We start from the raw sequence: 71,815 nt of genomic DNA, 5'->3' as shown, positions 1-71,815 counted from the left end.
CGCTTTAACAAGGGCAATACATATCATTAAACGTGTAAATGTCGGCGCTGAATTACCCCACATAACAGGATAGCACACATGAAAACATAAATGGAAAATGCATAACATAATTGTAAAGGCATAACATAATTGTAAAGGTTAACATACAATTATGCTGTAAATTCAGAGATGCGCATATAATGTACTGTAACTCTTAAGTGCATCAAAATCTTAATGTTGGACTACTGTGTGTATAATAAAGTTCTTTTTTTGCATAGTCTCACTGCATGAAGTATACCACAAGGAAATTAATATGACGATAGCTCTAATATATACTGAGGTACACAATTATCAAATTAAATTCACAAATTACATAGTAAACAGTCAAATTAATAATCACAAATTGAAACAACATACCTTAAACAGAGTTGTGAGGCAAGATTAGTACACAGACATCACAAGGCCTACTCTCTCATTCCTGCATTGAAAGATGCACGTGAAAATGAGGCGCTAACTTTAGCATGGTTAAAAGAACCACTTTCAAGGAAAATAAGCTAATCACACTTATACACATTATGACATAATGCTGAAGATTACAGTTAACGTTTCTCCTTTAGCCATAAAAAAATATCAAATTAAACTCAATTGTCTAAATCGACCAGCTACATACTTCCCCCTTAACTTCACAAAACTTGAGCTTACACTTTTGTCAGTTGAATAAGGGAGCAAGTAAGGCAATTAATTTGTCACTGACAACACCATTCTGTCATACAACATACATGTTACCCGACACTCACGGAAAAAAGAACAAAAGAAAGATGATCAGGCTCTCAGATATTCTTTTGCTAAAGAGGTGCCTTATACACCACTCAATATGACTTAAATTACTCTTTTCTTTTTGTTGCCCTACATTCTTATAACTAGGCCCATATAACTTAAAACCACTTAAAATAAAAGGGACTTAGAAACATCTTTGACTGTGTTGTGAGTTGTTCTCTGAGTCATATTCTGAATCAGTCTGTTCACAGGTCTAACTAACCTACCAACCCGTGTTCGTACCTGGGTCACCATTTCAGACACATTAGGGGGTGCGCTGGAAATGGACAAGGTGCTGGTGGATCTCAACTGCTCTTTAGCACCGGGCATTACATCAACTGTACGTACTCGGTCTTGAGAGTTGGTTGGTTTTGATGGGATGACTCGAGAGTCAAGTTGAGGGCAATTAATTTCAGACCCTGGGTCAGAATCGTCTGATTTAGGCTATCCAGGATCCATTACACTCTCCTGTCCTCCTGCATCTAATCGCCATTCCACCGAATTATCTGTGTTAGGCAAGGAAGCCCACTCAGCAGTACGCTCTGTTTCAGGAAGGTCGCTCCCCAGTGCAGAATTCTTCACCTTTCAAAGTTTCACCTGACTGCTCCTGGCTGGTTAGTGAGTCATCGTGGAAAGACTCATCTTCATTTTCTCCTTCCTAAAGAGGCAGAAAGTTGGCTTACAACATAAGGTTATGGTGTACTACCTTCTCTTGACCCATACTGATATTCTTAACACGGTAAGTGTGGCATCTGGGGTCTTTAGAAACCACCACATAGGGCACTGATTCCCACTTATCAGCCAGTTTTCTCCTTTCTCTTTCACCCTTGTTGGCTAACAGTACTCCTTCCTCAATGTCACATCCATTTACTCGCCTATTGTAGAATTCAGTCTGTCGTTGCTGACTCGCACTAGCATTAGCCTGAGCAAGGTTAAGAGCCTCCTTGAGATCATCTCTCATTTTTGCAACATAGCTGCCATAGTCTGTGATGTCGTCATCTCTTCCAACACTATGGAACATAACATCTATTGGCAGACGAGGGATCCTTCCATACATCAGATAGAATGGTGCGTAACCTGTTGATTCAAGAGCGGTGCAGTTATAGGTGAACGTCAACGTTTTTAACATCTGAGGCCACTTTTGCTTAACTCTTGGGGGTAAGGCTCGTATCATACTGCCTAGTATACGATTAAACCGCTCAGTGTGACCATTCCCCATAGGATGATAGCATGGTTAAAAGAACCACTTTCAAGGAAAATAAGCTAATCACACTGATACACATTATGACATAAACTCTTAACAGTGTTTTAACATCATAATCATAGTGATTACATTACAAAAAAAACAGTAAATGCAAGACAAATATGAAAGAGAAAAACTACCTCTGCTTCCCAGTCCGCATACACCATGCGTCTGAGCGCGAACACTTAAGGAAGAAGCGATATATTTCCCTTTGGTGTCCCACTAATTAAGGCCCCACATACAATTGATAGGAACTCCCGATTGGAACCATTGAAAACAAGTTTTGCTGAAGTTAACAGTTTATACAGTATTTCTCCTTAGCCATAAAAAAATATCAAATTAAACTCAGTTGTCTAAATCGACCGGCTACATACTCCCCTCTTAACTTCACAAAACTTGAGCTTACACTTTTGTCAGTTGAATAAGGGAGCAAGTAAGGCAATTAATTTGTCACTGACAACACCATTCTGTCATACAACATACATGTTACCCGACACTCACAGAAAAAAGAACAAAAGAAAGATGATCAGGCTCTCAGATATTATTTTGCTAAAGAGGTGCCTTATACACCACTCAATATGACTTAAATTACTCTTTTCTTTTTGTTGCCCTACATTCTTATAACTAGGCCCATATAACTTAAAACCACTTAAAATAAAAGGGACTTAGAAACATCTTTGACTGTGTTGTGAGTTGTTCTCTGAGTCATATTCTGAATCAGTCTGTTCACAGGTCTAACTAACCTACCAACCCGTGTTCATACCTGGGTCACCATTTCAGACACATTAGGGGGTGCGCTGGAAATGGACAAGGTGCTGGTGGATCTCAACTGCTCTTTAGCACCGGGCATTACATCAACTGTACGTACTCGGTCTTAAGAGTTGGTTGGTTTTGATGGGATGACTCGAGAGTCGAACTGAGGGCAATTAATTTCAGACCCTGGGTCAGAATCGTCTGATTTAGGCTATCCAGGATCCATTACACTCTCCTGTCCTCCTGCATCTAATCGCCATTCCACCGAATTATCTGTGTTAGGCAAGGAAGCCCACTCAGCAGTACGCTCTGTTTTAGGAAGGTCGCTCCTCAGTGCAGAATTCTGTGTCAAAGTTTTACCTGACTGCTCCTGGCTGGTTAGTGAGTCATCGTGGAAAGACTCATCTTCATTTTCTCCTTCCTAAAGAGGCAGAAAGTTGGCTTACAACATAAGGTTACGGTGTACTACCTTCTCTTGACCCATACTGATATTCTTAACACGGTAAGTGTGGCATCTGGGGTCTTTAGAAACCACCACATAGGGCACTGATTCCCACTTATCAGCCAGTTTTCTCCTTTCTCTTTCACGCTTGTTGGCTAACAGTACTCTGTCTCCTTCCTCAATGTCGCATCCATTTACTCTCATATTGTAGAATTCAGTCTGTCGTTGCTGACTTGCACTAGCATTAGCCTGAGCAAGGTTAAGAGCCTCCTTGAGATCATCTCTCATTTTTGCAACGTAGCTGCCATAGTCTGTGATGTCGTCATCTCTTCCAGCACTATGGAACATAACATCTATTGGCAGACGAGGGATCCTTCCATACATCAGATAGAATGGTGCGTAACCTGTTGATTCAAGAGCGGTGCAGTTATAGGTGAACGTCAACGTTTTTAACATCTGAGGCCACTTTTGCTTAACTCTTGGGGGTAAGGCTCGTATCATACTGCCTAGTGTGCGATTAAACCGCTCAGTGTGACCATTCCCCATAGGATGATAGCACGGTTAAAAGAACCACTTTCAAGGAAAATAAGCTAATCACACTGATACACATTATGACATAAACTCTTAACAGTGTTTTAACATCATAATCATAGTGATTACATTACAAAAAAAACAGTAAATGCAAGACAAATATGAAAGAGAAAAACTACCTCTGCTTCCCAGTCCGCATACACCATGCGTCTGAGCGCGAACACTTAAAGAAGAAGCGATATATTTCCCTTTGGTGTCCCACTAATTAAGGCCCCACATACAATTGATAGGAACTCCCGATTGGAACCATTGAAAATAGAACATTGAAAACAAGTTTTGCTGAAGTTAACAGTTTATACAACATTTCTCCTTAGCCATAAAAAAATATCAAATTAAACTCAATTGTCTAAATCGACCGGCTAGTATGCTAGCTGGAGCCGTTTATACCGTTGGGGGATACGGTGAATAAGCTAAAGTCCCAAAAAGTCGCCGTGTTCCTTTAATGAATAATCAAGGCAGTCTTTAATTGGCTGTTACAAAAGCAGTATAATTGGCCATTGAATTAATTGTGTTTACTAAGTTAAGCATCATTATTACTACTGCTCATAATTTAAATTGGGTTAGCGATTTGAATGCCTAACCCTGATCATTTCAATTTGTTGATTATACAGAGATAAATAATATGGTTGTGAATGAAATTCTACAGCTTTTTGAGACAAGGTGTGCCGTGACGCAATGACGTGATTTTTTTGTATGATGGACGATAAAAATGAGCTAAAAAAATCCCACAGATTTGCATATCTAAGAGCAGAATGTCATGAAACCAGCTACCTAGCAACTACATAACAACACCCTGACAACCACCCAGAACGGCCTAGCAACCACTTAGCAACCAGCTACCCACAACAACAGCATTGCGATAGTGACTTTTGCACAGGCAAGCAACAGAAAATAGATCTTAAACTAAAGTACAAAGTCGAGCACAAGCAATTAGACTACACTGATAAACTGCTCGATATTTTTTGAGTGTGTGAGTCAGTTGTGGCTAGTATTCACATTTTAATTATCAAGGGATGTTTGACACGGTGAATCATCATTAGCCTGTGTGAACACTCACAGTCAGAGGCTTTCACTGAGGTAAACGGCACAATTAGCAGTACGGGGAACAGAGGAAAACTCAATTTGACATCCATCTGTCTTGATCCATCTCTTTTGATCATGCGAAATGCTGAACTAGAGACTTTAACATTCAATTACGTTCATCAGGTTAATCCTGAGTAAAGAGTCAATGTTCTAATCATGAATTAGCAAACTCTGGTGAAAACAGCTGGCTCCAGGTGACGGCAGGGCTTTTCCCCCCGAACAAGATTTTAACTACATAGGCCTAGCTATAGATTAATTCACTTGTTTATTTAATGCCATATCAGCATTTTAACACCATTATCAGCCATTTCAACTCAGAGTAGCAGGAATTAAAATAATCATAATAACAATAAAACTAAAATAAACAAAGAAAACAATAAAACTAAAATAAATAAAGAAAAGAAAGAAAAAGAAGAAAAATAAAGGAAATCATGCATAATAATTTAACAACCTTTCTTGCAACAATAGAAAAAAATATCTTATATATAATTGTAATTATATAAGCTCTTTCAATTTTATACTAGATAAAATCCAATTTTATCACAATAAATATTTTTAAAATATCCATGTTACTTTGACAGCAGTTGAAGTGGGAAAAGTAGCCACTCCCCTGTGTCATCTAGTATCAGCAAAAAATATGAATTAAATATTATTATTTTTGTAGTGAATACAGTTAAAGAATACAAAATGTATGCATAAGTTTTGTTGTATTATTGGCTGTTGTCCCAGTTCGAAGGCTCCTCCAAATGCAGGATTTTTTTTAGATACATTTTTTTTTTTTTTTGAGTGTCAAATTACACTTTTAAACTTTTTTGAAAAGACTGTTTGAAAAAACTGTATAAAACTCACATTGTTACTTTCCTGCTTCAATTTGCATCTTGAATTAACTCCTGCAACACACTGTAAAAACGAACTTTTTGGTATAGTAATATATATTAAATTAACCATCATAATTTTTACTTTATAAAATTAAAATTCAATGAGAACTAGAATTTTCTAAGTAAAATTTTAAATATCTACACATTTAATTAATGTAATAAATTAACTGGTTGCAAAGAGTAAATCTTATTATATATTTGCTTGTAATATTTAAACATTTTATAGTCACTTCACATAAACATAGTAATTTTAAGTAAATTTTTATCGAAAAGTATAGCGCGTTTGAATCCGCACATGCCTGTTTGGACAAGACAGTCTAACTGCCACTTTGGGTCAGATGGATTGGTGAGCTGCTGCGTGGCTGCTTTTTGTCGTGTTTGAGGTAAGTGTGTCTTTCTGTTTTACATTTAATAAAACATGGGTCTTTGTGGATTTTGATTGATTCTTGTTTACTTGACTCAATAAACATTAATGCTCATTTTATAACATGACCACCTCATATTAGTGTAACGTTAACGCGTCTGGGTTATCCATAGTAGGCCTACATTAGCTGCTAACGTTATAACCCTTACATTTCACTTCCTACATTAGTTAACGTATATTTAATCGGAAAAGTTTTCAATAGTTTTATAGATTCACAAAGCACTGTTTTTCGTGTAAACATTTCAAACTGATTGGATTGTTACTTCTAGTAACGTTAGCTTGCTAACATTAGGCCTTAAAATTAACGTTAACCGCTTTCCTGCTGAATTTTATTACTAAATATTGCCCAGGAAGGTCTACACATAAAGCTAAAAAATTTCAATCGCACTAAATCGTGCATAAATGAGGTCTCAAAATAAGCAGGGCTGCGTTTCTAAAAGCATTGTGCGATAAGTTGATCGTAGAGATCATTGGTGGCAATCATGGGTCAATTTAGAGAATAGGATCTGTTGGATTTACAACGTGTAAATTCATCCATCTCCCAAAATACGTGAAAGTAAGAGGCCGGTGAAATGGGAGAAAAAAAAAAAGAGTAAACTTTATAGTTACCTACACAATGTGTGTGGTAACTATAACGTTACTTAGGTATATTTAAATGCCTGAAATGCTAATCGTACGCATCAAAGGGTTAACATACTAAAAAAGACCATATGGTTTCGATTATGTGTATGTGTTCATTCTGTTGTGATAATGAAGTCACTTTCTATTTTTGTTTCTCAAAATAATTATATATTTTTCTTCTTCTAAACTGTATGCAGGAGCAGTGACATCACTCAGCTGCAGTGACATCACTCAGCACATCATTAATACTGGTTGTCCATGGTGCTGAAGGAGAAGATCCAATCGATGTATCCATCCTTCTTAAAGGACAAGTTCGGTATTTTACACTTAAAACCCTGTTTTCAGATCGTTTCTGATGAAATAGAACGGTTAAGATTGAAATTTGGACACATGCTGCTGGCCCGAGAATTTTCGGTTTCTGTGGTAGCACCCCCCCACCTCCACAATGGCTGCATGGGTGCACTGGAACAATCCTTCCTAAAACGCATTAAACTTTAGTTTACAAAGACGTGAAACTCACCGAGTGGTCAAGGGGGGGGGGGGGGGGGGGGGGGGGGGGTTCACTGATATGCTCACACAAAAATCGCTGCAAAAGATGCTTTCCAACAGGTTTTATCATAATTTTTGTCCAACTCTATTGACTTGTATTGGATGTGCTGTGAGGTACGGTATTACTCCGCCGCCGGAAACGGAAATGGGGTTGTTTGTATTCTTTCTGTAGGAGTGTCTATTATTCAAGCTCTCAACGGAAGAATGTACGGGTGTGAGGCGTTTGGAAAAATAGGTCCACAGTTTTACAACGAATGGTAAAAAACCTGTTGGAAAGCATCTTTTGCAGCGATTTTTGTGCGAGCATATCAGTGAACACCCCTGACCACTCGGTGAGTTTCACGTCTAGCCTTTTAGGAAGGATTGTTCCAGTGCACCTATGCAGCCATTGTGGAGGTGGGGGAGTGCTACCACAGAAACTGAAAATTCTCGGGCCAGCAGCATGTGTCCAAATTTCAATCTTAACTATTCTATTTCATCAGAAACGATCTGAAAACAGGGCTTTAAGTGTAAAATACCGAACTTGTCCTTTAAGAAGGATGGATACATCGATTGGATCTTCTCCATCAGCACCATATTAATGATCCCGACTGTTGCGTCACAGTCGGTGTTCTGTGGAGATTCGCCTATTTTTCAGGGGTGTTTTTCAAAAACGAGATTTAAATAAGAAGGAGAAAACAATGGTGTTTGAGACTCACTGTATGTCATGTCCATGTACTGAACTCTTGTTATTTAACTATGCCAAGATAAATTCAATTTCAAATTCTAGGGCACCTTTAATAATATATTTAAATGTACATTTAGATATATAGTAAGTTCATGCACTGTGAACTAACATGAACAAACAATGAACAGATTCATTTTTAGTAACTTATATTAACAAAGATTAATGAATACTGTAACAGATGTATTGCTCATTGTTAATGTTAGTAATACATTAACTAATGTTATTACATGGCTTGGTTGAATTCCAATGTAGAATGCAGGATTCTAACCGTAGAGACGGAAAGGACTATTTTCTTTAGCGGAAGCAATACAATCGTTTTTAAATCAATAAACTCCTTTTTAAATCAATATTTTGCGTCAAATTATTGATTTATATGGTGGGTAGCCATGTAATAAGCGGGATAATATAGAGCGAGGCGGTTGTTATAGCGAATAACAACCCCTTCAGGCTGATTCAAGACTCCTCCGGGGTTGTATTAGCTATAACAACCGCCTCGCTCTACATTATCCCTTACTTAACTAATTAGTGTTACCATAAATGCTTTATAAACACGTATTCCTATACTGTAATTACTGTAAATAATAATTCAGGTAGTTATAAAGCATTTAGTAGTAGTCAGTTAACTATTTTTGATTATTATTATTATTATTATCCCATCATGTTATGGTTGTGCTCTTTTTTTTATAAAGTTTGATAATTTCATCTTGATAAACAAGAAATCAGTTTTTACACATTGCTGTGGATAGGCATCACCTTTTTGCAGAGTATCACGGGTAAGATTGTGTCTTGAGATATAAGAAAACCACAACACCCTTCAGTCTCACTATGATTGTACATTTTCGCTGCATCATGAAATAAATCAGGAATCTGTGTTTGAGTTAAATAAGTGTGAAAATACATGTATTAAGCATTTATAACATGTGAGTTAAAAATGTCTCACTATTTGGCAGGTAGTGTGTTAAAGTTGCCGTTTTTATTCATGCTGTTGTAACTGCTTATCAATAATTTATAAGGTATTTTTAAATGACTTATTAGTCATTAACAAACACCTTTATAAACCCTTTACAAAGGGAACCTTAATGTAAAGTGTTACCAAGAAATGTTTAGTTGTTTGGTGTGCTCCAGTATTTCCTTTTGAAACGTATGTTTCTCTTACTGATTATTTAAAACATACATTTTAGCAGTGTCACATGCTGCAATGACGACTGAATCACTCCTGTGAACTCTACATTTTCTTTAGAAACCTAATTCATTCCATGTTGGTGTAGGGTTCACTGTTTTTTTGTCAATCTAATCTTGTTTTTTGGTGATTTCTGAAGTACTGAACAGATTATGTGAAGAATGAATGTGCTCAATGACTGCTAAACCTGTGGGAATCAGATGTGCGGTTACATGCAGGCAAGACAAAGATCACGGGTGTACATTCCACGTTTCCCTATTAGTCATATATCAGTAATAAAACCAATAAATGGTGTCATGATATAATTTTTTTTCTAGCTTTAGCACTATATGCACAAGCAGATAGTGTCAAAACATTAAAAAGTCTCAAATTAACAGTTTCAGCAATTTTTCAATCATGTTACAGAGTGTGTGTAGGTTTGACTATAGGCTATACTTGTGAGGTCCAAAATGTCCTCATTAAAGAGTTAGTTCACCCAATAATGTAAATTCTTTCATCATTTACTCACCCTCATGTCGCTCCAAACCCATAAGACTTTAACTGATGTGTGAGTTGATGAAGTTTCTTTGTGAAGTTTCCTAAATTCAATCTGTTCATCACATAAAGGATTGTGTCACTTCAGAAAATGTTGGACTAAACCAATACATTTTTAAGAAAAAGTCTGAGATCAAACCCCTTCAATAAAACAATAAAACCCACTAATCTGGACAGAAGATTTCAGAGAAAGAGCATAAAAAGAGCATTGCCCAAACTTTTACAGCTAATTAAAAAAACATACAGTACCAGTAAAAAGTTTGGTCACACCTTCTCCTTTATTATTTTCAACATTTTACATTAATACTGAAGACATACAATCTATGAAAGAACACATATGGAATTATGTAGTGAACAAAAAAGTGTTAAACAACCCAGAATATGTTTTATATTTTAGACTGTCGGAAGTACATTCAGCTTTGATGACAGCTTGGCACACTCATTCTCCCAGTCTGCCTCATGAGGTAGTCACCTGGTTGAATGGTTTTCCAGCAATCTTGAAGGAGTTCCCAGAGGTGTTGGCTGCTTTTCCTTCACTCTTCGGTCCAACTCATCCCAAACCATCTCAACTGGATTTAGATCAGGTGATTGTGGAGGCCAGGACATCTGATGCAGCACTCCATCACTGTCCTTCTTGGACAAATTGCTCTCACATAACCTAGAGGTGTGTTTGGGATCATTGTCCTGTTGGAAAACTAATTATGGCCCCACTACTGTAAGTGCAAAGCAGATGGGATAGCATGTTGCTGCAAAATGCTGTAGTAGCCATGCTGGTTAAGTGTGGCCTAAATTTTGACTAAGTCACCATAGCCCCTTTCACACAGCGTGATGATCCCGGCAAATTGCCAGAACGCCTTCTGTGTGAACGCAAACGCGACCCGGGATTGATGCCGGCATCGATGCCAGGTTGGGGACCTAGTAACATTGCTGTGTTCAGTCCCACGCACGCACGCTGTGAGAACAAAAGCCGTAATAATGCCATGTCGTATAGTGATGACGCTGAAGCCGGGATCGTTCGCCAGCTGTGAAACGGTACATAATGCGCAAGTTTATGATTGAATCAGAGAAAAAAAATGCACAAGCATGGTTTTCGAGAGTGAGAAATCGCAGCTCATAAGCAAACTTAAGACGCTGCTGAGACATTACAAGTCACATCCATGTCACGTGTCTTTACGGGATTTTTACGGGTTGTGTGTGAACGTACTCTCTGATTCTGCAAAATCACTGGCAGTGTGGATGAACCAAAATTAAACGAACCCGGGTCAAATACCGGGTCACTTTATCCGTGCATTTTCCAGAATCTCTGTGTGAAAGGGGCTCAACAGTGTCACCAGAAAAGCCCCCCCACACCATCACACCTCCTCCTCCATGCTTCACATGGGAACCACACATTCAGGAACCTTCCGTTCACCCTCTACAACTAACAAAGACACAGTGTACTAAATTCCTTATTCATTTGGTATGGGAAGCCCTTTAAATGTGTGTTGCGCTGTTGCGCACGTACGGCGCGCTGACGTGCATTCCGCCCATAGACAGTATATAAACTGGACACAGCGACCCCATAGGTTTCAACGGAGAGAAGTTGAAGCACATTAGAAGCAGTCACTTCCTGATTGCCGAGCGTACTGCGCAGACTCAAACTGAGCTTGACGACGTGGATGTGACGTGAGCAGCCTGCCTGACAGTTGTAAGTTTTCTAGTAGCCGTGCCAAGCGAAATCGGAACCATTCCCTTCCGAATCTCGCAGAGACGGAGAGTGTGAGTAGGAGCTGTCCATGAGCTAGGAGCAACGTCATGACTCTCTATGGGCTTCTCCCTTTACTTTATCGGACTTTATGCCTCCACGTCCCCCCGATTGATTGCGAGCTTCTCTTCCTGTCTCTACGGTAATTTCCAGAGAGTCGCGTGGTTATGACGCAATCGTTAGCCTACTTTTACAAAAACTGCTTCTACGGGGCCATAACGTAAGATACAAGGTAATGGAGCCTTTTATACATTGTCGTGTTTCTTTAGAAATAAACAATGGACAAATGGAGTCTTTAAACGCCTCAGATGTAAAGTTATTCGCTGTCAAAGTGACGCGAAAATGAATGGGAGTCAATGGGATGCTAACAGCAGGTGAAGGCTTGTTAGCCAATGGCGGCTCCCGGGGGTACCTTCAAAATAATATGAAACCCTGACCGCCTGATTCCGCCAGAGCGGTTTCAGTTTTCTCTCAGTTTCGTTTCTGCCGCCATCTTCTACGTGTGGTAAATGTGCGTGCATGAATGTAAGTTCATTTATCCTTATATTTAGCTGTTATATCGTGATATATAAACACTTTCATGTCGCAGCTGTTTATCCGATTGTTGTTATTATGTTCATATCGTGATTAATGTGTTCGGAGGCGAGAGATGCCAGTGTAACCACGTGCATATGTTTAGCGCTATTTGCCGCGCTGTGGACAATATAAACATGTATAGATGATGTATACTGAGGTGAATCTTTATGTTTACTGTATTCATTTATATTCTTATATATTTATTTGTTTATTTCAGACTAAACCACATTCTACCACCTCAGTTATGGCTAATTGCTGTATAATACTGGACATGTATATTGACACATCTTGAAGAGATAAACAGTTAACAATCTTCTGTCTCCTGTCACACTTCTTGCCGGAGTTCCGTAGTGGACTAGCCTTCCACCTAACTTCACTAAATAGAGTCCTTTACACACAGCGTTTAGAAAATCTCAAATCTGGACTCATCAGACCAAGGGGCAGTTTTCCACTGATCTAATGTCCATTCCTTGTGTTTTTGGCCCAAGCAAGTCTCTTCTGCTTGTTATTCTTCAGAAGTAATGGTTTCTTTGCCGCAATTCGACCATGAAGGCCTGACTCATGCAGTCTCCTCTGAACAGTGGATGTTGAAATATATCTGCCGCTTGACCTCCGAGAAGCATTTATGTGGCGTTCATAATAGCGTTTGATGGGTTTGGCGACTGAACGTGGGGACACATTCAAAGTTCTTGAGATTTTTCGCATTGACTGACCTTCATTTCTTAAAGTAACGATGGACTTTCTTTTCTCTTTACTTAAGTGAGTGTTTCTTGCCATAATATGGATTTGTATAGTAGTTGTAGAAGAACTAATATGGTTTTCTTTGATCACTTTCTTAATGTAGACTTATAGCTATTTTCCCAGTTTGAATATCTGTTTTGTTTTTCATGCTACTGAAATAACCAATGTTAAGTCTTTTTTTTCCCCTAATCCATAAAAAGCATTAAACTGTAAGGACTGATTTTCCTGCTAAAACAAAACTCACCCTGCAATAAAGCCATAAAATGCACCCTGGACAGCAGATAGCAAAGACAGAGCACAGGACACTGCCCTGCGCAAACTTATCTCCTTGTCTCCTTGTTTGACTTCAACTCATCCCCCCTCTCCCTCCTCAAGTCACTGAAAGTTCACTAAGAATGTCTATATCACATATGGTGTATCTTGTGAATATATTGTTTTTCCTTTTCATGTTTGGTATCATTTCAAGTGTCTCAGTGTGATTGGTAAAATGGTCTTAATTTCATTGCAGTCATTGGTTTAATGAGAAAGATTGAGAACTTAGGAGAATCCTGTTCTCCTCTCTGGGTGATGTCTCTTAAAGCTATCTCCTGAAACCAGGTGCTACCCCCTGGGGGACATGGATTGACCCAAACAACTCTAAACAATATTTGTATAACCCTTTTGTTCTGGTCTGGGTATTTAAGGCTAGGTGTCAGAGCAGTCTTTGGGACCCTTTACCAGGATCATCCCCCATACAGTTCTGTTTCAGAGTTTTCCTGTTGGAAAGCACTGACACATCACTGTATGCCTCTGTCAGGAAAGCATTACTTACTTTTAGAGTCATCTTTGAGTAAATGATGTCATGTATTTTTCTGAATTGGCTTTTTTAATCATTTACTTGTGTAATTGGCATGATACATTTTTACCTGACAAATAAATGTTACATCTTGATTTATTCTTAAGTTTTCTGAAATCATTATTTTAGTAGATTATGAGGAGGCTGGCGCTACCGCAGCTCTGTGTCCAGGATAGGTCAAACTAAAGGCGCATATGAACGGAGCAGTAGGCACGTCATCTGAAGACCTTTTGATTTCTGTCTATCACTGACTTGGCAAGTTGTACGGAAATGGCTAAATAAACTACACTTTTTTGTATGAGTGAGCAGTAGGCAACCGACTTAAGAGGTATTAGCCAACCCTGCACCCTCTGACCAAGATCAGACTGGCGAGGCTGTGTCCGTGAAATCCACATAAACCCGGGGCGTGTGACTCTGTGACATCAGGTCCCTTAGTGAATTAATAATTGAAAGTATGGGATACTCAGAATAATCAAAGATCTAAATTAATTCATAATCAATATTTATGACTATTTTCTAATCAGAAACACGATCTAAATTTGATTATCATTTGAAATTGGAGTCAGATTAAGCATAGAGCTAAAGTTATATTGAAACTAAATTCCAATAAATTAAGTGAACTTCACTGGAGCGCTGAAAAGACATACAAAACTTACAAAACAAATTAATTAACAGAGCTTGTTTTGTCTGTCAGCAGAATATGATGTGCTTTTCCCCCACCAAAATAACTTTGTCGACTTAATAATTATCATTACAATTTCAAGAGCAATAATCAACCATAATGATTTTGTCAAAGCAGTGCTTTTACACTTCACAAACATATGGTTTTACTGACACCTGCAGTCTGTTGTAGCCTGTGTTATTGTAGTCTATGGTGTGTAGTTTTGAGGATAAGAGGTGAGGAGACTTGCATTCATCAGTGTCACACACACACTTAGGTTCATAAATCTAAATGCACTGAACCGTGTTTCTGTCTCCAGCCACCTGTGACTCTCTGTGGGAGAATGTGTGTATATTAGCTGTGGAAATTCCAACTGCAATACTGTCCAGTCTGTCTGACAATAATAACACCAAAGAAAGTGAATTCTTCTTTCTGTAACTTTATTACAATATTTTATATTCGTGACTGGGGCAGGTTGTCACAAATACTGTATATACTGTATATAAATAATGTATGTATGTATGTATATATATATATATATATATATATATATATATAGTATTTATTTGTTTTTTATCTTATAATGACAAAATGATAAAATAATTAGAGAAATGAATCATACAAATGTTTTTTTTTAAGTTATAAATAAAACAGTATATTTCACAAGAAATGTAATGTGTAATTCAATGTGCTACTTGCTGTTTCTTTGAAATTGTGAAATTTACTAACAAATTCTGAGTGAAAATTGTTTCCAAGTTTTTTTTATTTTTTTTATTTTTTATTTTTTCATTGTATACTGAGGTTTTTATAAGATAATGATTTCTACACTGGATTTTTTCACAACCCAAGCATTAAACTTCTTTTAAAACACAGCTGTCAACAAAAAGACAATAAAAACCATGACATATAACTGTATGTATTTTGCATGTATTTTACAAAACTGAACACAAGGCGGCAGCATTGTTTTATCTGCGTTTAGTGATGTAGAAACTCTGAACTGAAATTTCTCATACTGTAATGGTCTCAACAGATGGGTTGAAAAATGGGTCACAGTTCTGTTCTGAATCTTTAATTTTCCAATAAAGGTTTGAGAATTTACTGAAATACTGCCTACAGTATAATGTTGTGAGATTGCACTAAATCCAGAGGGTTGTTCCATAAAAGACGCTTAGAAAAGCGGGGATTAAACTCCAAAACCGGACTTGAATGAGCCTAACAAATAAGTTGGGGCTAAAGTGGTTCCATAAAAGGTAATTGAAGTTCACGCAATCTCACTAATTTGATCCAGGTTTATCAAGTCTAGATAATTGGGTGTGCACGCGTTTCTGAAGCAGCCCTAGAGGTCGATCGTGGATCAAATCGATCCACCATCAAACAGCGTATATTTTGTGCTGTTTTATGCGTTTGTGACATGTTTTTTTTTTTTCCCTCAGTGCAAAACTTACATTTTACAGTTATATTCTCCATCTGTAAATGTTAGAAAGTCATGCAAATGTATCCATTTTGCTGCTAATCTTCATATTGAACGAGCGCTGCTGCGCGCATGCGCGCCAAATAGGAGCGCAATAATTCTTACTAAAATATACTTTTTGCTTGGAAAATTAATATGCAATATTTTATAACACTAGAAATATCTTCTAATTATAATAATTTATCTTTAGGATGTTGGATAAGTTGCAGTGAACTTCTAGCGAACAGAAGTAGCCTACTTCAGTGAACAGAAGTAGCCTAATTCAGGGAAGATTTTTTTTAAGAAACTAAATATATAAAGATACAAAATATAGTTTTGGGTATAGGATCTATGCTACTTAATAAAGATGATGTATACTTATTTAGAATGCTGAGAATTACAGCTTTTAATGCAATAATTTTTTGGAGAAAGCAAGAATCCCCAGTTTTAAATGAGTGGTTAGATTTAGTTTCTAAAGTACATTATGGAGAGGATAACATGAAATTAAGAGCAAATGTATACATTTTGAAAAGATATGTGCAACTCTAAAATCAAAGAATATTCCATAAAATAAAGGAATATATATTAGCCTACATTAACTACATTTTTATATAACCCTCCCTCCCTTTTATTTCTAGGCTAGTTATTTGTTATTTTATTTATTTGCTTATTTAATATTGAATATTTGATATTCAAATAATATTACTTGAATAACTATTAGGAATTATGTGTCATTATAAGAGTTTGATATAAATATGTGAATGTTAAATTTTTATTAATATTTATTTATTGTTTTTTGTCTTTCCCCCCTTAAATCATATGTAAAAGTGTCTAACTATGTACTTTTTGGTTATTGTTCTAATCATGTGTGTTGGTGGGTATTATCACAAAAGAAAAAAAGTAGAAGGAAAAATAAGGAATATTTATTGGGGGAAAATATGATGTCTTTAAAGGAACTGTCAATTTGTATAATTGTGTTAAATGTGTTTGAATTGAAAGACATAATAAAGTACATTATATATATATATATATATATATATATATATATATATATATATATATATATATATATATATATATATATGCTAAAATATTTGTTATTTGGACATTAGATGTGCCTTATTTAGAATTTTAAACCTACAAGTGTATTTTTATGATAGCAATAACTGTAAAGGGACTATTGTAATGGGGTAAATCAAATGTAGGCTAATATACTGTCAATTACTAAGCTCAGATTCATCTTACCAGTTAAAATTCATACTGTGCTTTTGTAATTATTTATTTTTAATTTTGTGATTTTAACTTCTGCTTTACAAAGCTTTTTTTTTTTTAGATTGTGTTCTAATGTTCTTCTAATAATCATAAACATGTACTACAGCTGCCAAACAAAACCAGAGAGAAATGTATTTATAAATCTTTAAAACAATCTAATTAAATCTTGGGCACAAAACATTCAGCCAGTAAAAAAAGAAAACCTGTAGTATATATATTGTATTTAGGCCTATCTATCTATATCTATATCTATATATATATATATATACAGTATATATATATATATATATATATATATGTCTATATTGTCTAATTTATCATTGTAGCCTTATTTAAGTTGATTTTCTGTATACTGTGTATTTATTTTTGGACTAATAATGGTTAATAAAGTCCAATAATGGTGAGAGAGTGTCAGTGGTAATGTCGGTCAGTGTTAGAGGATCTGTGTAACAGCTGAGGCTTAGCCTGACAGTTAGCCTGCCCTGGACCAGGCTAGTTTCCCAGCATAAGTTGCCAGGGTAACTGAGTTTGAACTATTTTAAGTTTGCTTTATGAAACAGAAATCACCAACAATAAGTCTGACTAACCAAAATAAGCCTGGCTTGTATTCTAATCTTGTTTTATGGAACAACCCTCTGAAAATGTTCAAAACTGCATTGTTGGAAAATTCAAAAAGTCAAAGCGCCCTCTAGTGTCAAACTGAAAAACTGCACAAAATATCATCTCTAGCTACATTGACACTATTAGAAGAACCAAATTTAACGGTACATCTTTAAAATAAAGTTATATTTGTTAACAAGGTTAATAAATGCTGCAAAATGTAGTAATGTAACTAGTTTATATAAACTAATGCATTAACTAAAGTTAACAAATGAAACCTTATTTTAAAGTGTTAACTATTTTACTTTTTTTTTTTTTTAAGTATTACTGTCCCGTCTCAAATTTCTTAAAACAGCAATTTCCCATCATAAACCCACAGATGTCTTTTCTCAAAAAACTGCTCCAAACTTCTCGATCCAGCAACTGGACTAGTTCTAAGCTTTGGGTGTAACAGCTGTGGAACGTCATGAGCAGTAGTGTAAGGAACACACCAAGCCGACGGTCGGCCGTCGGGCAGTTTCCGTGCGTCGGCCGACTAAATCTTCTCATTGTGTTCCGCACCATCGGCTGAAATTGGTCCTCGCCGGCTTTGTAACGGCCGATTCGACATGTTGAATGTTACACGTCTTGCAGTCGGTGAAAGAGGGAACTCTGATAGGCTGTTCAGCTTAGTGAACGAGTCAGTGCACGAGAATAATAGCAAAACAGCGAGCAAATTCAAAACGGTACAGATAGAAGGCTGTTCTAATGTTACGTCATCTTACCTGAGTGTTCCTTGGCGAATATTTCAATATTAACACGAGAGGAGTGGAATAAAGAAAGTGTTTAGCAGGATTGGTATTCAAAAGCACGCACTGCTTTGTTTACGTTTTGTGTATCTGTAGCCGCAGCGTCGGTTTCCCTTTTTGAATAACGAATATAGACGAATATATCTTCAGAAATAGACAGAGGCGTAGGTTTGATTTTGAGATTGGTGGGGACATCCCCTGAGGATTCAGGAAATTAATAGGATAATGTATTAAGGTTTTTAGACTTTGTAACCCTTCACTAAATTTGATACAGACAATGTCTGCGTATGGACCAGTCAAATCAGAAGCCTAGAATTCGCCTGTAGAGAATAGGATGTCCCAACAATAATGAGTCACTCACACAAGGTTTAAGTTGTAACTGATTAAGTATAATGAAAAAGTTTGTATTCAATAATTTCAAGATATTCAAGAAAACAGAGATAGATAAAATAAAATACAGGAAATAGAAAAGTAAATAAAATACAATTAAGTGTGCGTCTCAAACAAATTAATTTCTTTAAACACTTTTGTTTAAACCTTCTTAGGTTTCACTCATATTTCAGTGGTTCTTTTGGAAAATAAAAGAAAAAAATAAATAAAATTTAGAATTCAATTTAGTCACCACCTGTAACACTCACTTCACCTTATAATTAAATTTTAATTTAGAATATAATCAATTCAAGCTAAACTCCTAATCTGATTCCTTTTGAAATTCTTCTCTTATCTTCTAATTTTTCAAAACAAAATAAAAGAATGGACAAAAAAAACAAAAACAATTACCTTTGATCAAGCAACACAAAATAAAACAAATAATTAATAAATTCACATTTAAATTCTTTTTTTTTCAGGAATTTAACCTTTCAATTTCGACATGAGTTGAGTGCAGTCTCTGAAGTTATGGCTGAAATGGGTAATGACAATGATTTTGTCCGTTTCTCCTCGTGAATGAAATTCCTCCCAGTAACAGTGAAAAGTGTGAGAGCTGTTAGTTCAATTTCCTACCATCCAGTTCGGCAACGATAATGTCAGTTTCAGGCAATCGATCAATACTCGTTGTTAGACTCGTGCGGCTCGCCAGTCCCGACTCCCTCCGCGAACATGAGAGTTAAGACAAAATCCAGGACCTCCAATCCGGAAAGATTCGATTTCACAGCAGCATCAACTCAATTCACAGCACACACTCGACGACGATGAAAAATTAAAATCAGGAAAGGACAAGAAGAAAACAGAGAGAATACAAAACAAAACAAAAAACCTGACCTTGAATACAAGATCAGAAAAAACCTTGTTAGTTTTCCATAACATAACGTTACACATCACATCATTTAACAGTGTTTAACACGGCATCAAAATGGCGATTGCGTTTCACATACAACGTGCAATCATTTCGTTCACCAAATGTGGTTATGAAGAAAATACATTACTTATAAAATAAACAGATTTCTCATTTACAATTCTCTAATATAAGCATGTCATGAACATTTAACCCAAATGGAATAAAAGTGTAACTCACCAAGACCAGATGAGCTTGAATATAAACCTTTTTTTTAGGTTTGAAGAACGGTTACAACTCAGAAAAATCCTTTTCTCTTCCTCACTCAAAAATATATTCGTATTATAAGTCTCTGTTTCTCAATAAATAAACCTCAATTTGTGAACGCGCTGTGTTACAACGGCTGCTTCTCCGTAACTGCGTCACATATGCGGTTTCTCCGTAACTGCGTCACACAGTATAAAATCAATTTAACTCTTTTTCTCGGTCTCTTTCATATCAAATTTACTTCTCTTCCACTACATCGTCTCTGGAACAATATACATGTAATTCTCATCAAGTTTCTCAAAGAAGATAACTTATCTCTCAAATTTCCTTGGAGAGATTCAACTGACGTCTGCTCTCGTCTGCGATAGCAATCAAAAAGAACGCGGTCTCTAACTGCGTGCGAAATATGGAAAACAGAAATGCACTCTCATTGGTCAATCCTCCCAAATAAAACTAATTTTAATTGGCTATTTTAAAACGCATGAAAATAATTTATGAAATGAAAAGAGAATTTATATAGGATATATATAGGATTTGAATTTTCTAATTCTTTGTTAATACTGTTTTTTTAACCTGGGTTACACCCTCCCCCTGTTGATCTTATGCACGTCCTCGGGCATGCATACGGCTGTGTTGTCAACACTGACAAAGGGTCACCCGGTACCATGACACAATTACCCCAGATCAAATTTGAATTTTCTTCGGATTGAACAAAAGCATTACTTAGTCCTTGTAATAAGGACTGGACTACTGAAATTAAAGGATTTCCTAATTGAGGATAATGAAACTTCTTTGGGGGTTTGGTTTGCCTTGAGGAACGTCTAACACCATCAGACTGGGGGTCATCTTCCTCTGACATACCCTCTTCAGGAAATATACCAGGTCTAGGACAATTTCCCTCATCCTGAACAACCCTCAGATCTTCAAATAGACTCGGGATTACATCCTCCAGCGACTTATTCACCAACCCATGGTTAATACAATCATCCTCCCCAGACACTATTACAGTGTCATCTGCTCTATCTTCTCCAGGATCAACATCCATATTCTCAGACTCCACTCCATCACTTACAGGCAAGTTCTCATTCACGTCACACACTTGTTCGTTTACCTCACTAACCTCAAACTGTTTTTCTTTCAGGGAATCAACATTTGTCTGACTGGTTCCTGCCGATTCAACTTCAACAGTGTCTGTGATTTGGAAATTCCCCAAATTATAGGAAGAACTTTCAGGTGGTATGTAACGTGTAACCACTTCTACTACATCTCTGGGTAAAAAACAATTAGACTCATTCTCAGAACTCTCTTCATCGTTTGAATTTCCCTTCTCATTAGCATTTTCCGTACCCAACTGAGACCTTGCTCGACGTCTTTGACGCACTTTGGGTAAAATTGTCTCATCTGCCTCCACACCAGGTAAGAACCCACAGGGTAAGAGCAGGTCTCGGTGCAGCGTACGGACAGGACCCTCTTTCCCTTCAGGACAAAGGGTGTACACAGGAACATCTTTTGCTTTCTTCAACACTAAATAAACATCTGATTCCCATTTGTCTGCCAGTTTCTGTTTGCCTCTCAACCTGACATTCCTAACTAAAACCCTATCACCCACTTCCAAACTGGAAACCACTACATTTCTGTCAAACCTCTTTTTATTCCGTTCGGCTATTTTCATACTGTTTTCCAAAGCCAATTTGTAGCTTTCTTCTAGCCTATTCTTTAGAGAGGTTACATACTTTGAGTGGGATTGACAAGATTCGTCGTTCAAGATGCCAAACGCAATGTCCATTGGCAACCGAGGCTGCCTTCCAAACATGAGCTCATAAGGAGAGTAGCCGGTAACATCATTTCTGGTGCAATTGTACGCGTGCACTAGGGGTTTGACATACTCTTTCCAGTGAGCTTTCTGTTTGTTCTCTAGAGTACCCAACATCTGCAGCAAGGTTCTATTAAATCTCTCTACTGGGTTTCCCCTAGGGTGGTACGACGTCGTTCTTACTTTGCAAATGCCAGCGATCTTACACAATTCCCGGATGGTATGGGACTCAAAATCTGGCCCTTGATCACTGTGTAGCTTCTCTGGAAACCCATAATGTACTAAAAATTGGTCCCAGAGGCACTTAGCAACTGTCTCAGCTTTCTGATTTCGAGTGGGAATAGCGACAGCATACTTCGTAAAGTGATCCGTGATGACCAAAATATCCTTAGTGTTGCTGCGGTCGGGTTCAACTGACAGGAAGTCCATACAGACCAACTCTAATGGCCTGCTTGTCTGTATGTTTACTAGTGGAGCAGCTTTCTGTACAGGAGACTTTCTTCTGACACAACGCTCACAAGTCCTGATCTTTCTTTCCACGGCATTTGCCATTCGTGGCCAGTAAAACCGGGAACGAAGAAGATCAAGGGTCCTTTCCACACCTAGGTGGCCCATATCATCATGCAAACAGGTAAGTACCATCTCCCTGAGATTTTTAGGCAATGCTAGCTGTCTTTGCACTTTTCCTTGGTCCAGACGCTTACGATACAACAATCCGTTTCTCAGTTCAAACTTATTCCATTCCTTAAACCACAAAACCATTTCCAACGGCTTCCCTTTCACACTGTGTGGTTTTTCGTTAGACTCTAGACATTCAATGACCTCTCTTATTTCAGGGTCCTCTCTCTGTCTACGCATCAAATCATTCTCAGACAATCTAGGAATGGCAGGTAACCCATGGTCGCACTCATCCATAAACGCCTGAGGTAACACGTCTGCAGTCACAACTAAGGACTCAACCAAAGCTACAGGAGAAGGTTGGTGAATCTGATTCCGCTCACATATAGCTCTCACTACCTCAGGAAGCATAACCTGCTGTCCCTGTTCGGCCTCACCTAAATGGTTTAAGGTGAACTGTCTTATGCGTTCCCATTCCTTCTGGGACACCAAATCATCCCTGAGCTGACCATTTGGACGTCGAGACAATCCGTCTGCGTCCTGATTCTGGGTACCGGCTCGATACTGGATTTTGAAATTGAAAGTAGACAGACTGGACAACCACCGGTAACTTGTGGCATCGAGTTTTGCTGAAGTTAGGACATACGTTAAGGGATTACTATCGGTCACTACTGTGAATTCGCTCCCATACAAATAGTCACTAAACTTAACGGTAACCGCCCACTTAAGCGCCAAAAACTCTAGCTTATGAGCTGGATACTTTGCTTCACTGCGAGTCAAACCTCGACTTGCATACGCAATGACCCTAAGCTGGCCTTCCTGCTCTTGATACAAAGCAGCACCGAGCCCGGTGGTGCTGGCATCAGTGTGCAATAGATAAGGTAGCCTTGGATCAGCATAACCCAGAATTGGAGCGGTTGTCAATCTGTTCACAGTGGTTTCAAACGCTTCTTGACATTCAACAGTCCATCTATCCCCCAACGGCTCTTTTGGGTTAAAGTAGGGCCGATTTACCTCTTTACACTTAGTTTTCCTCCTAACTGGGGGATACCCGGCTGTGAGACTATTTAGGGGTCTAACGATCTTGGAGAAGTCCTGTACGAATCTACGGTAATACCCTGCAAATCCTAAAAAGGATTTCAACTCTCTAAGATTCTGTGGTCTTGGCCAGGTTTTTACGGCTTCTATTTTATTTGGGTCAGTACTCACACCATGTTGGGACACAACATGACCCAGATACCGTACAGATGTCTGAAAAAAACTGCACTTCTCGGTAGAAAGTTTTAAGCCGTACTCTTTCAACCGATTAAGGACTTGTAGTAGACGGCGTTCATGCTCTTCAAGGGTCTCAGAAAACACAATCAAGTCGTCGATGAAGACCAGAACCTCACTTCGATTTAAGTTCCCCATGCAACGCTCCATGAGCCGCTGAAAAGTACTTGGGGCATTTGTTATACCCTGGGGCATCCGGTTAAACTCCCAGAACCCCAGGGGACACACAAAGGCCGTCTTTTCCTTATCCTGTTCGTCCATCTCAATCTGATAGTATCCAGATTTCAGGTCGAGAACAGAAAACCATTTGGAGCCCGTAAGAACCGAAAACGCTTCCTCAAGATTTGGAAGGGCATAAGCGTCCTTAATGGTCTGCGCGTTTAACTTCCTGAAATCGATACAAAGCCGTACAGAGTTATCTTTTTTTTTTACCACAACGATGGGAGAAGCAGAAGGCGATTCAGACTCCCTAATCACTCCAGCATCTAACAACTCCTGCAAGTGCTTCCTAACTGCATTGACATCATGAGGATGAATTGGTCTGGGTCTATGTTTGAAAGGAGTCTCATCACTGAGTCTAATGCGATGTTTCACCTTGTCAGTATGACCATAATCCATATCATGCAAAGCGAAAACTTCAGGCATTGCACTCAACAAGGCAGAAATCCGACTCTTCCATTCCGTAGGCAAAGGTGAGTTACCGAAATCAATGTGTATTTGCGTTTCTTGTGATTCTGCTCTGGCTTGTGGGGAGTAAATGTCCTGAGGTGCCTCAATCACCCTCTGAACCGAATACATTTCAGCTAACACTGTCTTAGGAGGAATCACAATGTCAGCATGGGTTTCATTTCTAACCAATACAGGCACACTAACGGAACGTCTGCTGGGAAGGGTGTGTAAACCACTGGCAATGACCAAACCACCAGGTAAGTTAGATGATTCAGATGGCCCAATGACTGCTAAGTTCTCGGGTAGGCAGCTGTTCAGATAAACAACACCATCAAACACTGTACTACCACCCGCAGGCACCATCTCAGCATTTTCTCCACCCAAAGTTACATGCCCTAAAGTCTCTGCACATCTCTCCTCATGTCTGGCGCTCAGAACCTTAAGCACAGCTCGATACCCATTGAAAGATGGGTTGAGCTCAATGTCTCCTCCTTGAGCATGAGTATCATACAAGGTATCCAAAGAGTTTGTTCCAACTAAAATCTGTTGCACTCCCACCAAGTCAGGAACCACTAAAGCTAGAGTATCAATTTCAGCCTCTAATCCTAGAAATTCTTTAGGGAAGGTTAAAGTAAGTTCTACATACCCTAAATAGGGTACAGACTGCCCATTGGCCCCCTCTACCTCCAACAAGGCATCTAACGGCTTCACTGGATGATCTGCTAAATGTGCCTTGTGGAATGAGGATGGAATTGTGGTCACTTGGGACCCAGTGTCTAATAAACAATTTACATCTATCCCGTTAATGCACAACTGGGCAGTGCACTTTGTCCCAATTAATCCTTTTGGCAACCTTCTAAACATTCTGCCTTTTGAAGAAATGTCAAAGGTTTCCCTGCTCTTTTTAGGGCATTGAAACTCAGAGCCGTTCTCTACATGCCCTTCTGCAGAGACGGCCTGGAGTTTACCTGCTGCGATTTCCCTTGGTTCTGCAAGTCCCATTGGGCTTGTTTCTCTCTCAACAAACACCGTTTCCTGGCTACTTTGGAAGGGTCTGGGTCATTTTCACACTGGGCAACCATGTGCCCATCTTCGCCGCAGCGAAAACAGTACCCTGGACGAGGTCGGGGCAAACCTGCTGCACTCTCATTTGACTCAAATGGTCTGGGCCACGCCTTTTCAAAATTTCCACGGGAACCTAACTGGTTTTGTGTTGGACTTTTCTGTGCTTCAATCGTAACCATTTGAGCTTTTAATGCAGCTACTTGCTTCCTTAGCTCTGCAAGTTCTGAAGTACTCGAGTCAGTGCAAAATTTTGTTTTAGGCACAGCGGACTCTATAGCCTGGACTTGCACTCTCAACTCTTTTACTTCTGCTCTTAATTTTGAGAACTCTGCTGCTTCCTGGGAATCAGCCCGCTCCTTCTTAGAACTTGAAGTCTTCTGAGAAGTTAACTGTGATTGAATGCCTGACATTGTTCTTTTTACCTGCTCCATTTGAGCGATCTCTTCACCTCCAAACTCGTTAGCATTAGGGGACAACTGATGTACGGTAGCTTTTGCCTTAAAAGGGTGTGAGCTGAGTCTACTCATCCCTAAATGGCTCTGCATTCGCTCCTCCTTGGAAGCTTGCTTGTTCTCCTCAGCCCTAACAGACACTACTAACTCAGCAAATGAAGGGGGGGTGCTCTTTCTTTCTTCAAGACGCAAATTTGCAAGTAAACGGTTATCCCAACACCCTCTACAAAACTGCTTTAATAAACTGCGGTCACGCTCTGCTTCTGGAATGCCTTGCCTACGCACTGCCGCGCTTAACATGACTTGCAGCCGATGCAGGTAATTAGAGGGTTTCTCACCTTGGTTTTGCAACAATGTCATAAATTTTGCCAACAACTCGTCGCCATCTTCAACTGACCCATAGACGGACTCTAACAGCTCTAAATATACCACTGGAGATGCTTGAGGGCCAACGTGCTTTACAACATCAGCCGCAGGCGGCAAAAGGCTGTCCAGTATTTTCCTGGTTCGAGACAAGTCAGAAATGGATGGGTCATCAAGCAAAAAATCTACGCTCCCCCTCCAGGTATCAAAGTCGGGTTCATTAGCTGGTCGGGGAATTTTCCCTGAAAATGACCTCAAGCGCACTGGAACATACTGAGTTGAAACAGCATCAGTAGCTCGCACAATGTGTTCGACTACAACTCTTTGCACGCTAGGGGGGCTTAATACATCCATGGGCAGAGCAGTACACGAGGGCACCGCATTTGCCTCAGTCTTGGTCAGGTTTTGATCTTTGCTTTGTTGACTACTTGACAAATGTACGCTATCTGACAATGAAGATGTAGTCGTCTCTTCAACTACTCTTTGTGACTGAGATGATAATCGACGGGTTTGAGAATCAGCCACAATAGGACAATCAGTTTCATCACTTGACATGGATGACGGTTCAATGAAAGCACTAGCAGCATTAAGCTTTTTTAGCTCCTCTTGAATTACAACCTGCAAAGGTCTTCCGCTAAATCTAGCCATTTCTTGCAGTTCCTCTAGATAATTGCTAGTGACATCACCCCCAGTCGTCTGAGTGTAAACACTGCTCAAGGCACACACATTAAAGAATGTGTCTGCATTAGAAGTACTAACAATTCGTAATGGCAACAAGGGTCGCAGTGCATCCATAGCGGAGCTATATTGGAACTCTATTGTAGCTTGCTGATGAAATTCGGAGGACGGACTATCAATGAGCAAGGTTCGCTTTATGCTACCATAGCACATCAGCCATGACTCAAGATCTTGATCGGATTCGGATAGAGTTATACCGCTCACTAGAACGGCATCACGAACACTCACTTTCTCTCGTCTCACAATATCCATAGTTCGTAACTGCACCGTTTTCACACACTGAGAAATCACTATTGTTGTATGACACTCCAAATTCTCCTGGCTGGCTCTCGCCAACTTTGTAACCCTTCACTAAATTTGATACAGACAATGTCTGCGTATGGACCAGTCAAATCAGAAGCCTAGAATTCGCCTGTAGAGAATAGGATGTCCCAACAATAATGAGTCACTCACACAAGGTTTAAGTTGTAACTGATTAAGTATAATGAAAAAGTTTGTATTCAATAATTTCAAGATATTCAAGAAAACAGAGATAGATAAAATAAAATACAGGAAATAGAAAAGTAAATAAAATACAATTAAGTGTGCGTCTCAAACAAATTAATTTCTTTAAACACTTTTGTTTAAACCTTCTTAGGTTTCACTCATATTTCAGTGGTTCTTTTGGAAAATAAAAGAAAAAAATAAATAAAATTTAGAATTCAATTTAGTCACCACCTGTAACACTCACTTCACCTTATAATTAAATTTTAATTTAGAATATAATCAATTCAAGCTAAACTCCTAATCTGATTCCTTTTGAAATTCTTCTCTTATCTTCTAATTTTTCAAAACAAAATAAAAGAATGGACAAAAAAAACAAAAACAATTACCTTTGATCAAGCAACACAAAATAAAACAAATAATTAATAAATTCACATTTAAATTCTTTTTTTTTCAGGAATTTAACCTTTCAATTTCGACAAGAGTTGAGTGCAGTCTCTGAAGTTATGGCTGAAATGGGTAATGACAATGATTTTGTCCGTTTCTCCTCGTGAATGAAATTCCTCCCAGTAACAGTGAAAAGTGTGAGAGCTGTTAGCATGGGCGAGGCTAGCCCCTTTTTAGGGGTGCTTCAGCACCCCTAAAAAGGAGCTCAGCACCCCTAAAACTTGGAGTAAGAAATGTTGTTATTCTAAAAAAAATTTTTTTTTTAATTTTTTGTCTTTGACAAGGTTAAATAATGTTCTTCATCTTCAGTCCGCAGCAGCGCCAAGCAGAGCGCAGGTCAGAAACAGAGGCGCGCGTGTGTGTGTGTGTGTTTGTTCATCTGAGCCTCATTGGTCTTTCACTTCTCGTCAATGTCAGAATATTTGAGATGACCAATCAAATCAAAGTAGGCGGGCTTTATGTTCACAGAAGCTGCTGAGCGCGAATTTTAGCAGCACGACTGACGCTTCAGTTTACGGTCAAGTGCGAGACGAGTTAAGAAGATGTAAGTAGCTAAACTAAACATTTTATATTTGACAGTTTTTTAGGTCATAAATGTTAAACGAATGACAAAAATTATTAGAAAACGAATAAACTTGTCTAATTTCGCCATTTTGAGCTGAAAATAGGCCTATAACGTGTAATTATGTCATTGTGAGGGGACAAGAAACATTAACAAAGCCGTTTCAATAGGCACAAGATTAATAATGCATGTGCACATGTTGAGAATTAATATAATACAATTTGTAGCCTTCAGTAAATTAAAAAAGTTCAGCTTTAGGAGGGGAAGAGACAGGGCAAGATCAGGAGACTGAGAGAAAAAGACAGAGTGATGGAGATGAGGAGAGAGCAGGTTTTAAATATATTTCTTATCCTTTTTTGGACTTCAAACGTCTTGAAATGCACATATCAGAGAAATAAAAATGTTTAACCCCATAACAACCTCAAATTTATGACCTCTTTGATTATAAAGCCCTGTCTACGGCCATGTATTAGGCCTAGATCAATAATGAATGTGTACATATTGTGAATGAATTTAATAAACTTAGTTACCTAGCTTTCCTGGTAGCTTTGTCTGAGAAAATGATTCATGAATCAACCTATCAGTTGACCCTATGTTTACTTTCTTCACTGACAGACAAAAATGAAAAGCCTATATCAGTCAAAGCTCAGCTTTAGGAGGGGAAAAGACAGAGCAAGATAAAAACAAAGAGAAAAAGAGTGTGATGCTGATGAGGTGTGGAAAATAAACAGCTGCCCGCACATGGTTTTAAAGCTATTGTTATCCAATTTTTTTGGCCTTCAAAACATCTTAAAATGCACATATGTAGATCAGAGAAATCAAAATTTTCTCCCCCGAACCCCCCTAAATACCTCACATTCGGTACCTCAGTGATTATAAAACCCTGCCATATGCATGTTAATGGATGAATGAATGAAACTAGTTAATAATGCACATTAGACCATAAACTAACTTTTTTTTTTTTTAATCAAACCCTCATTGGGGGCTGAGCACCCCTAAAATGAAAATCCTAGAATCGCCCCTGGCTGTTAGTTCAATTTCCTACCATCCAGTTCGGCAACGATAATGTCAGTTTCAGGCAATCGATCAATACTCGTTGTTAGACTCGTGCGGCTCGCCAGTCCCGACTCCCTCCGCGAACATGAGAGTTAAGACAAAATCCAGGACCTCCAATCCGGAAAGATTCGATTTCACAGCAGCATCAACTCAATTCACAGCACACACTCGACGACGATGAAAAATTAAAATCAGGAAAGGACAAGAAGAAAACAGAGAGAATACAAAACAAAACAAAAAACCTGACCTTGAATACAAGATCAGAAAAAACCTTGTTAGTTTTCCATAACATAACGTTACACATCACATCATTTAACAGTGTTTAACACGGCATCAAAATGGCGATTGCGTTTCACATACAACGTGCAATCATTTCGTTCACCAAATGTGGTTATGAAGAAAATACATTACTTATAAAATAAACAGATTTCTCATTTACAATTCTCTAATATAAGCATGTCATGAACATTTAACCCAAATGGAATAAAAGTGTAACTCACCAAGACCAGATGAGCTTGAATATAAACCTTTTTTTTTAGGTTTGAAGAACGGTTACAACTCAGAAAAATCCTTTTCTCTTCCTCACTCAAAAATATATTCGTATTATAAGTCTCTGTTTCTCAATAAATAAACCTCAATTTGTGAACGCGCTGTGTTACAACGGCTGCTTCTCCGTAACTGCGTCACATATGCGGTTTCTCCGTAACTGCGTCACACAGTATAAAATCAATTTAACTCTTTTTCTCGGTCTCTTTCATATCAAATTTACTTCTCTTCCACTACATCGTCTCTGGAACAATATACATGTAATTCTCATCAAGTTTCTCAAAGAAGATAACTTATCTCTCAAATTTCCTTGGAGAGATTCAACTGACGTCTGCTCTCGTCTGCGATAGCAATCAAAAAGAACGCGGTCTCTAACTGCGTGCGAAATATGGAAAACAGAAATGCACTCTCATTGGTCAATCCTCCCAAATAAAACTAATTTTAATTGGCTATTTTAAAACGCATGAAAATAATTTATGAAATGAAAAGAGAATTTATATAGGATATATATAGGATTTGAATTTTCTAATTCTTTGTTAATACTGTTTTTTTAACCTGGGTTACATCTACATTGACCTATGTTAATTGAACATTGAATATGTTAATTAATGAATTCTGTAATGTTACAGGTAACAAATAATGACAAGGAGGCAGTTTGACAGGCTTATTAACTTTACTCCGCTTATAGTGTAATGCAATAATGAATTCTGTAATGTTACAGGTAACAAATAACAAGGAGGCCGTTTAACAGACTTATTAACTTTACTCCGCTTAAACTTATAGTGTAATGCAATAATGAATTCTGTAATGTTACAGGTAAATAATGACAAGGAGGCAGTTTGACAGAGACTTAACTTCACTTAACTTTGTGTCTACTGTCTTGTTCCTTACTATTTGAAGTAGCCAAACACATGTCTACGTCTGTCATTAACTGAAATGAACTGTTGGCATATTTTTTTGACATCAACTTTGTCCAGTTTGTCCTGGTGGACATGGCACACAGCAATACTGTTAAGTCTCACTTGTGCCATTGTTGATCTGAGCCATGTTTTCAGTCTCCTAAGAGCACTGAAACTTCTTTCAGCCTCAGCTGATGAGACTGGGATGACTAAAAGCAGCCTCACAAGGGTTTCAACTTGATCAAACAAGCCTCTCACTTCAATAGCCATTCCTCTCATGATATTAGCCACTTCAATACTTGATTTGAAAGTATGTTTAGTCCGAAACATGGCTAATTGGACTTTTAGATTATCCCTATTCAGTTCTGGATAGTGATCAACAATGTCATCTACTTTTCCAGTCAGTAGAATTTCCCCTAGCTTCTGCAATACATCTAGATCTGGTTGGTTGAAGAACCTGTCCTGAAACTGAGCATCAACACAATCTATCATTTTATAGAACTCTGTTCTATAATGCTCCTCAGCTGACTTGGGAGTGTGCTGGCTGAGGAATCTGAATAGACTCAATCCCAAGGGAGTCAACCATTGCCACTGCTTTCTGAAAAACCTCCTGAAAGCTGTCCTCATTTCTTTTGCCTTTTAGAGTAGATCTGACACAGTCTATTGACCTTCTCATTCCTGCAATTGTTTCTGTCCGTTTTTGCAGGGACTTGTTCAGACACTCTAACTCATCAATCACTTCTAACGCAGAAGTGCACAGTCCAAGCACAGTTTTCCCCTTTTCAAATCTCTCTCGTAGTCCATTTGCCCTCACACCTGTGTTAGATCCATTTGATGCTATCTCCTCCAAGCTAGATAAAACACTCTCATACTGAGACAGCACTGCTCTGATAGCTTTTCCTCGGACTGTCCACCTGGTTGGGCACAGTGGTCTGAGTGATATCGACTGTCTTTCTGAACCTGCTGCTACTGCTGAAAATAAGGCCTTAAATTTCAAATAGACAGTTGTCTCATTTACACGCAGGCGCAGAACGCGCATTCTAGCTGACAGTCGGCTGTAGTTCTCTCGGTGTGTTCAAGTGCAGCTTTTTACCCCGAGGCGACAACACAGTCGGCTTTCATCAGCGCTAGTTCGTCGGCGTCGGCTTGGTGTGTTCCAGGCTTAACTCTCTGATGTTTTATGCAGAAACTGAGCGAGGTGAGATGGGATCAGTGCACTGTTCTGTGACAGAGACCAGAGAACATTTTAATGTACTTCCAAAAACCTCTCGTTGTTTGTTACACAAATCAAAGTAACTTCAGTATACAGTAAAGTGAAAAGTCTCAGCGTAAAAGCCATTTAGTGCTACATTTCGGCACTTTACTCCCTGTCAACCTTAATTTGTAAGAGTTTTACACTTAAAGCACAGAGAGAAATTGACACACACACACACACACACACACACACACACACACACACACACACACTTTCTTTCATTAACAAGATATCATTTTCTGTCTTTTTTCAGCAGAAATGATCTTTCTCCTCATTTTTCACATTACTGGTTGTGCTCTATGAAAATCAGTCAAAACTCAAAAGGGTTTTCCTACATCACATTTCACTGATAATTCAGCCTTTTTCTTTAGTTCAAACTACATTCATCCATTGTCTCTCATATTCATCAGAACAGAGTGCAGTTACCCATCATGCTTCACCCTGAACATGATTGTCTTGGAACAGTATCTAAATTAATAACAAAATAATATCTAATTTGAGCAGAATAATGCAGGTTGCCAACTTTTCTTCTCAAAAACTGCAATGTCATAGCTTTTTAATCTATTAGGGGTGTTTGCACAGGAAACATTATTGCAAACATATGAGTCAATTTTAAATTCTGTGGTAAAGCAGCTCTACGAAAGGCCATAGTGTGATTAGTTGAGTTTAGACTTTAGTTTAACTTATCTTGGTAATACAGCATTATTAAGGAAACAAGGATAACAATGCACCATGCTTAATGATCTATGAGATCTGGCACAGAATAGTATCAGATCCAATAAAACCCTGCACTCTAAAAAATTGTAGGTTATTTTTTCTACCCAAATCCTGGGTTGTGTCTTTTGTTTGTTTTTTTTTGTTGTTTTTTTTTGTCCGTGTGTGTGTGGGTAATGTCAGATGTAACAACCAGTGTTTGGGTAGTTTTTGTGTGACCAAGTTCCTGGGTCAGATATAACAACCCAGGGATTGAGGTATTTATCGCAGGCTTTTTGCGACCTCTTCAGGAGAGAGCAGTGCAGCTCCGTCAAAATTGTGTGTCTTCGGTAAAATAGTAAGGCCTACAGGTTTGTGTACATTTTATTTTATCTATAAATTCGTTATTGTGCTGTATATCATTTAATTTTATTCAAAGCAAAATACATGGGCGTGATAGGAGTCACCTAAATGAGTGTCGCGTCGATCTTTTTGCGTGATGGAAACGCCTGATACCTTGCATAAAATGTTATGATTTTATTAAAAAATATACAGAATAAATACGTATGATGTTAAAATATGTTCTCAGAACTGTACACTGATTGTTTATGGACAGGTTATGGAGTCAGTCACAGCATATCTTGGTTATGAGTAAAACGCAGGGCGGTGGTCTGAAGTTAGAAGTTCCGCCGCTGAACATGATACAAGTACCGGTACGAGATCCAGCGCCGTTAACGGGACAACAGAGACTGGTCAGTTACACTTGAATTACTTATAAATGTTTATTTTGTACTTCTCTAATAGTTGTTAAAGGAGCATAAACGTTGGAAATGTGTATTTAAAATGATATAAAATATATTGTAAAATATGATTGAAAATAAAGGAATTATCATGCAAGCCAGTGGTTGTATCGAGTAGCCTATTTTAAAAAGGTTTAGAGGATTTAAATGAATACGTAAACATTAATTCATGTATGAAGTAAAAAAAAAGAAAAAGAAAAAAAGAAGAAACCAACACCAATTAAACCAACATGTGTTTGCCCAGCCCTTTATATTTTATATTTACCCAGCCCTTGGGTTGTTTTTAACTCAGTGTTTTTGTTGTTTGCAAGTGTGCTTATCTCACACTCATGAATTATAAGAACTCTGGGAATTAAAATTTGGAGGATGTATGACATTTTATTGGTAATGAATTTCACCAAACACAATGTAACACCAAAACATTTAACTCCTAGGTGTGGATGCATGGAAATTGAAACATTTAGGCCTGGTTTCACAGACAGGGCTTAGATTAAGCCAGGATTAGGCCTTTAAGTAGTTTTTATAAACATACCCTAGAAAAATAAAATGTTTAACTGGTGTACATGTACATCCTGAGACCAATAAAAATGGCACTGACATATTTTAAGATTTAGTGCAAGTTGCTTTCAATTAAAAAAGCTCAAACATGCATTTTAGTCTGAGACTAAACTTAAACCTTGTCTGTGAAACCGTGGGCTAAAATGATAAAATAATTAGAGCTCAACTCATTACTTCATGTTCATGAATTGATTTATATGTTTAACAGCTGTGCAATTAAACTGCTGCAATTGAATGAATGAGTTTGTGAGTTTAAACGATCAGATCCCTGTGCTACAACCCCATTTCCAGAAGTTGGGACATTTTGTAAAATACAATAATGTAATTGAAAGAAATGCAATGGCAATTCTCTTGAACCTTTTTTAACTCACAAAAGTACAAAGCAAAGTTTTCCAATGTTTTCATTGAACAATATAATTGTATTTTGTAAATATAAGCAAATTTTGATATTGATGGCTGCAACACATTACAAAAAAGTTAGGACAGAGGCAAAAAAAAAAAAAAAAACAGTGAAAAGATTATCCAAGTTAGATTATCAAACTCTTTTGAAACAGTCCAAAATGAGCAGGTGAATTTGCATTAGGTGAGGGAATCGTGATTGGGTGTGAAAGAGCTTCTCAGTCTTTGTAAGCAAATATGAGTTATGGCTTTGTGCCAAATATCATGAGAGAATTGTCCAACAATTCAAAAATTACATTTCTCAATGCTAGATTGCATAGAATTTATGTCTTTCACCATCTTCCATACGTAATATTGTGAGAAGATTCAGGGAATCCAGAGAAATCTCAGTCTGTGTAGGGCAAGACAGGAGACCTCTGTTGCATGTGCGTGACCTTCGAGCCCTCAGATGGCACTGCATGAGAAACCGTCATGCTACTCTGATAAATACAGCCACATGTGCTCAAGAGTTCTTTGGAAAACCGTTTTCACTTAACACAGTCTGACACTGCATCAAGAAAAGCCACTTGAATCTCTGTTACGCAAGGAGAAAGCTATACATGAGTTCTAACAGAGATTCCGGCGAGTTCTCTGGGCCCGAGCTCATCTCAGATGGTCTAGAAGACAGTGAAAATGTGTGCTGTGGTCAGATGAGTCCATGTTTCAGCTTGTTTTGGGGAAAAACAGACATCGAGTTCTCAGTCCCAAAGACGAAAGGGACCAACCAGACATTCATCAGTGACAGATGCAAAAGCAAACATCTGTCATGGTATTGGGAGGCATCAGTGCAAACGGCATGGGTAACTTGCATTTGTGTGAAGGTACAGTAGCACTGACATGGAGGTGTATTAGATTATACAGACATAAACTGCCATCAAGATGACATCTTTCCTGGGAAGAAAGACAATGCCAGGCCTCATTCTGCACATGCTAAAACTGAGTGGTTTCTAGACACTGCACCATAGAAGAGATGTGCCTGACTGCAGTCCAGATCTGTCTCTTATTGAAAATGTATGATCACCCATCATGAAAGGAGAATCAGACAGCGATGGCCATGGACAGTTGTCTTATATCAGACAAGATGGGCAAATATTCCACTTGCAACATTTCAACAATTCGTATCCTTAATTCCCAAATGATTAAAAAGTGTAATTAAAAGGAAAGGTGATGTGACACAGTGGTAAACATACCTCTGTCCTAACTTTTTTTGGAGTGTGTAGCAGCCATCAAAATCCAAACTTTATATTTACAAAATACAATTAAGTTGGTCAGTGAAAACATTGGAAACATTTTCTTTGTACATTTATCAGTTAAATAAAGGTTCAAGAGATTTAACAAATCACAGATTCTTGATTTTATCGCATTTTACAAAATGTCCCAACTATTCTGGAAATGGGGTTTGATAATAAACCTGCTCTGTCACTCCTGTGAGTGAGAGCATAGGTGGGATTTTCATTTTATTTTAGTGGAACTCAGTGTAATGATCTATTGATGAGTCTAAGAATACTGGAATTGGAAGATCATTGGAGCAGAAATGGCACAGGGAATGCCAGGCTGCCCCAGTCTGGAATGATTGACAGCTCACAGCTAACCTGGCTCTTGTTGACTTCACGGTACCTCCATTTATCAATTCTTGTATTATAAATGAAGGTATGTTACTGTCCACATCTGTCCTCAAACACTTACGAATAAGTAAACTATAGAGAAATATATGGTTGTGTTGCACGATTTGAAAAATGTAAACATTGAAGTTCAAAGTTCACTGATGAACGGAAATGCAGATTATTTTCATGAATTATATTGTCAGCGAGAATATGGTCACATTTTCAATACTTCTTTAACCTTTAATGTTGAGCAGATTATATGGACCACTATCATTCTGCATCAAAGAAACTTTCATTTCATCATCACTGTATTTATTTATTTAACCATTTAACTTTCATACTTTTTATACTTTTTCTGGCAATAATTACTTTTACTTGGCATTGGATATTACTTTTATTAAATAATTTTCAGACCTCGTGCAGGCAAAATCTCAAAATCTGTGATCAGTGCAAGGAATTATAACATTTCTGTGAAAAATAATTTATTACCCAGCAAAAGCAGTAATTTTACAAAAATAAAGCAAATTTGTACAATCATTTTTTTAAATTACTCTGAAACAATAATCAAGTCAAGATTATGACCATAAAAAAGCCATAATTACTAGATACAGCAAATAAATTCCTTCACACATAAATATAATTTATAAGTTAAAATCTTTTTTTTTTTATATCTCTTTTTCTCAGTGTAATGTGGTCAATAAATATTAACAAAATAATAATAATAATAATAATTTAAACTACAGGTTATTGTTTGTGGAAATAGGAGATGGTATAGGCTCTCGGGAGTGAAATAATCAACATTATCAAGAAACAGTGCAGACGTGTGGTCCTGGACTTGGATCTTTAAATTTTCTGCAAGTAGAAGAAAGAATATGGCTCAGTACATAATTTAATGATGCAGAGCATAAAATTAATATGTTCAAAATGTACATAATCTGCCATAAGTGAAAAAGAAATAAGCAAACAAGTTATTAAATGTTTGTTTAACTGGGCTGTGGACCCATGGAAATAGAAGCGCTGTTATTATTCTTGAAAATAAAAATGGATAATAAAATTGATTAATGAATGAATCATGAAATGATTCAACTGAAATGGTACTTATACAACACATATTTTTTGATAAGTCTTCTCTTATTTAGATGTCAATTAATCAAGGGTTTAGACAATCAAACACTATTAACAATTTATTAGCTTAAAATAATAAACCTGCATTACAAAGATATACATAAAACAGTTTGTCAGTATTAATCTTTGCACAATTTGGCTGAATTACATAAATTATATGTAAAATATTAGCTTTTTCCTGATTTGAAAATTGTCCTAGCCACTGTTGCCTTTGTCACTATAGCTTTGAAATGTCCTATTGCATTGTGGTTGTGTTACCTGGGATTGTTTTGCCTGTTGTCGTACTTTATTTTATGCGCCTGGTGTTGTGGTCTCAGTTGTGGTACTTTCAGAAGTTGTTGTGCCTGTAGTCGAACTTTCTGTTGTAGTGCTTTCTGTGGTTGTAGTAGCCACCACAGTTGTGGTCTCAGGTGTGGTGCTTTCTACTGTTGTGGTCTCAGTTGTGGTACTTTCAGGAGTTGTTGTGGCTGTGGTTGTACTTTCTATTGTTGTGGTGTCCGGTGTTGTGGTCCCAGTTGTTGTACTTTCAGAAGTTGTTGTGCCTGTAGTCGTACTTTCTGTTGTAGTGCTTTCTGTTGTTGTAGTAGCCACCACAGTTGTAGTCTCAGGTGTGGTGCTTTCTACTGTTGTGGTCTCAGTTGTGGTACTTTCAGGAGTTGTTGTGCCTGTAGTCGAACTTTCTGTTGTTGTACTTTCTGTTGCCGTGGTGCTTTCTGTTGTTGTAGTAGCCACCACCACAGTTGTGGTCTCAGGTGTGGTGCTTTTTACTGTTGTGGTCTCAGTTGTGGTACTCTCAGGAGTTGTTGTGCCTGTAGTCGTACTTTCTGTTGTAGTGCTTTCTGTTGTTGTAGTAGCCACCACAGTTGTAGTCTCAGGTGTGGTGCTTTCTACTGTTGTCGTCTCAGTTGTGGTACTTTCAGGAGTTGTTGTGCCTGTAGTCGTACTTTCTGTTGTTGTACTTTCTGTTGCTGTGGTGCTTTCTGTTGTTGTAATAGCCACCACAGTTGTGGTCTCAGGTGTGGTGCTTTCTACTGTTGTGGTCTCAGTTGTGGTACTTTCAGGAGTCGTTGTGCCTGTAGTCGTACTTTCTGTTGTAGTGCTTTCTGTTGTTGTGGTAGCCACCACAGTTGTGGTCTCAGGTGTGGTGCTTTCTACTGTTGTGGTCTCAGTTGTGGTACTTTCAGGAGTTGTTGTGCCTGTAGTCGTACTTTCTGTTGTAGTGCTTTCTGTTGTTGTAGTAGCCACCACAGTTGTAGTCTCAGGTGTGGTGCTTTCTACTGTTGTCGTCTCAGTTGTGGTACTTTCAGGAGTTGTTGTGCCTGTAGTCGTACTTTCTGTTGTTGTACTTTCTGTTGCTGTGGTGCTTTCTGTTGTTGTAGTAGCCACCACAGTTGTGGTCTCAGGTGTGGTGCTTTCTACTGTTGTGGTCTCAGTTGTGGTACTTTCAGGAGTCGTTGTGCCTGTAGTCGTACTTTCTGTTGTAGTGCTTTCTGTTGTTGTGGTAGCCACCACAGTTGTGGTCTCAGGTGTGGTGCTTTCTACTGTTGTGGTCTCAGTTGTGGTACTTTCAGGAGTTGTTGTGCCTGTAGTCGTACTTTCTGTTGTAGTGCTTTCTGTTGTTGTAGTAGCCACTACAGTTGTGGTCTCAGGTGTGGTGCTTTCTACTGTTGTGGTCTCAGTTGTGGTACTTTCAGGAGTTGTTGTGGCTGTGGTTGTACTTTCTGTTGTAGTGATGTCCGGTGTTGTGGTCTCAGTTGTGGTACTTTCAGGAGTTGTTGTGCCTATAGTTGTACTTTCTGTTGTAGTGCTTTCTGTTGTTGTAGTAGCCACCACAGTTGTGGTCTCAGGTGTGGTGCTTTCTACTGTTGTGGTCTCAGTTGTGGTACTTCCAGGAGTTGTTGTGGCTGTGGTTGTACTTTCTGTTGTAGTGATGTCCGGTGTTGTGGTCTCAGTTGTGGTACTTTCAGGAGTTGTTGTGCCTGTAGTTGTACTTTCTGTTGTAGTGCTTTCTGTTGTTGTAGTAGCCACCACAGTTGTGGTCTCAGGTGTGGTGCTTTCTACTGTTGTGGTCTCAGTTGTGGTACTTCCAGGAGTTGTTGTGGCTGTGGTTGTACTTTCTGTTGTTGTGGTGTCCGGTGTTGTGGTCCCAGTTGTGGTACTTTCAGAAGTTGTTGTGCCTGTAGTCGTACTTTCTGTTGTAGTGCTTTCTGTTGTTGTAGTAGCCACCACAGTTGTGGTCTCAGGTGTGGTGCTTTCTACTGTTGTGGTCTCAGTTGTGGTACTTTCAGGAGTTGTTGTGGCTGTGGTTGTACTTTCTGTTGTAGTGATGTCCGGTGTTGTGGTCTCAGTTGTGGTACTTTCAGGAGTTGTTGTGCCTGTAGTCGTACTTTCTGTTGTAGTGCTTTCTGTTGTTGTAGTAGCCACCACAGTTGTAGTCTCAGGTGTGGTGCTTTCTATTGTTGTGGTCTCAGTTGTGGTACTTTCAGGAGTTGTTGTGCCTGTAGTCGTACTTTCTGTTGTTGTACTTTCTGTTGCTGTGGTACTTTCTGTTGTTGTAGTAGCCACCACAGTTGTGGTCTCAGGTGTGGTGCTTTCTACTGTTGTGGTCTCAGTTGTGGTACTTTCAGGAGTTGTTGTGCCTGTAGTCGTACTTTCTGTTGTAGTGCTTTCTGTTGTTGTAGTAGCCACCACAGTTGTAGTCTCAGGTGTGGTGCTTTCTACTGTTGTCGTCTCAGTTGTGGTACTTTCAGGAGTTGTTGTGCCTGTAGTCGTACTTTCTGTTGTTGTACTTTCTGTTGCTGTGGTGCTTTCTGTTGTTGTAGTAGCCACCACAGTTGTGGTTTTAGGTGTGGTGCTTTCTACTGTTGTGGTCTCAGTTGTGGTACTTTCAGGAGTTGTTGTGCCTGTAGTCGTACTTTCTGTTGTAGTGCTTTCTGTTGTTGTAGTAGCCACCACAGTTGTGGTCTCAGGTGTGGTGCTTTCTACTGTTGTGGTCTCAGTTGTGGTACTTTCAGGAGTTGTTGTGCCTGTAGTTGTACTTTCTGTTGTAGTGCTTTCTGTGGTTGTAGTAGCCACCACAGTTGTGGTCTCAGGTGTGGTGCTTTCTACTGTTGTGGTCTCAGTTGTGGTACTTTCAGGAGTTGTTGTGGCTGTGGTTGTACTTTCTGTTGTTGTGGTGTCCGGTGTTGTGGTCCCAGTTGTGGTACTTTCAGAAGTTGTTGTGCCTGTAGTCGTACTTTCTGTTGTAGTGCTTTCTGTTGTTGTAGTAGCCACCACAGTTGTAGTCTCAGGTGTGGTGCTTTCTACTGTTGTGGTCTCAGTTGTGGTACTTTCAGGAGTTGTTGTGGCTGTGGTTGTACTTTCTGTTGTAGTAATGTCCGGTGTTGTGGTCTCAGTTGTGGTACTTTCAGGAGTTGTTGTGCCTGTAGTCGTACTTTCTGTTGTTGTGGTGTCCGGTGTTGTGGTCCCAGTTGTGGTACTTTCAGAAGTTGTTGTGCCTGTAGTCGTACTTTCTGTTGTAGTGCTTTCTGTTGTTGTAGTAGCCACCACAGTTGTAGTCTCAGGTGTGGTGCTTTCTATTGTTGTGGTCTCAGTTGTGGTACTCTCAGGAGTTGTTGTGCCTGTAGTCGTACTTTCTGTTGTAGTGCTTTCTGTTGTTGTAGTAGCTACCACAGTTGTAGTCTCAGGTGTGGTGCTTTCTACTGTTGTCGTCTCAGTTGTGGTACTTTCAGGAGTTGTTGTGCCTGTAGTCGTACTTTCTGTTGTTGTACTTTCTGTTGCTGTGGTGCTTTCTGTTGTTGTAGTAGCCACCACAGTTGTGGTCTCAGGTGTGGTGCTTTCTACTGTTGTGGTCTCAGTTGTGGTACTTTCAGGAGTCGTTGTGCCTGTAGTCGTACTTTCTGTTGTAGTGCTTTCTGTTGTTGTGGTAGCCACCACAGTTGTGGTCTCAGGTGTGGTGATTTCTATTGTTGTGGTCTCAGTTGTGGTACTTTCAGGAGTTGTTGTGCCTGTAGTCGTACTTTCTGTTGTTGTACTTTCTGTTGTTGTACTTTCTGTTGCTGTGGTACTTTCTGTTGTTGTAGTAGCCACCACAGTTGTGGTCTCAGGTGTGGTGCTTTCTACTGTTGTGGTCTCAGTTGTGGTACTTTCAGGAGTTGTTGTGGCTGTTGTTGTACTTTCTGTTGTTGTGGTGTCCGGTGTTGTGGTCCCAGTTGTGGTACTTTCAGAAGTTGTTGTGCCTGTAGTCGTACTTTCTGTTGTAGTGCTTTCTGTTGTTGTAGTAGCCACCACAGTTGTAGTCTCAGGTGTGGTGCTTTCTACTGTTGTGGTCTCAGTTGTGGTACTTTCAGGAGTTGTTGTGGCTGTGGTTGTACTTTCTGTTGTTGTGGTGTCCGGTGTTGTGGTCCCAGTTGTGGTACTTTCAGAAGTTGTTGTGCCTGTAGTCGTACTTTCTGTTGTAGTGCTTTCTATTGTTGTAGTAGCCAGCACAGTTGTAGTCTCAGGTGTGGTGCTTTCTACTGTTGTGGTCTCAGTTGTGGTACTTTCAGGAGTTGTTGTGGCTGTGGTTGTACTTTCTGTTGTTGTGATGCCCAGAGTTGTGGTCTCAGTTGTGGTACTTTCAGGAGATGTTGTGCCTGTAGTCGTACTTTCTGTTGTAGTGCTTTCTGTTGTTGTAGTAGCCACCACAGTTGTGGTCTCAGGTGTGGTGCTTTCTACTGTTGTGGTCTCAGTTGTGGTACTTTCAGGAGTTGTTGTGCCTGTAGTTGTACTTTCTGTTGTAGTGCTTTCTGTTGTTGTAGTAGCCACCACAGTTGTGGTCTCAGGTGTGGTGCTTTCTACTGTTGTGGTCTCAGTTGTGGTACTTTCAGGAGTTGTTGTGGCTGTGGTTGTACTTTCTGTTGTAGTGATGTCCGGTGTTGTGGTCTCAGTTGTGGTACTTTCAGGAGTTGTTGTGCCTGTAGTCGTACTTTCTGTTGTAGTGCTTTCTGTTGTTGTAGTAGCCACCACAGTTGTAGTCTCAGGTGTGGTGCTTTCTATTGTTGTGGTCTCAGTTGTGGTACTTTCAGGAGTTGTTGTGCCTGTAGTCGTACTTTCTGTTGTTGTACTTTCTGTTGCTGTGGTACTTTCTGTTGTTGTAGTAGCCACCACAGTTGTGGTCTCAGGTGTGGTGCTTTCTACTGTTGTGGTCTCAGTTGTGGTACTTTCAGGAGTTGTTGTGGCTGTGGTTGTACTTTCTGTTGTTGTGGTGTCCGGTGTTGTGGTCCCAGTTGTGGTACTTTCAGAAGTTGTTGTGCCTGTAGTCGTACTTTCTGTTGTAGTGCTTTCTGTTGTTGTAGTAGCCACCACCACAGTTGTGGTCTCAGGTGTGGTGCTTTCTACTGTTGTGGTCTCAGTTGTGGTACTTTCAGGAGTTGTTGTGTCTGTAGTCGTACTTTCTGTTGTAGTGCTTCCTGTGGTTGTAGTAGCCATCACAGTTGCGGTCTCAGGTGTGGTGCTTTCTACTGTTGTGGTCTCAGTTGTGGTACTTTCAGGAGTTGTTGTGCCTGTAGTCGTACTTTCTGTTGTAGTGCTTTCTGTTGTTGTGGTAGCCACCACAGTTGTGGTCTCAGGTGTGGTACTTTCTACTGTTGTGGTCTCAGTTGTGGTACTTTCAGGAGTTGTTGTGGCTGTGGTTGTACTTTCTGTTGTTGTGGTGTCCGGTGTTGTGGTCCCAGTTGTGGTAGTTTCAGAAGTTGTTGTGCCTGTAGTCGTACTTTCTGTTGTAGTGCTTTCTGTTGTTGTAGTAGCCACCAGCACAGTTGTGGTCTCAGGTGTGGTGCTTTCTACTGTTGTGGTCTCAGTTGTGGTACTTTCAGGAGTTGTTGTGTCTGTAGTCGTACTTTCTGTTGTAGTGCTTCCTGTGGTTGTAGTAGCCATCACAGTTGTGGTCTCAGGTGTGGTGCTTTCTACTGTTGTGGTCTCAGTTGTGGTACTTTCAGGAGTTGTTGTGCCTGTAGTCGTACTTTCTGTTGTAGTGCTTTCTGTTGTTGTGGTAGCCACCACAGTTGTGGTCTCAGGTGTGGTGCTTTCTACTGTTGTGGTCTCAGTTGTGGTACTTTCAGGAGTTGTTGTGGCTGTGGTTGTACTTTCTGTTGTAGTGGTGTCCGGTGTTGTCGTCTCAGTTGTGGTACTTTCAGGAGTTGTTGTGCCTGTAGTCGTACTTTCTGTTGTTGTACTTTCTGTTGCTGTGGTGCTTTCTGTTGTTGTAGTAGCCACCACAGTTGTGGTCTCAGCTGTGGTGCTTTCTACTGTTGTGGTCTCAGTTGTGGTACTTTCAGGAGTCGTTGTGCCTGTAGTCGTACTTTCTGTTGTAGTGCTTTCTGTTGTTGTAGTAGCCACCACAGTTGTGGTCTCAGGTGTGGTGCTTTCTACTGTTGTGGTCTCAGTTGTGGTACTTTCAGGAGTTGTTGTGGCTGTGGTTGTACTTTCTGTTGTTGTGGTGTCCGGTGTTGTGGTCCCAGATGTGGTACTTTCAGAAGTTGTTGTGCCTGTAGTCGTACTTTCTGTTGTAGTGCTTTCTGTTGTTGTAGTAGCCACCACCACAGTTGTGGTCTCAGGTGTGGTGCTTTCTACTGTTGTGGTCTCAGTTGTGGTACTTTCAGGAGTTGTTGTGCCTGTAGTCGTACTTTCTGTTGTAGTGCTTTCTGTTGTTGTTGTAGTAGCCACCACAGTTGTAGTCTCAGGTTTGGTGCTTTCTACTGTTGTGGTCTCAGTTGTGGTACTTCCAGGAGTTGTTGTGGCTGTGGTTGTACTTTCTGTTGTTGTGGTGTCCGGTGTTGTGGTCCCAGTTGTGGTACTTTCAGAAGTTGTTGTGCCTGTAGTCGTACTTTCTGTTGTAGTGCTTTCTGTTGTTGTAGTAGCCACCACAGTTGTAGTCTCAGGTGTGGTGCTTTCTACTGTTGTGGTCTCAGTTGTGGTACTTTCAGGAGTTGTTGTGCCTGTAGTCGTACTTTCTGTTGTTGTACTTTCTGTTGCTGTGGTGCTTTCTGTTGTTGTAGTAGCAACCACAGTTGTGGTCTCAGGTGTGGTGCTTTCTACTGTTGTGGTCTCAGTTGTGGTACTTCCAGGAGTTGTTGTGGCTGTGGTTGTACTTTCTGTTGTTGTGGTCTCCGGTGTTGTGGTCCCAGTTGTGGTACTTTCAGAAGTTGTTGTGCCTGTAGTCGTACTTTCTGTTGTAGTGCTTTCTGTGGTTGTAGTAGCCACCACAGTTGTGGTCTCAGGTGTGGTGCTTTCTACTGTTGTGGTCTCAGTTGTAGTACTTTCAGGAGTTGTTGTGCCTGTAGTTGTACTTTCTGTTGTAGTGCTTTCTGTTGTTGTAGTAGCCACCACAGTTGTGGTCTCAGGTGTGGTGCTTTCTACTGTTGTGGTCTCAGTTGTGGTACTTTCAGGAGTTGTTGTGGCTGTGGTTGTACTTTCTGTTGTAGTGATGTCCGGTGTTGTGGTCTCAGTTGTGGTACTTTCAGGAGTTGTTGTGCCTGTAGTCGTACTTTCTGTTGTAGTGCTTTCTGTTGTTGTAGTAGCCACCACAGTTGTAGTCTCAGGTGTGGTGCTTTCTACTGTTGTTGTCTCAGTTGTGGTACTTTCAGGAGTTGCTGTGCCTGTAGTCATACTTTCTGTTGTTGTACTTTCTGTTGCTGTGGTGCTTTCTGTTGTTGTAGTAGCCACCACAGTTGTGGTCTCAGGTGTGGTGCTTTCTACTGTTGTGGTCTCAGTTGTGGTACTTTCAGGAGTTGTTGTGCCTGTAGTCGTACTTTCTGTTGTTGTAGTAGCCACCACAGTTGTGGTCTCAGGTGTGGTGCTTTCTACTGTTGTGGTCTCAGTTGTGGTACTTTCAGGAGTTGTTGTGCCTGTAGTCGTACTTTCTGTTGTAGTGATTTCTGTTGTTGTAGTAGCCACCACAGTTGTGGTCTCAGGTGTGGTGCTTTCTACTGTTGTGGTCTCAGTTGTGGTACTTTCAGGAGTTGTTGTGGCTGTGGTTGTACTTTCTGTTGTTGTGGTGTCCGGTGTTGTGGTCCCAGTTGTGGTACTTTCAGAAGTTGTTGTGCCTGTAGTCGTACTTTCTGTTGTAGTGCTTTCTGTTGTTGTAGTAGCCACCACCACCGTTGTGGTCTCAGGTGTGGTGCTTTCTACTGTTGTGGTCTCAGTTGTGGTACTTTCAGGAGTTGTTGTGCCTGTAGTCGTACTTTCTGTTGTAGTGCTTTCTGTTGTTGTTGTAGTAGCCACCACAGTTGTAGTCTCAGGTGTGGTGCTTTCTACTGTTGTGGTCTCAGTTGTGGTACTTCCAGGAGTTGTTGTGGCTGTGGTTGTACTTTCTGTTGTTGTGGTGTCTGGTGTTGTGGTCCCAGTTGTGGTACTTTCAGAAGTTGTTGTGCCTGTAGTCGTACTTTCTGTTGTAGTGCTTTCTGTTGTTGTAGTAGCCACCACAGTTGTAGTCTCAGGTGTGGTGCTTTCTACTGTTGTGGTCTCAGTTGTGGTACTTTCAGGAGTTGTTGTGCCTGTAGTCGTACTTTCTGTTGTTGTACTTTCTGTTGCTGTGGTGCTTTCTGTTGTTGTAGTAGCAACCACAGTTGTGGTCTCAGGTGTGGTGCTTTCTACTGTTGTGGTCTCAGTTGTGGTACTTCCAGGAGTTGTTGTGGCTGTGGTTGTACTTTCTGTTGTTGTGGTCTCCGGTGTTGTGGTCCCAGTTGTGGTACTTTCAGAAGTTGTTGTGCCTGTAGTCGTACTTTCTGTTGTAGTGCTTTCTGTGGTTGTAGTAGCCACCACAGTTGTGGTCTCAGGTGTGGTGCTTTCTACTGTTGTGGTCTCAGTTGTAGTACTTTCAGGAGTTGTTGTGCCTGTAGTTGTACTTTCTGTTGTAGTGCTTTCTGTTGTTGTAGTAGCCACCACAGTTGTGGTCTCAGGTGTGGTGTTTTCTACTGTTGTGGTCTCAGTTGTGGTACTTTCAGGAGTTGTTGTGGCTGTGGTTGTACTTTCTGTTGTAGTGATGTCCGGTGTTGTGGTCTCAGTTGTGGTACTTTCAGGAGTTGTTGTGCCTGTAGTCGTACTTTCTGTTGTAGTGCTTTCTGTTGTTGTAGTAGCCACCACAGTTGTAGTCTCAGGTGTGGTGCTTTCTACTGTTGTTGTCTCAGTTGTGGTACTTTCAGGAGTTGCTGTGCCTGTAGTCATACTTTCTGTTGTTGTACTTTCTGTTGCTGTGGTGCTTTCTGTTGTTGTAGTAGCCACCACAGTTGTGGTCTCAGGTGTGGTGCTTTCTACTGTTGTGGTCTCAGTTGTGGTACTTTCAGGAGTTGTTGTGCCTGTAGTCGTACTTTCTGTTGTTGTAGTAGCCACCACAGTTGTGGTCTCAGGTGTGGTGCTTTCTACTGTTGTGGTCTCAGTTGTGGTACTTTCAGGAGTTGTTGTGCCTGTAGTCGTACTTTCTGTTGTAGTGATTTCTGTTGTTGTAGTAGCCACCACAGTTGTGGTCTCAGGTGTGGTGCTTTCTACTGTTGTGGTCTCAGTTGTGGTACTTTCAGGAGTTGTTGTGGCTGTGGTTGTACTTTCTGTTGTTGTGGTGTCCGGTGTTGTGGTCCCAGTTGTGGTACTTTCAGAAGTTGTTGTGCCTGTAGTCGTACTTTCTGTTGTAGTGCTTTCTGTTGTTGTAGTAGCCACCACCACCGTTGTGGTCACAGGTGTGGTGCTTTCTACTGTTGTGGTCTCAGTTGTGGTACTTTCAGGAGTTGTTGTGCCTGTAGTCGTACTTTCTGTTGTAGTGCTTTCTGTTGTTGTAGTAGCCACCACCACCGTTGTGGTCACAGGTGTGGTGCTTTCTACTGTTGTGGTCTCAGTTGTGGTACTTCCAGGAGTTGTTGTGGCTGTGGTTGTACTTTCTGTTGTTGTGGTGTCTGGTGTTGTGGTCCCAGTTGTGGTACTTTCAGAAGTTGTTGTGCCTGTAGTCGTACTTTCTGTTGTAGTGCTTTCTGTTGTTGTAGTAGCCACCACAGTTGTAGTCTCAGGTGTGGTGCTTTCTACTGTTGTGGTCTCAGTTGTGGTACTTTCAGGAGTTGTTGTGCCTGTAGTCGTACTTTCTGTTGTTGTACTTTCTGTTGCTGTGGTGCTTTCTGTTGTTGTAGTAGCCACCACAGTTGTGGTCTCAGGTGTGGTGCTTTCTACTGTTGTGGTCTCAGTTGTGGTACTTTCAGGAGTTGTTGTGGCTGTGGTTGTACTTTCTGTTGTTGTGGTCTCCGGTGTTGTGGTCCCAGTTGTGGTACTTTCAGAAGTTGTTGTGCCTGTAGTCGTACTTTCTGTTGTAGTGCTTTCTGTGGTTGTAGTAGCCACCACAGTTGTGGTCTCAGGTGTGGTGCTTTCTACTGTTGTGGTCTCAGTTGTAGTACTTTCAGGAGTTGTTGTGCCTGTAGTTGTACTTTCTGTTGTAGTGCTTTCTGTTGTTGTAGTAGCCACCACAGTTGTGGTCTCAGGTGTGGTGCTTTCTACTGTTGTGGTCTCAGTTGTGGTACTTTCAGGAGTTGTTGTGGCTGTGGTTGTACTTTCTGTTGTAGTGATGTCCGGTGTTGTGGTCTCAGTTGTGGTACTTTCAGGAGTTGTTGTGCCTGTAGTCGTACTTTCTGTTGTAGTGCTTTCTGTTGTTGTAGTAGCCACCACAGTTGTAGTCTCAGGTGTGGTGCTTTCTATTGTTGTGGTCTCAGTTGTGGTACTTTCAGGAGTTGTTGTGCCTGTAGTCGTACTTTCTGTTGTAGTGCTTTCTGTTGTTGTAGTAGCCACCACAGTTGTAGTCTCAGGTGTGGTGCTTTCTACTGTTGTTGTCTCAGTTGTGGTACTTTCAGGAGTTGCTGTGCCTGTAGTCGTACTTTCTGTTGTTGTACTTTCTGTTGCTGTGGTGCTTTCTGTTGTTGTAGTAGCCACCACAGTTGTGTTCTCAGGTGTGGTGCTTTCTACTGTTGTGGTCTCAGTTGTGGTACTTTCAGGAGTTGTTGTGCCTGTAGTCGTACTTTCTGTTGTTGTTGTAGCCACCACAGTTGTGGTCTCAGGTGTGGTGCTTTCTACTGTTGTGGTCTCAGTTGTGGTACTTTCAGGAGTTGTTGTGCCTGTAGTCGTACTTTCTGTTGTAGTGCTTTCTGTGGTTGTAGTAGCCACCACAGTTGTGGTCTCAGGTGTGGTGCTTTCTACTGTTGTGGTCTCAGTTGTGGTACTTCCAGGAGTTGTTGTGGCTGTGGTTGTACTTTCTGTTGTTGTGGTGTCCGGTGTTGTGGTCCCAGTTGTGGTAATTTCAGAAGTTGTTGTGCCTGTAGTCGTACTTTCTGTTGTAGTGCTTTCTGTTGTTGTAGTAGCCACCACAGTTGTAGTCTCAGGTGTGGTGCTTTCTACTGTTGTGGTCTCAGTTGTGGTACTTTCAGGAGTTGTTGTGGCTGTGGTTGTACTTTCTGTTGTAGTGATGTCCGGTGTTGTGGTCTCAGTTGTGGTACTTTCAGGAGTTGTTGTGCCTGTTGTCGTACTTTCTGTTGTAGTGCTTTCTGTTGTTGTAGTAGCCACCACAGTTGTAGTCTCAGGTGTGGTGCTTTCTATTGTTGTGGTCTCAGTTGTGGTACTTTCAGGAGTTGTTGTGCCTGTAGTCGTACTTTCTGTTGTTGTACTTTCTGTTGCTGTGGTACTTTCTGTTGTTGTAGTAGCCACCGCAGTTGTGGTCTCAGGTGTGGTGCTTTCTACTGTTGTGGTCTCAGTTGTGGTACTTTCAGGAGTTGTTGTGGCTGTTGTTGTACTTTCTGTTGTTGTGGTGTCCGGTGTTGTGGTCCCAGTTGTGGTACTTTCAGAAGTTGTTGTGCCTGTAGTCGTACTTTCTGTTGTAGTGCTTTCTGTTGTTGTAGTAGCCACCACCACAGTTGTGGTCTCAGGTGTGGTGCTTTCTACTGTTGTGGTCTCAGTTGTGGTACTTTCAGGAGTTGTTGTGCCTGTAGTCGTACTTTCTGTTGTAGTACTTTCTGTGGTTGTAGTAGCCACCACAGTTGTGGTCTCAGGAGTGGTGCTTTCTACTGTTGTGGTCTCAGTTGTGGTACTTTCAGGAGTTGTTGTGGCTGTGGTTGTACTTTCTGTTGTTGTGGTGTCCGGTGTTGTGGTACTTTCAGAAGTTGTTGTGCCTGTAGTCGTACTTTCTGTTGTAGTGCTTTCTGTTGTTGTAGTAGCCACCACCACAGTTGTGGTCTCAGGTGTGGTGCTTTCTACTGTTGTGGTCTCAGTTGTGGTACTTTCAGGAGTTGTTGTGGCTGTGGTTGTACTTTCTGTTGTAGTGATGTCCGGTGTTGTCGTCTCAGTTGTGGTACTTTCAGGAGTTGTTGTGCCTGTAGTCGTACTTTCTGTTGTAGTGCTTTCTGTTGTTGTAGTAGCCACCACAGTTGTAGTCTCAGGTGTGGTGCTTTCTACTGTTGTCGTCTCAGTTGTGGTACTTTCAGGAGTTGTTGTGCCTGTAATCGTACTTTCTGTTGTTGTACTTTCTGTTGCTGTGGTGCTTTCTGTTGTTGTAGTAGCCACCACAGTTGTGGTCTCAGGTGTGGTGCTTTCTACTGTTGTGGTCTCAGTTGTGGTACTTTCAGGAGTTGTTGTGCCTGTAGTCGTACTTTCTGTTGTAGTGCTTTCTGTTGTTGTAGTAGCCACCACAGTTGTGGTCTCAGGTGTGGTGCTTTCTACTGTTGTGGTCTCAGTTGTGGTACTTTTAGGAGTTGTTGTGCCTGTAGTCGTACTTTCTGTTGTAGTGCTTTCTGTGGTTGTAGTAGCCACCACAGTTGTGGTCTCAGGTGTGGTGCTTTCTACTGTTGTGGTCTCAGTTGTGGTACTTTCAGGAGTTGTTGTGGCTGTGGTTGTACTTTCTGTTGTTGTGGTGTCCGGTGTTGTGGTCCCAGTTGTGGTACTTTCAGAAGTTGTTGTGCCTGTAGTCGTACTTTCTGTTGTAGTGCTTTCTGTTGTTGTAGTAGCCACCAGAGTTGTAGTCTCAGGTGTGGTGCTTTCTACTGTTGTGGTCTCAGTTGTGGTACTTTCAGGAGTTGTTGTGGCTGTGGTTGTACTTTCTGTTGTTGTGATGCCCAGAGTTGTGGTCTCAGTTGTGGTACTTTCAGGAGATGTTGTGCCTGTAGTCGTACTTTCTGTTGTAGTGCTTTCTGTGGTTGTAGTAGCCACCAGCACAGTTGTGGTCTCAGGTGTGGTGCTTTCTACTGTTGTGGTCTCAGTTGTGGTACTTTCAGGAGTTGTTGTGGCTGTGGTTGTACTTTCTGTTGTAGTGATGTCCGGTGTTGTGGTCTCAGTTGTGGTACTTTCAGGAGTTGTTGTGCCTGTTGTCGTACTTTCTGTTGTAGTGCTTTCTGTTGTTGTAGTTGCCACCACAGTTGTAGTCTCAGGTGTGGTGCTTTCTATTGTTGTGGTCTCAGTTGTGGTACTTTCAGGAGTTGTTGTGCCTGTAGTCGTACTTTCTGTTGTTGTACTTTCTGTTGCTGTGGTACTTTCTGTTGTTGTAGTAGCCACCGCAGTTGTGGTCTCAGGTGTGGTGCTTTCTACTGTTGTGGTCACAGTTGTGGTACTTTCAGGAGTTGTTGTGGCTGTTGTTGTACTTTCTGTTGTTGTGGTGTCCGGTGTTGTGGTCCCAGTTGTGGTACTTTCAGAAGTTGTTGTGCCTGTAGTCGTACTTTCTGTTGTAGTGCTTTCTGTTGTTGTAGTAGCCACCACCACAGTTGTGGTCTCAGGTGTGGTGCTTTCTACTGTTGTGGTCTCAGTTGTGGTACTTTCAGGAGTTGTTGTGCCTGTAGTCGTACTTTCTGTTGTAGTGCTTTCTGTGGTTGTAGTAGCCACCACAGTTGTGGTCTCAGGAGTGGTGCTTTCTACTGTTGTGGTCTCAGTGGTGGTACTTTCAGGAGTTGTTGTGGCTGTGGTTGTACTTTCTGTTGTTGTGGTGTCCGGTGTTGTGGTCCCAGTTGTGGTACTTTCAGAAGTTGTTGTGCCTGTAGTCGTACTTTCTGTTGTAGTGCTTTCTGTTGTTGTAGTAGCCACCACCACAGTTGTGGTCTCAGGTGTGGTGCTTTCTACTGTTGTGGTCTCAGTTGTGGTACTTTCAGGAGTTGTTGTGGCTGTGGTTGTACTTTCTGTTGTAGTGATGTCCGGTGTTGTCGTCTCAGTTGTGGTACTTTCAGGAGTTGTTGTGCCTGTAGTCGTACTTTCTGTTGTAGTGCTTTCTGTTGTTGTAGTAGCCACCACAGTTGTAGTCTCAGGTGTGGTGCTTTCTACTGTTGTCGTCTCAGTTGTGGTACTTTCAGGAGTTGTTGTGCCTGTAATCGTACTTTCTGTTGTTGTACTTTCTGTTGCTGTGGTGCTTTCTGTTGTTGTAGTAGCCACCACAGTTGTGGTCTCAGGTGTGGTGCTTTCTACTGTTGTGGTACTTTCAGGAGTTGTTGTGCCTGTAGTCGTACTTTCTGTTGTAGTGCTTTCTGTTGTTGTAGTAGCCACCACAGTTGTGGTCTCAGGTGTGGTGCTTTCTACTGTTGTGGTCTCAGTTGTGGTACTTTCAGGAGTTGTTGTGCCTGTAGTCGTACTTTCTGTTGTAGTGCTTTCTGTGGTTGTAGTAGCCACCACAGTTGTGGTCTCAGGTGTGGTGCTTTCTACTGTTGTGGTCTCAGTTGTGGTACTTTCAGGAGTTGTTGTGGCTGTGGTTGTACTTTCTGTTGTTGTGGTGTCCGGTGTTGTGGTCCCAGTTGTGGTACTTTCAGAAGTTGTTGTGCCTGTAGTCGTACTTTCTGTTGTAGTGCTTTCTGTTGTTGTAGTAGCCACCAGAGTTGTAGTCTCAGGTGTGGTGCTTTCTACTGTTGTGGTCTCAGTTGTGGTACTTTCAGGAGTTGTTGTGGCTGTGGTTGTACTTTCTGTTGTTGTGATGCCCAGAGTTGTGGTCTCAGTTGTGGTACTTTCAGGAGATGTTGTGCCTGTAGTCGTACTTTCTGTTGTAGTGCTTTCTGTGGTTGTAGTAGCCACCAGCACAGTTGTGGTCTCAGGTGTGGTGCTTTCTACTGTTGTGGTCTCAGTTGTGGTACTTTCAGGAGTTGTTGTGTCTTTAGTCGTACTTTCTGTTGTAGTGCTTCCTGTGGTTGTAGTAGCCATCACAGTTGTGGTCTCAGGTGTGGTGCTTTCTACTGTTGTGGTCTCAGTTGTGGTACTTTCAGGAGGTGTTGTGCCTGTAGTCGTACTTTCTGTTGTAGTGCTTTCTGTTGTTGTAGTAGCCACCACAGTTGTGGTCTCAGGTGTGGTGCTTTCTACTGTTGTGGTCTCAGTTGTGGTACTTTCAGGAGTTGTTGTGGCTGTGGTTGTACTTTCTGTTGTAGTGATGTCCGGTGTTGTGGTCTCAGTTGTGGTACTTTCAGGAGTTGTTGTGCCTGTAGTTGTACTTTCTGTTGTAGTGCTTTCTGTTGTTGTAGTAGCCACAAGAGTTGTAGTCTCAGGTGTGGTGCTTTCTACTGTTGTGGTCTCAGTTGTGGTACTTTCAGGAGTTGTTGTGCCTGTAGTCGTACTTTCTGTTGTAGTGCTTTCTGTGGTTGTAGTAGCCACCAGCACAGTTGTGGTCTCAGGTGTGGTGCTTTCTATTGTTGTGGTCTCAGTTGTGGTACTTTCAGGAGTTGTTGTGCCTGTAGTCGTACTTTCTGTTGTTGTACTTTCTGTTGCTGTGGTACTTTCTGTTGTTGTAGTAGCCACCACAGTTGTGGTCTCAGGTGTGGTGCTTTCTACTGTTGTAGACTCAATTGTGGTACTTTCAGGAGGTGTTGTGCCTGTAGTCGTACTTTCTGTTGTAGTGCTTTCTGTGGTTGTAGTAGCCACCAGCACAGTTGTGGTCTCAGGTGTGGTGCTTTCTACTGTTGTGGTCTCAGTTGTGGTACTTTCAGGAGTTGTTGTGTCTGTAGTCGTACTTTCTGTTGTAGTGCTTCCTGTGGTTGTAGTAGCCATCACAGTTGTGGTCTCAGGTGTGGTGCTTTCTACTGTTGTGGTCTCAATTGTGGTACTTTCAGGAGGTGTTGTGCCTGTAGTCGTACTTTCTTTTGTAGTGTTTTCTGTTGTTGTAGTAGCCACCAGAGTTGTAGTCTCAGGTGTGGTGCTTTCTACTGTTGTGGTCTCAGTTGTGGTACTTTCAGGAGTTGTTGTGCCTGTAGTCGTACTTTCTGTTGTAGTGCTTTCTGTGGTTGTAGTAGCCACCAGCACAGTTGTGGTCTCAGGTGTGGTGCTTTCTACTGTTGTGGTCTCAGTTGTGGTACTTTCAGGAGTTGTTGTGTCTGTAGTCGTACTTTCTGTTGTAGTGCTTCCTGTGGTTGTAGTAGCCATCACAGTTGTGGTCTCAGGTGTGGTGCTTTCTACTGTTGTGGTCTCAGTTGTGGTACTTTCAGGAGTTGTTGTGCCTGTAGTCGTACTTTCTGTTGTAGTGCTTTCTGTTGTTGTGGTAGCCACCACAGTTGTGGTCTCAGGTGTGGTGCTTTCTACTGTTGTGGTCTCAGTTGTGGTACTTTCAGGAGTTGTTGTGCCTGTAGTCGTACTTTCTGTTGTAGTGCTTTCTGTTGTTGTAGTAGCCACCACAGTTGTAGTCTCAGGTGTGGTGCTTTCTACTGTTGTCGTCTCAGTTGTGGTACTTTCAGGAGTTGTTCTGCCTGTAGTCGTACTTTCTGTTGCTGTGGTGCTTTCTGTTGTTGTAGTAGCCACCACAGTTGTGGTCTCAGGTGTGGTGCTTTCTACTGTTGTGGTCTCAGTTGTGGTACTTTCAGGAGTCGTTGTGCCTGTAGTCGTACTTTCTGTTGTAGTGCTTTCTGTTGTTGTAGTAGCCACTACAGTTGTGGTCTCAGGTGTGGTGCTTTCTACTGTTGTGGTCTCAGTTGTGGTACTTTCAGGAGTTGTTGTGCCTGTAGTCGTACTTTCTGTTGTAGTGCTTTCTGTGGTTGTAGTAGCCACCACAGTTGTGGTCTCAGGTGTGGTGCTTTCTACTGTTGTGGTCTCAGTTGTGGTACTTTCAGGAGTTGTTGTGGCTGTGGTTGTACTTTCTGTTGTAGTGATGTCCGGTGTTGTGGTCTCAGTTGTGGTACTTTCAGGAGTTGTTGTGCCTGTAGTTGTACTTTCTGTTGTAGTGCTTTCTGTTGTTGTAGTAGCCACCACAGTTGTGGTCTCAGGTGTGGTGCTTTCTACTGTTGTGGTCTCAGTTGTGGTACTTTCAGGAGTTGTTGTGGCTGTGGTTGTACTTTCTGTTGTTGTGGTGTCCGGTGTTGTGGTCCCAGTTGTGGTACTTTCAGAAGTTGGTGTGCCTGTAGTCGTACTTTCTGTTGTAGTGCTTTCTGTTGTTGTCGTAGCCACCACCACAGTTGTGGTCTCAGGTGTGGTGCTTTCTACTGTTGTGGTCTCAGTTGTGGTCCTTTCAGGATTTGTTGTGCCTGTAGTCGTACTTTCTGTTGTAGTGCTTTCTGTTGTTGTGGTAGCCACCACAGTTGTGGTCTCAGGTGTGGTGCTTTCTACTGTTGTGGTCTCAGTTGTGGTACTTTCAGGAGTTGTTGTGGCTGTGGTTGTACTTTCTGTTGTAGTGATGTCCGGTGTTGTGGTCTCAGTTGTGGTACTTTCAGGAGTTGTTGTGCCTGTAGTTGTACTTTCTGTTGTAGTGCTTTCTGTTGTTGTAGTAGCCACCACAGTTGTGGTCTCAGGTGTGGTGCTTTCTACTGTTGTGGTCTCAGTTGTGGTACTTTCAGGAGTTGTTGTGGCTGTGGTTGTACTTTCTGTTGTTGTGGTGTCCGGTGTTGTGGTCCCAGTTGTGGTACTTTCAGAAGTTGTTGTGCCTGTAGTCGTACTTTCTGTTGTAGTGCTTTCTGTTGTTGTAGTAGCCACCACCACAGTTGTGGTCTCAGGTGTGGTGCTTTCTACTGTTGTGGTCTCAGTTGTGGTACTTTCAGGAGTTGTTGTGCCTGTAGTCGTACTTTCTGTTGTAGTGCTTTCTGTGGTTGTAGTAGCCATCACAGTTGTGGTCTCTGGTGTGGTGCTTTCTACTGTTGTGGTCTCAGTTTTGGTCCTTTCAGGATTTGTTGTGCCTGTAGTCGTACTTTCTGTTGTAGTGCTTTCTGTTGTTGTGGTAGCCACCACAGTTGTGGTCTCAGGTGTGGTGCTTTCTACTGTTGTGGTCTCAGTTGTGGTACTTTCAGGAGTTGTTGTGGCTGTGGTTGTACTTTCTGTTGTTGTGATGTCCGGTGTTGTAGTCCCAGTTGTGGTACTTTCAGGAGTTGTTTTGCCTTTAGTCGTACTTTCTGTTGTAGTGCTTTCTGTGGTTGTAGTAGCCACCACAGTTGTGGTCTCAGGTGTGGTGCTTTCTACTGTTGTGGTCTCAGTTGTGGTACTTTCAGGAGTTGTTGTGGCTGTGGTTGTACTTTCTGTTGTAGTGATGTCCGGTGTTGTGGTCTCAGTTGTGGTACTTTCAGGAGTTGTTGTGCCTGTTGTCGTACTTTCTGTTGTTGTACTTTCTGTTGCTGTGGTGCTTTCTGTTGTTGTAGTAGCCACCACAGTTGTGGTCTCAGGTGTGGTGCTTTCTACTGTTGTGGTCTCAGTTATGGTACTTTCAGGAGTTGTTGTGGCTGTGGTTGTACTTTCTGTTGTTGTGGTGTCCGGTGTTGTGGTCCCAGTTGTGGTACTTTCAGAAGTTGTTGTGCCTCTAGTCGTACTTTCTGTTGTAGTGCTTTCTGTTGTTGTAGTAGCCACCACAGTTGTAGTCTCAGGTGTGGTGCTTTCTACTGTTGTCGTCTCAGTTGTGATACTTTCAGGAGTTGTTGTGCCTGTAGTCGCCATTTCTGTTGTTGTACTTTCTGGTGCTGTGGTGCTTTCTGTTGTTGTAGTAGCCACCACAGTTGTGGTCTCAGGTGTGGTGCTTTCTACTGTTGTGGTCTCAGTTGTGGTACTTTCAGGAGTTGTTGTGCCTGTAGTCGTACTTTCTGTTGTTGTAGTAGCCACCACAGTTGTGGTCTCAGGTGTGGTGCTTTCTATTGTTGTGGTCTCAGTTGTGGTACTTTCAGGAGTTGTTGTGCCTGTAGTCGTACTTTCTGTTGTAGTGCTTTCTGTGGTTGTAGTAGCCACCACAGTGGTGGTCTCAGGAGTGGTGCTTTCTACTGTTGTGGTCTCAGTTGTGGTACTTTCAGGAGTTGTTGTGCCTGTAGTCGTACTTTCTGTTGTAGTGCTTTCTTTTGTTGTAGTAGCCACCACCACAGTTGTGGTCTCAGGTGTGGTGCTTTCTACTGTTGTGGTCTCAGTTGTGGTACTTTCAGGAGTTGTTGTGGCTGTGGTTGTACTTTCTGTTGTTGTGATGACCGGTGTTGTGGTCCCAGTTGTTGTACTTTCAGAAGTTGTTGTGCCTGTAGTCGTACTTTCTGTTGTAGTGCTTTCTGTTGTTGTAGTAGCCACCACAGTTGTGGTCTCAGGTGTGGTGCTTTCTATTGTTGTGGTCTCAGTTGTGGTACTTTCAGGAGTTGTTGTTCCTGTAGTTGTACTTTCTGTTGTAGTGCTTTCTGTTGTTGTAGTAGCCACCACAGTTGTGGTCTCAGGTGTGGTCCTTTTTACTGTTGTGGTCTCAGTTGTGGTACTTTCAGGAGTTATTGTGGCTGTTGTTGTACTTTCTGTTGTTGTGGTGTCCGGTGTTGTGGTCTCAGTTGTGGTACTTTCAGGAGTTGTTGTGGCTGTTGTTGTACTTTCTGTTGTTGTGGTGTCCGGTGTTGTGGTCTCAGTTGTGGTACTTTCAGGAGTTGTTGTGCCTGTAGTCGTACTTTCTGTTGTAGTGCTTTCTGTGGTTGTAGTAGCCACCACAGTTGTGGTCTCAGGTGTGGTGCTTTCTACTGTTGTGGTCTCAGTTGTGGTACTTTCAGGAGTTGTTGTGGCTGTGGATGTACTTTCTGTTGTTGTGGTGTCCGGTGTTGTGGTCTCAGTTGTGGTACTTTCAGGAGTTGTTGTGCCTGCAGTCGTACTTTCTGTTGTAGTGCTTTCTGTTGTTGTAGTAGCCACCACAGTTGTGGTCTCAGGTGTGGTGCTTTCTACTGTTGTGGTACTTTCAGGAGTTGTTGTGGCTGTGGTTGTACTTTCTGTTGTGGTCTCAGTTGTGGTACTTTCAGGAGTTGTTGTGCCTGTAGTTGTACTTTTTGTTGTAGTGCTTTCTGTTGTTGTAGTAGCCACCACAGTTGTGGTCTCAGGTGTGGTGCTTTCTACTGTTGTGGTCTCAGTTGTGGTACTTTCAGGAGTTGTTGTGCCTGTAGTCATACTTTCTGTTGTAATGCTTTCTGTTGTTGTAGTAGCCACCACAGTTGTGGTCTCAGGTGTGGTGCTTTCTACTGTTGTGATCTTAGTTGTGGTACTTTCAGTAGTTGTTGTGCCTGTAGTTGTACTTTCTGTTGGAGTGCTTTCTGTTGTTGTAGTAGCCACCACAGTTGTGGTCTCAGGTGTGGTGCTTTCTACTGTTGTGGTCTCAGTTGTGGTACTTTCAGGAGTTGTTGTGGCTGTGGTTGTACTTACTGTTGTTGTGATACCCGGTGTTGTGGTCTCAGTTGTGGTACTTTCAGGAGTTGTTGTGCCTGTAGTCGTACTTTCTGTTGTAGTGCTTTCTGTTGTTGTAGTAGCCACCACAGGTGTGGTCTCAGGTGTGGTGCTTTCTACAGTTGTGGTCTCAGTTGTGGTACTTTCAGGAGTTGTTGTGGCTGTGGTTGTACTTTCTGTTGTTGTGGTGTCCGGTGTTGTGGTCTCAGTTGTGGTCCTTTCAGGAGTTGTTGTGCCTGTAGTCGTACTTTCTGTTGTAGTGCTTTCTGTTGTTGTAGTAGCCACCACAGTTGTGGTCTCAGGTGTGGTACTTTCTACTGTTGTGGTCTCAGTTGTAGTACTTTCAGGAGTTGTTGTGGCTGTGGTTGTACTTTCTGTTGTTGTGATGTCCGGTGTTGTGTTCTCAGTTGTTGTACTTTCAGGAGTTGTTGTGCCTGTAGTCATACTTTCTGTTGTAGTGCTTTCTGTTGTTGTAGTAGCCACCACAGTTGTGGTCTCAGGTGTGGTGCTTTCTACTGTTGTGGTCTCAGTTGTGGTTCTTTCAGGAGTTGTTGTGCCTGTAGTCATACTTTCTGTTGTTATAGTAACCACCACAGTTGTAGTCTCAGGTGTGGTGCTTTCTACTGTTGTGGTCTCAGTTGTGGTACTTTCAGAAGTTGTTGTGGCTGTAGTCGTACTTTCTGTTGTAGTGCTTTCTGTTGCTGTGGTGCTTTCTGTTGTTGTAGTAGCCAACACAGTTGTGGTCTCAGGTGTGGTGCTTTCTACTGTTGTAGTCTCAGTTGTGGTACTTTCAGGAGTTGTTGTGCCTGTAGTCGTACTTTCTGTTTTTGTACTTTCTGTTGCTGTGGTGCTTTCTGTTGTTGTAGTAGCCAACACAGTTGTGGTCTCAGGTGTGGTGCTTTCTACTGTTGTGGTCTCAGTTGTGGTACTTTCAAGAGTTGTTGTGCCTGTAGTCGTACTTTCTGTTGTAGTGCTTTCTGTTGTTGTAGTGGCCACCACAGTTGTGGTCTCAGGTGTGGTGCTTTCTACTGTTGTGGTCTCAGTTGTGGTACTTTCAGGAGTTGTTGTGCCTGTAGTCATACTTTCTGTTGTTGTAGTAACCGCCACAGTTGTAGTCTCAGGTGTGGTGCTTTCTACTGTTGTGGTCTCAGTTGTAGTACTTTCAGGAGTTGTTGTGCCTGTAGTCATACTTTCTGTTGTTGTAGTAACCACCACAGTTGTAGTCTCAGGTGTGGTGCTTTCTACTGTTGTGGTCTCAGTTGTAGTACTTTCAGGAGTTGTTGTGCCTGTAGTCGTACTTTCTGTTGATGTACTTTCTGTTGTAGTGGTGTCCGGTATTGTGGTCTCAGTTGTGGTACTTTCAGGAGTTATTGTGCCTGTAGTCGTACTTTCTGTTGTTGTAGTAACCACCACAGTTGTAGTCTCAGGTGTGGTGCTTTCTACTGTTGTGGTCTCAGTTGTAGTACTTTCAGGAGTTGTTGTGCCTGTAGTCGTACTTTCTGTTGATGTACTTTCTGTTGCTGTGGTGTTTTCTGTTGTTGTAGTAGCCACCACAGTTGGGGTCTCAGGTGTGGTGCTTTCTACTGTTGTGGTCTCAGTTGTGGTACTTTCAGGAGTTGTTGTGCCTGTAGTCGTACTTTCTCTTGTTGTAGTAGCCACCACCACAGTTGTGGTCTCAGGTGTGGTGCTTTCTACTGTTGTGGTCTCAGTTGTTGTACTTTCAGGAGTTGTTGTGCCTGTAGTCATACTTTCTGTTGTTGTAGTAACCACCACAGTTGTAGTCTCAGGTGTGGTGCTTTCTACTGTTGTGGTCTCAGTTGTAGTACTTTCAGGAGTTGTTGTGCCTGTAGTCATACTTTCTGTTGTTGTAGTAACCACCACAGTTGTAGTCTCAGGTGTGGTGCTTTCTACTGTTGTGGTCTCAGTTGTAGTACTTTCAGGAGTTGTTGTGCCTGTAGTCGTACTTTCTGTTGATGTACTTTCTGTTGTAGTGGTGTCCGGTATTGTGGTCTCAGTTGTGGTACTTTCAGGAGTTATTGTGCCTGTAGTCGTACTTTCTGTTGTTGTAGTAACCACCACAGTTGTAGTCTCAGGTGTGGTGCTTTCTACTGTTGTGGTCTCAGTTGTAGTACTTTCAGGAGTTGTTGTGCCTGTAGTCGTACTTTCTGTTGATGTACTTTCTGTTGCTGTGGTGTTTTCTGTTGTTGTAGTAGCCACCACAGTTGGGGTCTCAGGTGTGGTGCTTTCTACTGTTGTGGTCTCAGTTGTGGTACTTTCAGGAGTTGTTGTGCCTGTAGTCGTTCTTTCTCTTGTTGTAGTAGCCACCACCACAGTTGTGGTCTCAGGTGTGGTGCTTTCTACTGTTGTGGTCTCAGTTGTTGTACTTTCAGGAGTTGTTGTGGCTGTGGTTGTACTTTCTGTTGTTGTGATGCCCAGTGTTATGGTCTCAGTTGTGGTACTTTCAGGAGTTGTTGTGCCTGTAGTCGTACTTTCTGTTGTAGTACTTTCTGTTGTTGTAGTAGCCACTACAGTTGTGGTCTCAGGTGTGGTTCTTTCTACTGTTGTGTTCTCAGTTGTGGTACTTTCAGGAGTTGTTGTGGCTGTGGTTGTACTTTCTGTTGTTGTGATGTCCGGTGTTGTGGTCCCAGTTGTGGTACTTTCAAAAGTTGTTGTGCCTGTAGTCGTACTTTCTGTTGTAGTGCTTTCTGTTGTTGTAGTAGCCACCACAGTTGTGGTCTCAGGTGTGGTGCTTTCTACTGTTGTGGTCTCAGTTGTGGTACTTTCAGGAGTTGTTGTGCCTGTAGTCGTACTTTCTGTTGTAGTGCTTTCTGTTGTTGTAGTAGCCACCACAGTTGTGGTCTCAGGTGTGGTACTTTCTACTGTTGTGGTCTCAGTTGTAGTACTTTCAGGAGTTGTTGTGGCTGTGGTTGTACTTTCTGTTGTTTTGGTGTCCGGTGTTGTGGTCCCAGTTGTGGTACTTTCAGAAGTTGTTGTGCCTGTAGTCGTGCTTTCTGTTGTTGTAGTAGCCACCACCACAGTTGTAGTCTCAGGTTTGGTGCTTTCTACTGTTGTGGTCTCAGTTATGGTACTTTCAGGAGTTGTTGTGGCTGTGGTTGTACTTTCTGTTGTTGTGGTGTCCGGTGTTGTGGTCCCAGTTGTGGTACTTTCAGAAGTTGATGTGCCTGTAGTCGTACTTTCTGTTGTAGTGCTTTCTGTGGTTGTAGTAGCCACCACAGTTGTGGTCTCAGGTGTGGTGCTTTCTACTGTTGTCGTCTCAGTTGTGATACTTTCAGGAGTTGTTGTGCCTGTGGTTGTACCTACTGCTGTTGTGATCTCACTTGTGGTACTTTCTGCTGTAGTTGTCTCCGTTGTGGTACTTTCAGGAGTTGTTGTGCCTGTAATTGTACTTTCTGTTGTTGTAGTAGACACCACAGTAGTGGTCTCAGTTGTGGTGCTTTCTGCTGTTGTACTTTCTGTTGCTGTGGTGCTTTCTGTTGTTGTAGTACCCACCACAGCTCTGGTCTCAGGTGTGGTGCTTTCTACAATTGTGGTCTCAGTTGTGGTACTTTCAGGAGTTGTTGTGCCTGTAGTCGTACTTTCTGTTGCTCTGGTACTTTCTGTTGTAGTAGTACCAATAGTTGTGGTATCAGGGGTGGTACTTTGTGCTGTTGTGATCTCACTTGTGGTACTTTCTGCTGTTGTGGTACCCACAGTTGTCATGCTCTCTGCTCTTGTGGTCTCGGCTGTTGTACTTCCTGGAGTTGTTGTGCTTGTGGTCGTACTTTCTGTTGTTATAGTAGCCAGACTTGTATTCTCAGGTGTGTTGCTTTCTACTGTTGTGGTCTCAGTTGTGGTACTTTCAGGAGTTGTAGTGCCTGTAATCATACTTTCTTTTGTTGTAGTACCTATAGTTGTGGTCTCAGGAGTGGTGCTTTCTGCTGTTGTGGTACCCACAGTTCTAGTGCTTTCTGATTTTGTGGTTTCGGCTGTTGTACTTTCTGTTGTTGTGCTAGTGGTCGTACTTTCTGTTGTTGTAGTTCCTACAGTTGTGGTCTCAGGGGTGGTGCTTTCTGCTGTTGTGATTTCACTTGTGGTTCTTTCTGCAGTTGTGGTCTTGGTTGTGGTACCCTCTGTTGTTGTGGTACCCACAGTTGTGGTGCTCTCTGCTGATGTGGTCTCGGCTGTTGTACCGTCCGGAGTTGTTTTGTCTGTGGTCGCGCTTTCTTTTTTTGTGGTGCCCAATGTTGTGGTCTCAGTTAAGTTTCTTTCTACTGTTGTGTTCTCGGTTGTGGTACTTTCTGGAGTTGTAGTCTCCATAGCCTTACTTTCTGTTTGTGTGGTTTCCATTGTCAGTGTTGTATCCACTTTTTCTGTAAGGGGCAGTAAATATATTTATACATTTAAACTGAAAATATTTTATATATTTTAATTTATTCATAATTTGTATCAAATCAAATTTATATCATATTTAGGAATTCCGTGTTCCACAAACTGTTTAACTTATATACATGCAACTGTTTAACTTATATACATGCAACTCATTACAGATCTGATCTGGTCATTAAAAACAAAAAACATAATTTTCACATAGCACATTAAATTACCAGTGTCCATTGTTGTAGTATCTATAAATATAGTTGTTATGGTTGAAGTGGTCTCCATTATGATAGTAGTATAGAAAGTGGTATTGTGCCCAATATCTGGGGAAAAAAATATAAATTTTATACAATTGATAATATTAAAACAATATACAATTACTCAGACACTAAGACAAACACACACACACACACACACATATATATATATATACATGTATTATTTGCTTACTAATAGCAAATCATAAACAGAAGTCATAAACAGAAGAGACCTCTAACTGCACATTTTAATTTTTTAACTTCTTTATATGCAGACACGAATGCTTAAGATGGATCTAGTCATGTAATAAATCCTGCAGATGGTAAATTAGCACATTTATTACCAGCTGTAATGTCCATCGTTGTGGTTTCTGTGGTTAACATTGTCTCCGGAGTGACAGTAGTATAAGTAGTGTTTGTGTTCCTTACATCTGAAAAATATTGATGCACTGTAAATCAACAAAGCTTTATATCTTATGTAAACAAGGGAAGATGTAAATGTATTTACCTGCACAGTAAGCCAAAGAGCAGAAATCTGGTTTCACAAACTCATAGACATAATAATCTCCTGGACAGGCTTTGACTTTAATGGGATTGGATTGGAAAAAGCAGCAGTTATTGTCCCAGTGACCGCAGACATCTCGAGTGACCACTCCATCCTCAACTGTTGGATGTCCTCCGTTCAGCCACAGTGGAGCATGAGTGCCACAACTGTCCTGATCAACACATGTGTCTGGCATCTGAACGCTCTGACCATCAAAAAAGAGTCGGTACCAGCCGTTCCAGCTGACCTCACAGTCACACATTATTTCAGAGGTATATTGATTGTTGGTGGCTCTCCATGAATCATCCAGAACATTGTAGTTGTTGCAGGGGTCCGCTGTTATTGAAACATTAAAATAATGCTTGTAAATACTTCTTTGTAAATAAAAATAAATAAATAAATTCCCCCTAATATTGAAATCATAGAATCAAAACTCTTCATCCTCTTCGAAATGTTACTTTTTAAATAATTTTCCAATACTGAACTACATAGTAGTATAATTGCACACATACATTACTAGTATAATTGTATAAATTTCAAAAATGTGCAACTGTAATTTCCCCCCTTTGCAGAACCATTCAAGGTCTGTCAGACTGCATGCATGGATAATGGGATTTGACAGACTTTTTCCAAGGCCACCCATACTGTAAATTGATTGAGATCTGAACTCTGACTTGGTCACTCAATGACATTATTGTTGTTTTTCAGCCATTGGCTTGACATTTAGGGTCATTGTCTTAATGGAAAACTAAATTAATTATTGTTTTTTTAATTATTGATAAAACTGTATACTAAAGGATTCCAGTGATTTGGAAACATTCTTGTATCCATGCCTTGGAAAGCTACTAAAAGTAGATTTTTTCTTCATGATGTAAATTATGCCAAATTACTGACTCACCAGCTACAATCAATTAAAATTCCCTGCTTGCACAAGTGTTCTTTAATCCGTACTGTTTATTATTTCTCACATTAAAGGTGATGAATACTTAAGAAATCATTTAGTTTGAATTTGTGATTTTAGGGATTTTAAATGTACTCAAGCACATTTTTGGAATATTTCTACATTGCTCCAATTCATTTCCCCAGACCCTTTTTACTTGTGATTGAAAACAATGCATCTGTACTTATATTCTGCAAACAACTCTCTAATAGTAATTATGCAAACCTGAATCAAAATCACAGCTGCACATTACACACACATACTTTACATGCAGTCAAAAACTTATCTGAACAAAAATACTTCAGAAACATTTCAAAAACATCACATTACCAGTCGTAATAGCCACGGAAGTCATTTCTATAGCTGAGGTTGAGAAGGTATACGTGATGTTGATGTTCCTTACATCTGAAAAAAGTAAAATAAGATCAAAATTAAATCAACAAAAATGCAATTATGACTTAATTATGTAAAAAAAAAAAATTGTAAATATATTTACCTGCACAGTATGCCAAATAGCAGAAAGATGGTTTCACAAACTCATAGACATAATAATCTCCTGGACAGGCTTTGACTTTAATGGGATTGGACTGAAAAGCGCAGCAGTCATTGTCATAGTGACCGCAGACATCTCGAGTGACCACTCCATCCTCAACTGTTGGATGTCCTCCGTTCAGCCACAGTGGAGCATGAGTGCCACAACTGTCCTGATCAACACATGTGTCTGGCATCTGAACGCTCTGATCATCAAAATAGAGACGGTACCAGCCGTTCCAGCTGACCTCACAGTCACACATTATTTGAGAGGGATAGTGATTGTTGGTGGCTCTCCATGGATCATTCAGATCACTGTAGCTGTCGCAGGGGTCCGCTGTAATGGAAACATTAAAATAATGTTTGTAAATATTTGTAAATTCATATTTCATTGCTACATACCATTACATGTACTATTTAAAATTAGATTAAGAATGAGCATCTCTTTTAACATTTTTTTTTATTAAACATTTTTTAGCCTAACATTTAAGTATTGATAAGTATTGTAATGTGTTGGTTGCCTAATGTTTTGAAGTATTGAAATGTGGAATGTGTATCTCATGATGTCATCTGTAACAGAATGATTGACAGTTTGTGGTGAAATGATGCACACGCCTACACTATGTGGTTTTCAAGATGAAATTCCATGACGCAGTGTACATCCCTTTAGATGCCTACACCGAATTGTGACATGCTCAAAAAATATGTTCTTTATTATGACAAACAGTACATACTTTTAGGCCATAGTTTTAGAGCAAATTGCAACACAGCACAATTTTTTTCACGATCCGTGCATTTATCTGAGACTTAAATGATTGCACTTTTCAATAAACTAAGTAGTGGGGAACTTCTGGAGATGGAACCACACTCATTTATAGTTTTTCCTCAATCGTTTTTACATTTCTCCATTTCTCCAGACTAATGCCCGTTTCACACATATGTTAGAGCTTTCACACTGCGCGTGGATGCGGTGCGGCGATCCGTTCCAGTTGCGGTGCGTATAGGCTATACAGCAGTGCAGCGATCGTTTCCGCACCGAGTCTATTTCTGCTGTGCTGCACGCGCTGAATTAAAGTGACAGTTTGTTTCGAGGTTAAAATGAACACAGATTGACATGAAAATGTAGTAATTTCATCATAAATGCATTTAATTAAAAACTAGTATTTTTCACAGTCTTTTTACTTTAAGACCGTGGTAAATCAAGGAAAACTATTTACTCAATTTACTTCAGCAAGGCAAAATGAACAACACTCGTCTCATTCGTGGAGGTGGAAAAACAGTCTTTGTGACATGCAATATTTATTGTATAAAGATTTAAAGGTAGCCTATATGAGCCTGCTTTTTGTCAATTTTGTTTTAATTAAAAATATATGCGGTTTTAATATAAGTACATGGTTAAATATTTTACCACTTGCTTGAACTTAATATATAATTATATAGAAGTAATGCATTGAATAATACGTTGTTTAAATTGGTTTTAAACGTGAATACGTCTATTAAAGAGTGTATGTGTACAAAGAGAATCGCAATGCTGACAAAAAACTTTTTTTAAATAAAAGTTGCTGATAACTTCTGGATTTGAAATACAAATAGTGAGTAGGCCTATGTGTTTGTGGTACAACCGTGGGTCAGTTATTCACTGCAAACTGCGCGTGCTGCTCCTGCACCAAGGACGTATAGGTCTTTTAACTATTAATACAGAGATCCGATCAGACTCCTTCTTTAGTCAACTTTTTTTTTTAATGCAAAATGTACATATTCAGCTAAAAGTTATTAAAAGTGTCTCTGTACTATTGAAATAACATGTTTATCATAAAGTTCCACAATGAGTTTTTTTTTTTTTTTACATGCTTTGTTTGTCTAAGAGAAAGGTGAAAGGTAGAAAGGGGAAGCAGTATTAAAACTGGTGAAGATGAAGTATAAGTGTAGTATTATTATAAGAAGATGAATGGAAAGAATTACCTGATTGCCCATCAATTATTTTACCTTTAAAACAAACAAATAAAAAAATATAAGAACAATGGTTTCATTTTGAAAGATGATACAGTCAGTTCACTTATTTGAATATACTAGCATCATTCCAGCCTCATGTAATAAAACTTCAAAGTAAAAAACACTCACCAAACAGCAATATTGAAACACACAATGAGAATAGAAAACTCATTGTAATAAACGGCACCTCCTGCACCTGCACACATGAACATAAACATGTGAAATATGTTTCTATATTTATTGTATTACATGTGTTGTCAACACATTTTTAATAAAACATAATAATATATTTTTTAAATATTATTATGGTGTAAAATTATATTGTTCATTGTTACTTTGTGTTAGTTAACGCATTGACTAATTTTAACAAACTATTGTAAAGTGTTACCAAAACTTATATATTTTTTTGAAAATAATTTAGATTTACCAAAAGCAGATTACTGAGAGAGTAATTAGAGCTCAACGTGATAAAATGAACTAAGTGACATTACCTGATACAAAAATGTTGCTTCACAAATTTCAAAACACAGCGACGCTTAGTTAATCCAGTTGCAGAATACAATGAAGAATGAACTACAGGCCTCACAATCTTATGACTGTATTAAGTGTGGGTGGACCTTTTCTAGATGGGTTGACAACTCAACAATACCCCACCTCCAACAACAACAACATTTTTCCCCCATGTTGCATAACGCCAGTGTTTCTTTGTACACCTGCTATTCAGAAACACATTTTTTTAGTCTTGAATAGATGAACGTAGATAGAACAACTAAGACTATCAGATGAATCTGAATTATGAGGATAGGCTACTCGCTCCCAAAAATCATTACAGTCTCTCAGCCTGTTTTACAGTTTGCTTTTACACATTTAGTCAAACTAAGGTTAATCTTCTCAAAACAGTTAACAGAGCACCTCAGAAGTTATTGTAAATATTTGATGGTTTAATACAAATCACACACAACATTTGAAAACATACTAATTTTACACAAATTTATCCTATTTCAATTAAGCCATATTTCCACAAAGTACATTTTATTAAATTAAACAACAATTATGAGTTCCCTTTATATGAATAAGTTACCAGAAGAATAGGAAGAAAAAGAAGAGGAAGAAGTGCAATTGGCAGAACAAGAGGAGAAGAAAGTGTTGATAAGGAAGAAAGAGATGATGGAAGAATAATAGGAGATGTATAAAAAGGAGAGGAAGAAGAGAGAATAAGAGTGGAGGGCATTGGAAGAGAAAGATGATGTGTTGTAAGAATTGGAGAGAAGAGATAGAGTATAAACGAGTTAATCTAACTTATGAACTTAATCTAACTTGAGGTCATTGTATACAAGACCTGACTTTATACAGTGAATGACTCATCCTCTTTTGTTTTATTAAATGTGTTATTGATATGAAATTCTATGCTTATTTACTTAATTATGCAGTGAACCTGTATTCAGTGTTTCTGTATTCATTGTTTTTGAGATCATTAAACTTAGTTTGGAGAATTTGTGTAAAATCAGTTGAGAAACAACTTTTTATGACGTTATAAAACCATAATGACAAATTGCTTAGAATTTAAATCGTGCTGATCAGTGTTAGGGTCATACTGGTTTGTGAGTACGATCAAATTCCCAGATTCATTCTCCCTGTAATCATTGTGTTTGATGAACAAAGGTCTGAAAAATGTTCCATGAATTAAAGATCCATTGTGATACTGTTGTCAATTTCAATTACTATACTAACAAATCAATATGGAATTATGAATCATGGGTGGATCAGTGCCCTGTTTCTCTTTTGTGGCCTCGCCCGTGATATAAACAGCAGCAACATTATGACGTGCATGGATGTTATGGTATTTTTGTGTGGGGCAAAATGCTGCCTCTTTTTACTTCCAAGCTATTCTAAGAATATTGTCAGCTTTGACTGGGAGAAGCAGCCGTCAGTCAGGGCGGATCAAAGCCTGCATGCGCAGCCCATATGCAGACACACCTGTGTGAACATTCAGCATGATCTGGTATTCTGAGCAATAATTGAACCTCACCCTAACTGAACCTTCTAAAAGAGAACTGCAACCAGTGCTGCAACATTCTTCAGGTCCTTTAGAAATCAAGTTGCATTGCCATACACATTTGACGCAAATAAGTATCAGTATCATCACTATGGAAAGTAAAACAATTGCACAGATAGTATTACAAATATCAATATCACATTTATGTCATTAGGCTAATTAATGTTATATTAGGCTACTCAAAAACAAAAGGGAAAATAGACAGATTATGAAGCCACCTCCCTTCATGAAATATTTATTTCATATTTGAACAAAAATGATTCTGATACCTTTTTTTTTTTTTTTTTTTACATGGTCTCTTAGGTAAAGATTAATTTATTACATTATACATGATGCAAATCAAAATTAAATAGCTAATATTTTTATGCTAGTAGGTGAGCACATAACATTCATAAAAAATAAGATAGAAAATACATTTTGGAACAAGGAGCTAGTCACTTCAATATTCATAATTATTATTTTTTTTATTATTATATAAATCACAATACAGTTTATACACACGTGCAGAGCCGTTAAATATGAGAGTTGCGACACGCTTTGATCTCGCCTCCAAGCGGTCACGTGCTTCATGTAGCTCTACATAGTTCCAAACAAATCCGCGTTGCCAATGGTTTTTAGTGAGGCAGAGAGCAGCAGCTATATTTGCAGCAATTATCGGTAAATATTGACGCATAATGTACATTGATTATTACGTTGACACTTAAATGACTTACATACAATATCATTTATTTTCTGGGGAGTAGCAGAAACACAGCATTAATACGTTTTTGTGTTTAATTTTGGAAGGAAATTGGGTGCTCCCATAACGTAGAATACATTTACACCAACAACCATTTGCAGCAGATTTCTGTAATGATGGAGAGACGGCATTAACGTTAGCAGTGTGGTCAGTTGAAATGAAACTGTAGAAATGGTTAATGTGTGGAATAACTATGTTCATAACATTAACGTTACTGTTAACGGGAATCATTTCAGTATTTACATGTAAACATACTGTACACAGTAGGCTACATCGCATGTATTTGTGTGTGTTCTGATGAATGGTTTGAAAGGATGCAGAGGTACATTAGCCATACTAAAATGAATCCTTAACAGTAACGTTAATGTTATTAATCGTATTTAGGAACATAGTTATTTCATTTAGTAACCATCTCTCCAGTTACACACACACACACACACACACACACACACACACACACACACTATATATATATATATATATATATATATATATATATATTATGACAGTTTAAAATAACTATTTTCTATTTTAATATAATAATATATAGTAAAGTGTAATTTATTCCTGTGATCAAAGCTGAATGTTCAGCATCATTACTCCAGTCTTCAGTGTCATGATCCTTCAGAAATCATTATATTATTATAATATGATGATTCAATGTTGAAAACAGTTGTATTATTTTTTTTTTTTCAGGATTCTTTGATGAATAGAAAGTTCAAAAGAACAGTGTTTATTTGAAATATGATATTTTGTAACATTATAGGCTAAATGTCTTTACTGTAACTTTTGATCAATTTAATTAATCCTTGATTAAAGCTTTTCCATTTAAGCTTTCCATTTCAGATAAATGCTGTTCTTTTGAACTTTCTATTCATCAAATAATCCTGAAATAAAAAATGTTAATAACTTTTCTCAACATTAATAAATTAATAATAATTAGAAATGTTTATTGATCATCAAATCATCATATTAGAATGATTTCTGAAGGATCATGTGACACTGAAGACTGGAGTAATGATGCTGAAAATTCAGCTTTGATCACAGGAATACATTACACTTCAATATATATTCATATAGACGAACTGTGGTCCTGCACGCGGGAGGGGCCGACATCAGGCTGCGACAGACAGAGGTTCTGAAGAAAGACTTCAGGAATCTGATCGATACGGTACGCAGCACATCGCCTGATATAACGATCATTGTGTCAGGACCGCTTCCCACGTACCGACTAGGTCATGAAAAGTTTAGTAGATTATTCGCGCTAATTGAATGGTTAATATCATGGTGCAATGAGCAGAAACTGCTCTTTGTACATAATTGGAATCTGTTTTGGGAGCGTCCTAGGCTTTACCGTGCTGATGGCTTACACCCAAGCAGATTCGGATCGGATCTTCTGTCAGATAACATCTCCAAAATGTTAAATACCTTTTGACTAGTAACCAAAAGTTCAAATCATAGTCTCTGCTGCACCAAATTAACTGATATAAATAGTGTAGAACATTGCATAGAAACTGTGTCTATTCCTCGTTTAGTGAGATCAAATAATAAATCTACTGCAGGATCTAGAAAAAATCTAATTGTTATTAAACCAGAAAATGTTGCTATTAGTAACCAAAAACAATTTCTAAAACTAGGTCTTCTAAACATTAGATCACTCACACCTAAGGCAGTTATTGTAAATGAAATAGTCACGGATAATAGCTTCGATGTACTTTGCCTTACTGAAACTTGGCTTAAACCTAATGATTATTTCGGTCTAAATGAGTCTACTCCATCAGGATACTCCTATAAGCACGAACCCCGTCTGATTGGTCGTGGCGGCGGTGTTGCAGCGGTCTATAGAGATATTCTCAATGTTACTCAGAAAACGGGTTATAAGTTTATTTCGTTTGAAATACTTGTACTAAATGTTACGCTCTTAGATGTTAGAAAAAAATCCATATTATCTCTAGCCTTGGCTACCGTATATAGACCGCCTGGGCCTTACGCTGATTTCCTAAAAGAGTTTGCAGATTTTCTCTCAGATCTATTGGTCAATGTAGATAAAGCATTAATTGTTGGAGATTTTAACATACACGTAGATAATCCAAATGATGCGTTAGGGGCTGCGTTTATAGATTTATTAAATTCCTTTGGGGTCAAACAAAACGTCACCGGACCAACTCATCGTCTTAATCACACACTCGATTTAATTATATCATATGGAACCGATCCAACCGATATAGATATCATTCCACAAAGTGATGATGTCACTGACCATTACTTGGTAACTTGCATATTACGTACTGCTGTAATATGTCATGCGGC

At 40.1% G+C, this 71,815-nt stretch overlaps 1 protein-coding gene across 1 annotated transcript; it reads right to left on the bottom strand.

The window, feature by feature from the left end:
* Positions 1–36,735: 36,735 nt before the first annotated feature.
* LOC311096287 (uncharacterized protein) lies at positions 36,736–67,280 on the bottom strand. Its single transcript, XM_084135354.1, has 12 exons — positions 67,202–67,280; positions 66,840–66,906; positions 66,681–66,704; positions 64,684–65,055; positions 64,518–64,592; positions 63,212–63,583; positions 63,048–63,134; positions 62,674–62,769; positions 61,702–62,439; positions 61,477–61,608; positions 37,742–39,402; positions 36,736–37,210 (listed from the first exon to the last, which is right to left on the bottom strand). The coding sequence occupies exons 2-11, from the start codon at positions 66,880–66,882 to the stop codon at positions 37,775–37,777; spliced, it is 3,567 nt and encodes a 1,188-aa protein (XP_083991480.1). The 5' UTR covers positions 66,883–66,906; positions 67,202–67,280; the 3' UTR covers positions 36,736–37,210; positions 37,742–37,774.
* Between the last annotated feature and the right edge of the window lie 4,535 nt (positions 67,281–71,815).

Source organism: Abramis brama (genome assembly GCF_963993115.1).
Source record: "Abramis brama genome assembly, chromosome: 14".
In the NCBI taxonomy this organism is placed as follows: domain Eukaryota; kingdom Metazoa; phylum Chordata; class Actinopteri; order Cypriniformes; family Leuciscidae; genus Abramis; species Abramis brama.
This window is presented reverse-complemented; position numbering and strand designations above follow the sequence as displayed.

What these genes read in the sequence shown, in the direction of transcription:
- LOC311096287 (XM_084135354.1), bottom strand. Translation starts at nt 66,882, where the DNA reads ATGAGTTTTCTATTCTCATTGTGTGTTTCAATATTGCTGTTTG. An exon ending in AATAATTGATGGGCAATCAG is followed by an intron (nt 65,056 to 66,680) that starts GTAATTCTTTCC and finishes TTTCCATTACAG; the next exon opens with CGGACCCCTGCGACAGCTAC. An exon ending in CTATTTGGCATACTGTGCAG is followed by an intron (nt 64,593 to 64,683) that starts GTAAATATATTT and finishes TACTTTTTTCAG; the next exon opens with ATGTAAGGAACATCAACATC.